General features: G+C 42.2%; 3 protein-coding genes and 2 long non-coding RNA genes across 9 annotated transcripts; all 5 read left to right on the top strand.

Moving 5' to 3' along the window:
* The first annotated feature begins 9,757 nt into the window (after positions 1-9,757).
* Positions 9,758-25,242, top strand: pik3r6b (phosphoinositide-3-kinase, regulatory subunit 6b). 4 transcript variants are annotated; one of them, XM_031320974.2, is made up of 19 exons: positions 9,759-9,939; positions 10,646-10,738; positions 12,774-12,886; positions 13,250-13,318; positions 14,939-15,074; positions 15,166-15,235; positions 15,979-16,165; positions 17,464-17,608; positions 17,704-17,793; positions 18,910-19,276; positions 19,418-19,514; positions 20,235-20,354; positions 20,994-21,104; positions 22,179-22,275; positions 22,471-22,541; positions 23,164-23,254; positions 23,345-23,397; positions 24,270-24,370; positions 24,893-25,242. In XM_031320974.2, exons 1-19 carry the CDS (start codon positions 9,924-9,926, stop codon positions 25,023-25,025), a joined length of 2,160 nt encoding a protein of 719 aa, XP_031176834.1. In that variant the 5' UTR covers positions 9,759-9,923; the 3' UTR covers positions 25,026-25,242. The 4 variants fall into 4 exon arrangements, with proteins under 4 accessions (XP_031176836.1, XP_031176834.1, XP_031176833.1 ...); XM_031320973.2 differs by lacking the exon at positions 23,345-23,397; XM_031320975.2 differs by lacking the exon at positions 24,893-25,242 and having other exon boundaries at positions 22,179-22,267; positions 24,270-24,359.
* A 534-nt stretch (positions 25,243-25,776) lies between these two features.
* On the top strand, positions 25,777-27,097 carry LOC116065476. Its single transcript, XR_004108730.2, has 2 exons — positions 25,777-26,182; positions 26,900-27,097. It is a non-coding gene; the product is annotated as an uncharacterized LOC116065476 (long non-coding RNA).
* A 2,582-nt stretch (positions 27,098-29,679) lies between these two features.
* mfsd6l (major facilitator superfamily domain containing 6-like) lies at positions 29,680-35,084 on the top strand. Its single transcript, XM_031320986.2, has 2 exons — positions 29,680-29,805; positions 32,887-35,084. The coding sequence occupies exon 2, from the start codon at positions 32,916-32,918 to the stop codon at positions 34,779-34,781; it is 1,866 nt and encodes a 621-aa protein (XP_031176846.2). The 5' UTR covers positions 29,680-29,805; positions 32,887-32,915; the 3' UTR covers positions 34,782-35,084.
* A 383-nt stretch (positions 35,085-35,467) lies between these two features.
* On the top strand, positions 35,468-36,457 carry LOC116065482. Its single transcript, XR_004108736.2, has 2 exons — positions 35,468-36,121; positions 36,158-36,457. It is a non-coding gene; the product is annotated as an uncharacterized LOC116065482 (long non-coding RNA).
* A 3,951-nt stretch (positions 36,458-40,408) lies between these two features.
* Positions 40,409-52,692, top strand: zgc:171844 (uncharacterized protein LOC100151763 homolog). 2 transcript variants are annotated; one of them, XM_035996693.1, is made up of 6 exons: positions 40,409-40,700; positions 45,850-45,967; positions 48,880-48,953; positions 49,101-49,215; positions 50,632-50,693; positions 52,019-52,692. In XM_035996693.1, exons 1-6 carry the CDS (start codon positions 40,622-40,624, stop codon positions 52,135-52,137), a joined length of 567 nt encoding a protein of 188 aa, XP_035852586.1. In that variant the 5' UTR covers positions 40,409-40,621; the 3' UTR covers positions 52,138-52,692. The 2 variants fall into 2 exon arrangements, with proteins under 2 accessions (XP_035852586.1, XP_031176880.1); XM_031321020.2 differs by having other exon boundaries at positions 40,410-40,700; positions 45,847-45,967.
* The last annotated feature ends 2,236 nt before the right edge of the window (positions 52,693-54,928 follow it).

The following is a 54,928-nucleotide window of genomic DNA, read 5'->3' as shown; positions in this document are numbered from 1 at the left end:
CGTTTGGGGGGAAGTGACTGGTGTGTGTGTGGGCGCTGCCGGACACTGCAACTGAATCCATCTGTTGCAGAGAGGTCAACCTGGACCATTTACCTGTCATGCACTCTCATTTATTGTATCCAAGCACATTATGCATTTTAGGGAATAGAGACTGCTTATATATCGTGTGCATTTAGAGAAAATAGAAAAGGTCCTGTGCGTTTTAGAAAATCGAGGCAGATAAATGGAAAATGTGATTGGACGAATTCATCCAATGGGATCGCTTGTTAAGTTAGCGGCACGCAAAATGTTAAAACCAAAATAAATAAAGTTAAAAAAAAAATAATAAAAAAAAAAGTTTGCTGCACATAGGAGAGTCACCCCATGGATGTATTAAGAGAACTGGATCCAGTGTTCGGCGGGAAGCCCCGTACGTTCCAATGAGAGTGCTCAAAAGCGCATAAAGCAAACATGGAGCTCGGCTCTTCCGCATTGTTGGCCCATAACGCTGGTTGGCTCACGATGGGCATGCGCACTAGCAACAATTTGTTTGCGTTGTCGTAGCAACCGGTAGCAACATGCGCGTTCATGAGCTTCTCTGTCGTGTCTCTTACAAGTGGCGAACTCATGAACTCGCCGTTTCATTGTCTAAAATATTCACTAACGTTAAACACTGTGTCTTCGTTGTTCCCTATCGTTTACATGCTTAGCTAAATAAACAATAGATGTATTTAGCTAGACAACCAAGGAGATTTAATAATTATGTTGTGCTACTAGCTAGCAGTTAGCCTGCAGTTTCGTGAACAAAGCTCATTCATGGCTTCAGCTCTCATCCACGTTACAAGCTTTACAGCATACAGCCCTCGGATGTATCATAAGAGAGAACCAAGGCGATGTAATCACTATGTCTGTAGTAACGTTGGGTAGGCATATAGTTAGCTATGTAGCTATAGATCTTAATACAGCCATGCTAGCTACCCCTGATGTTAGCAACTAGCTAGCTAGCCGATAGCCCGCCAGTTTGGGAAACGCTAATGACGTTACATCCACGTAGCTAACAGGCTTTACAGCAGCTACATACATACATCCCTGGGATGTATCATGACTTCATAAGATAACACCATGGACGTATTAATAGAACACATGGTGAACTACAACCATTAGCTATATCCATTATTACAGCTAGCTACATGAGCTCGGGAGAACAGTCATGTGAGCGGGCGGGCGCAGTCCCGCGGCTCTGCTCGCGTCCACTATGCGCGTTCATCATGCCAAATTTAATAATTCTGGATTCGCTTCTAGTGAATGTTAAAAATGTTAAAAACGTAACGTTTTAAACAAGGACCCTTTCAGTGTTCGGGTGGTAAGTTGATATACCCAGAAACAAATTATCCGCTGAAATATAGACGTTTCTTTCGCCATGCAAAGTCTATGTGAAAAGTCTTTCTGGGCCATGGGGTGCAGTACCACCGTTATCCGCTAAGCCCATGGTGGCTTTTAGACTCGGCGCTCTTCCTGGGGGCTTGAGTCACCCCAGGTTGACGGATGCACGGAGGATTCACGAGTTTTCAAGTATATCTCACTGCAGTCTGCGGGAAGGCGGGGCTTGACATCAAGCCCCGCCCACATCCAAGTCAGCCATTTTTTTTTTGCTTACGTCATTCCCCATACGCTCGAACGGACCAAGACAGCCTGGTAGAATTTTTTTACTATGAAGAAAATTATTTGGATAAATGACATGTTTTTTATTTTGAATCTTTTAATTTTATTTTAAAATTTTATATCTATAAATGTAAATGATCTGAAAGAAAACCGAATAGGCTAGTCACCAATTTAAAAATGACATGAAATTATATTTTAAAACTTTAAAAAAGGACTGACAAATAAGAAAGCCATCCGGACTCTGAACATTTACAATGCCTTACAACCTCTTTAATGTAAATTTCATGCACCCCTTTTTCGTGTATGTATGTAGGCATTTAATGTTTTCAATGTGTTTATGGATCTGTACTTGAATAATAAAAGTTTTTGAAGACAAAAAAAAAAAAAAAAAAAAAAAAGACTGGTAGAAGCTGATATATCCTCTTGATTCACATTAGATAGAAACCTAGTTAATATTGATGACAATGTGTTCAAATGGAAAACGAGCCATATTTCATTTAATTTAGCCCTCAAACGTAGAATGGTGTGTTGTTTCGTTATGGACTTTCATATTAACAGCAAGAAATCAGTCACAACCAAATGTACAAAGGGGCGATTTTGCTTTAACAATTAACAGGTGAACCAGAAGCATACAGGTGAAACTCGAAAAATTAGAATATTGTGCAAAAGTTCATTTATTTCAGTAATTCAACTTAAAAGGTAAAACTAATTATATAGACTTATTACATGCAAAGCGAGATATTTCAAGCCTGTATTTGTTATAATTTTGATGACTATGGCTTACAGTTTATGAAAACCCTCAGAAAATTTGAATATTGTGAAAAGGTTCAATATTTTAGGCTCAAAGTGTCAAACTCTAATCAGCTAATTAATCTAAAACACCTGCAAAGGGTTCCTGAGCCTTTAAATGGTCTCTCAGTCTGGTTCAGTAGAACTCACAATCATGCCAGATGCTCCTCGGATATTACCTGCACAGTAACACACCTAATCTAAGTATTTCAAAAGGTCGAACACACATACAGATGTCTAGATACAGTAAAATCGCTACGTGATTACCGTTATATCCGAGGGTTGAAGTTGCATTTTAACGGGGCAGTGCAAGTTGCGGCTGTGGTTTAGCTGAAGCTAACGCAGCCTGAGCTTTCACGTTACAATATGAAAGGTGTTGACCGTTGACTTAGCTAGCACGCAAACAGTTCATTTACATGTCTACGAGCATGTTAGCAAACTACACCAAAAGACAAATACTGAGGAATATTGATAGAAAGCAGGGGAAACTAGTAGGCTACTTCCATACTTTTTAGCATTGGCTAATTAGCAACCTGCCTGCCATGATCAGCTGTAGCTTCCGAGCTAGCTAGCAGCTAGCCCCAGAAGTTCATGAAAACAAGGCTTTCATCGGAGCAGTCTTATGCTATTTCCGAACCACTCTTTTCGTTTCAAAGTCGGAAATCAAATGAACGAAAAAGTACACGGGCCCAATTACAGTTCACTGTTGTTGCATGAAATGTCGTTTTGTGTTTAGCTTACATCAGTTTCTGTCATCTAATGTGAAACAAGAGGATATGAGGTTTGCTACCGTCTTGGTCCGTTCGAGCGACGTAGGTAAAAAAAAAAAAAAAAATGACTGACTTGGATGTGGGCGGGGCTTGACTGCAGCGAGATGCTCCTCCTCCCCCTGCTGGAATTCAGATAAAATGCAGGTTTAAGGAGTCTCCCCCTGGTGGAATTCAGATAGAAAGCAGGTTTAAGGCACATCCGCATTTGCAGCACTTCGCCGAACCGGATGCGTTGTCCATTAATATTTACAGTCTATGATATCAATGCGGCGCTGGACCGGAAGTAACATTAACTACTCACTACTACTACTACTAGTAGTAGTGAGTAGTTAATGTTAACTACTACTACTACTACTACTACTACTAACTACTCATTAACTAAGTCACTTTAACAATTAATTGGTGGCCTGTAGCTTCACATTAGGCTAAATTCCCCACATAAAATGTTTTCAGAAACACATTTCGGTGAAGTATTTCCGTAAAATAAGCAAAAGTTTCCAAACGAGCCACCATGTTGGTCTGTTTTGAAATGCGGCAGCAGACCGCCCCGCGAGTGAAGCGTTCGTCCAATCAGGTTCAGCCATCGCGGTTGTAACACAGTTGAGCCTGTTTTCTTTGCTTGTCAGTCAGTTGTCACTGAGGATAAATTGATAACTGCTCATGGAAAGCCCATCAAGCATCGAATGCTGGGAAGCGTGGCGATCCCTTCCGTCAAAAAAAAAAAGCCCCAGTAGACACCTGCCATAACAGACAAGTAGCAATTCAATTCAATTCAATTTTATTTATAGTATCAAATCATAACAAGAGATATCTCGAGACACTTTACAGATAGAGTAGGTCTAGACCAAACTCTGTACTTTACGAAGCCCCAACTATTACAGTGGTTGCCTCAAGAGCAAGCATTAGCAGTAGCTATTGCGACAGTGGCAAGGAAAAACTCCCTTTTTTTGTTAGGAAGAAACCTCGGACAGACCCAGACTCTTGGTAGGCGGTGTCTGACGGCACCAGTTGGGGGAGTGGTGAATGGTGGCAATAATAGTCATAATAAAGATAGTGAAGCAGTGATCACAATGGTAGTCATAGTAGTTCATGTCATAGTAGGGCACAGCAGGGCGTTACGGGGTGTAGTGTGGCACAGCAGCCTGGGTGGACGCGGTTGGACGCGGCAGGACGCAGTCGGACACTGCGGGGAAACGCAGAGCGTAGCAGGGTGTAGTAAGTCCATAGCGTCAGCTGCACCCAGGACCCCGGTGTAGGTGCCACCCAATTCCAAGGCGATGTTCTGGGTGAAGAAGAAACAAAGGGACTCCGGGGAGAAAACTCCCCAGAGCTAGGTTAGTAACAGGCATTTCTGGGACTAAGATGCACACAAAAGGAGACAAGTGAAAAGAGAGAAGAGGGAGCGGCTCATTGTGTCCTTGGAAGGAGCTTCCCACAGCAGTCTAGAGTTATAATAGCATAACTAAGAGAGGCAGGCTAAAGAGAGGGGCCCTGGACCGGGCTCGTACTCTCCCCTGCCGGAACGGGCTTGTACTTCCTGCCTCCCTCTACTCTACTCTACTATGCTGCAACTCCTCACTCCCTAACTATAAGCTTTATCAAAGATGATGGTTTTCAGTTTATTCTTAAATGTGGCGACGGTGTCAGCCCCCCGAACCCAAGTTGGGAGCTGGTTCCACAGGAGAGGGGCCTGGTAGCTGAAGGCTCTGGCTCCCACTCTACTTTTAGAGACTCTAGGAACCACAAGTAGCTCTGAGTTCTGGGAGCGCAGTGCTCTAGTGGGACAATAAGGTACTAAAAGCTCTTCTATGTATGATGGTGCTTGACCATTTAGTGCTTTGTAGGTCAGGAGAAGGATTTTAAATTCAATCCTGGATTTTACAGGAAGCCAATGCAGAGAAGCTAATACAGGAGAAATGTGATCTCTTTTGTTAGTTCTTGTCAGAACACGTGCTGCAGCATTCTGGATCAGCTGGAGGGTCTTGAGGGACTTATTTGAGCAGCCTGATAGTAAAGAATTACAGTAGTCCAGCCGGGAAGTTACGAATGCATGGACTAGTTTTTCAGCATCGTTTTGAGACAGGATGTTCCTGATTTTGGCAATGTTACGAAGATGGAAAAAGGCTGTTCTTGAGGTTTGTTTTAAGTGGGCGTTAAAGGATAGATCCTGGTCAAAAATGACTCCTAGATTTCTGACAGTAGTGCTGGAGGCCAGGGCAATACCATCTAGGGTAGCTATATATTTAGATAATGAAGTTCGGTGGTGCTTGGGTCCCAGCACAATAACTTCCGTTTTGTTTGAGTTCAACATCAGAAAATTGTGGGTCATCCAGGATTTTATATCTTTAATGCACGCTTGAAGTTTAGCTAACTGACCGCTTTCGTCTGGCTTGATTGACAGATATAATTGGGTGTCGTCTGCGTAACAGTGAAAGTTAATTGAGTGTTTCCTAATAATATTGCCTAGAGGAAGCATATATAAAGAGAATAGAATTGGTCCAAGCACTGAGCCTTGAGGAACGCCATGGCTAACTTTAGCGTATTTGGATGGTTTATCGTTAATATTAACAAATTGGGATCGCTCAGAAAAATAGGACTTAAACCAGCTTAGTGCGATTCCTTTAATGCCAACTAAATGTTCCAGTCTCTGTAAGAGGATGGTATGGTCAATAGTGTCGAATGCAGCACTAAGATCTAATAAGACAAGTATGGAGACAAGTCCTTTGTCAGCAGCAGTTAGAAGGTCGTTAGTGATTTTCACCAGTGCCGTCTCTGTGCTATGATGCATTCTAAATCCTGACTGAAAGTCTTCAAATAGACTATTTCTATGCAGAAAGTCACACAATTGATTAGCGACTACCTTCTCAAGGATTTTGGAGAGAAACGGGAGGTTAGATATAGGTCTATAGTTGGCTAAGACCTCAGGGTCGAGGGTGGGTTTTTTCAGAATAGGTTTTATCACAGCTACTTTAAAAGACTGCGGTACGTGACCCGTTAATAAGGACATATTGATCGTATCTAGTAATGTGGTGTTGACCACGGGTAGTGCTTCTTTAAGTAGCTTCGTTGGAATGGGGTCTAAGAGACAGGTAGTTGGCTTAGCTGAAGAGACCCTTAACATTAATTGTTGGAGGTCTAAAGGATAAAAGCCGTCTAAATAAGTATCAGGTCTTATCGTTCTCTCTAGCCCTCCTGCGCCCAATGGTGAGTCGTTGGAAGCTGTGGGCAGAAGGTGATGAATTTTTTCTCTAATTGTTATAATTTTATCATTAAAAAAGGTCATGAAGTCATCACTGCTCAGAGCTATAGGAATAGATGGCTCAATAGAGCTGTGACTATCTGTCAGCCTGGCTACAGTGCTGAAAAGAAACCTTGGGTTGTTCTTATTTTCTTCTATTAGTGTTGAGTAATAGTCTGATCTGGCATTTCTGAGGGCCCTCCTATAATTTTTTAGACTATCTTGCCAATCCACACGAGATTCTTCCAGTTTGGTGGAACGCCATTTACTTTCAAGTTTTCGTGAGATTTGTTTTAATTTGCGAGTTTGGGAGTTATACCAAGGTGCTAGTTTCCTTTCCTTCATCATCTTCTTTTTGAGAGGAGCAACCGAGTCTAAAGTAGTCCGTAGGCAGGCCGTAGCAGCGTCTACAAAGTTATCAAGTTGGGAGGGACTAGAGTTAACATAACAGTCCTCTGTTATATTAAGGCATGACATTGAGTTAAGTGCTGTTGGAATAGCTTCCTTAAATTTAGCTATAGCACTGTCAGATAAGCATCTAGTGTAGAAACTTTTATTTAATTTCGTATAGTCTGGTAGTAGGAATTCGAAAGTTATTAAAAAATGGTCTGATAATAAAGGATTCTGCGGAAATACTATTAAATCGTCAATTTTGATGCCATATTCTAGCACAAGGTCGAGGGTGTGGTTAAAACAGTGCGTGGCCTTATGCACCCTCTGACTGAAACCAATAGAATCTAGCAGTGAATTGAAAGCAGTACTAAGGCTATTGCTCTCAATGTCCACATGGATATTAAAATCACCTACAATAAGTACTTTGTCTGATTGAAGGACTACGCATGATAAAAACTCTGAGAATTCAGATAAAAACTCAGAATATGGACCTGGTGCTCGGTAAACAACAACGAATATAATTGGCTGTACTGTTTTCCATGTTGGGTGTTGAAGATTAAGAACAAGGCTTTCAAACGAGTTATAATTTAGTTTAGGTTTAGGATTAATTAACAGGCTCGAGTCAAATATGGCTGCAACTCCCCCTCCTCGGCCTGAGCCTCGTGGAATTTGGGTATTATTATGACTGGGAGGAGTGGCTTCGTTTAAACTAACATATTCGTCATGGCCCAGCCAGGTTTCGGTGAGGCAGAATAAGTCAATGTGGTTATCTGATATCAATTCGTTTACCAATAATGCTTTCGATGACAGAGATCTAATATTTAATAGTCCACATTTGATTTTCCTATTCTGTTCTATCGTTGCAGTGGTTGTTTTAATTCCAATTAGGTTGTTTAGTATAGCACCTCTTTTGTTAGCGTTTGGTTTAAACGGTCTCAGTCGGGGGACAGACACGGTGGTTATGGGATTATGAATGGGTGATTGCTCTGAAGGGAGCACAGAGGGGCGTGTAGCGCTGTATCTCTGATTATTGACTTTGGGAGAGTGTGTCTGGTCAGTGTGCTTGTGGGAGTGTTTACGGGATGTAAACAGTCAATCAGAGGTCTGGGTATGCAGGGCGTGGTGCAAATTTCCACGTAGCATCTGGCTTCCGCGTGTATTGGGATGAATCCCATCCCTGCTGAACAGGGAGCCACGTTCCCAAAACAGATTGAAGTTGTCAATAAAACCTATCCTGTGAATACTGCATGTGAGCTGGAGCCAGGTGTTAAGGGAGAGTAGTCTGCTAAAGAGGCCTGATCCGCGACCTAGAGATGGAAGTGGGCCCGAAATAAAAACCGACTTCCCAGTGCTTTTTAAAGCCTCAATGAGAGTGGTAAAGTCTCGCCTTGTGCGCTCACACTCCTGAATCCGAGTGGACATGTCGTTATGTCCACAATGGACCACGATGCGTTTGATAGAGGTCGGAAATGAGGGTATCAGGTCCACAACTTTAGCCAGGATGTCTGCAACTTTGGCTCCGGGAAAACAGTGTGTGACAGCATTATGAAACCGTAGGTCTCTAGTGATGGAGTCCCCAATAATTACTGTGGTTAGGGGGAAGAGCGGACGAGGAGTGGGGGGGTGTGGGTAGCCGGTGACGGGAGCAAAACAGTCAGTGTCGGTTTCAGATGGGCAGGGAAAAGAAGAGGAAGAATGCTTACCGTTCGGTTGTGGAGATTGTTTTTGAGGAACGTTGTCATTTGGCCGATCCAGGCAGTGTAGGCCACCGGACCGTCTGACTACCGCATCCCTCAGAAGCTTTCGCCGCGCGGTAGCAATCGTCTTCCGTGACGACGGCTGGTCAGTCTGCTTTGAAGCGGGGCGAGCCCGGTGAGCCGCACTGGCCACCTCCGACTCCGACTCCGACAAAGCATTGAAGCGGTTGGAGAGGCTGAGGGCAGGAGGCGATGGAGCCCTACCCGAGGCTCTCTTTCGGCCGCAAACCACCTCAGTCCAGGGTGGCTTGATAACCGGTGTCGAGCAGGACGATGGGCGTGGGCAGGCAGCTGGGTCCCATGGCGCGGTATCCTGGAAGGCCGCCGAGAGAGATGAGATCCGGAGCGACTGATTATGAGCCACGTCCAAGCAGGCGGTTAACAAAGCATCTTTGGTTTTTAAGTCCTCGGAAAGCCGACGAACATCTTCCCTGAGGTCAGCAATTTCTTTGTTTGTATTATTGAACAACGAGGAAATCCTGTGGGGGAGTGGGGACTCGCCAGGTGTAGAGGTTGCCATGAAGCTAGCGTTAGTTTAGCCGGTAGGCCTAGTCTTGATAAATTAGCGTGAGGCTAATACTTACTTACACGTAAAAATGTATCTTTGGTTTTAAAAACACTTTATTAGTATAATAAAAACTAGGCGCAGTGCTCATTCTAAGGGTGACGGTTATTGACATCATGTACTGTATTTCAGGTTTGTCCTGTAGCTGATGTCAAGGTGTGTCACATTGTGATGGGAAGGAAAGAGTGTGTGTTTGTGTGTTTAGAGGAATGTTTTCCTTTCATCTTATCACATCTTTGATTGACAGTTCAAAAGATAAATGCTCTATCTGTAGAGCAGGGCTTAAGTCAATTATCTGCTGTCAGCAGCATGACACGGAATACTTAATTATGACTGCTGTGTATGTTATGTTGATCCATCTGTTGACGGAAAAAAAACCTTTTTTGTTCATTTTAGAATGTTGTAAAATAAGCTATTTATGTTTGAAGCGATAGCTATGAAAACATAAAGTATGTTTCATTGTGTTTTAATGTGTCACACAATTGTAATAAAATCCTACTTCAGTCAGTTTTGTTGATTCTTTGTTCTCACAGTGTAGACAGTGACTGGCTCTCCTGAACTTCCTCCTATGAGTCACACGCCTGTCTCACTCACATATTACATGCCATTATTATTGTATTTCATTTCCCTTAAAAGTAGCAGCAGTGGAGGACATTTATGAAGGGACAGATGCAATCCTGTCATGGCGTGACTATGGCAGATTTTCTTTCAGCTTTCCTGGTTTGCTCTGGTTGGGAGCTTGTGTTCTGAGAGTCTGAAAAGCAGAAGAGATGGTTGATTCTGTTGGTGAGTGTTTACGAGGAGCGTTTGAAATTATGGTTACACTAGTTTTGAAAGAGGGTGTGTGGGACTGACATGACACAGCCATAACCGTGATGACATACCACCTTTCATGAACACAAAGGAGTCTTTATGAATGTTTATGACTGTTGTCATTAGGTGCCTTTCGCTAAATTCTAACACTTTTATTACAAAGTAAGCATTGTTTGAGATGTCTTATGACCAGAACCCAAACAGAATATGTGGAATTTTTTTTTTTTTTTTTTTTACAGTTTTTAGCTGCGATACAGAATGAATATCTGCAGAATGTATTGGGTTTTTCTGCTTGGGCTGGAGATGTGTTAACATTCAGAGTTTTTTTATTTACTTTTTTAAAGATAGTTTTTTTGGCATGTAGGCCTTTATTTTTGTGACGGCTTCGACATGAAAGAGGAGAGAGAGAGGAGGAATGACCTGCTGGAAAGTGCTGCAGGTTGGAATTGAACCCGCGGACTGAGCCTCTATATATGGGCCTGCTTTTTAATTTAATTTTAAATTCTGCGGAAAATTCTGCAGATTCCATGTTGCCCTGATTACGAGAATTTGACAAAGTGTTACTGAAATGACTGTGCGACACAACCTTGTTTAGCCGGTTGAAGCCTGGAGTAGCAGAATGTAAACATGACTGTGGTTGTACAATAACAATAACAACATGCATGATCTTCTTTTTTAGCCGATGTGGATCTCTCGACGGTGGAGTTCAGCCTGCACAACAACGTCAAGGCTCTTCTCAAAGACATGAGCAGCCGAAGAAATTCACAGAATGGTACAACTGAGGGAGTATAAAGCACTTTTAGTTAGCTTTAGTGCGTAACCTTTGATATTAATGAATGTCCGTTACATTCAAGCCATTGCCAAATGAGTTGCTACAAAGCTAATTAAGACCATCAGCTTCACACAACTCTGTCTGTATTTCTCAGTATGACTATGTTCAGAAGATTGTGGCGTCCGGTGACTTTCCTGCGCAGAAGCTTGAGTGAAGATTATTACATCTTCTGAAGAGTCCATCATGTTTTTGAATCCTCCGTGTCCTTCTTGGCTACTAGCAGCTGCGTGGAGGAGGGGGGAGGGAGGAGGGGCGGTGCCCGATCACAGAAGGCTTGTATCATGTGGACGCGCCGACAGTTTTGTTGTCATTACTTAGAAGTCCTCATGGGGGTGGCAGAAACTACGCACTATAGCTTTAAAGGCAAATGAGTTTAAATGAAACCAAAATTTAGTAATGATTAATCATTATTTAGATTATCATGTCTTTGCAGTTAATATAAGGGTTATATTAGCATGGCATAAAGAAAGGAAATAAGGGGAAATGGAAGTTAAAAAACTAAAGCTCACTATTAATCTGTGGATTTTGTCACCCTTGGACAGAGTTTGGCCAACTGTTGACCCCTGTTTTCAGTCTTTATGCTAAGCTAAGCTAACAATCTGCTGGCTGTAGCCTTATACTCAATGGGCAGACATGAGAGTAGTACTTCATCTCTCTCAACAAGAACGCAAATAAGCTTATTTCCCCAAAATGTTAAAGCAGCCATATTATGCTCATTTTCAGGTTCATAATTGTATTTTAAGGTTGTACCAGAATAGGTTTACATGGTTTAATTTTCAAAAAACACCATATTGTTGTTGTACTGCACCGCTCTCTCTCACTGCTGCAGATCCTCTTTTCAGCTGGTCTCTGTTTTAGCTACAGAGTGAGACCTCTTTTCTTCTTCTTCTTCTTCTGTACTATCTTTGATTGCACTGCACATGCCCAGTAGCTCAGATGTAGATCATGTCAGCTAGCTAGCTCCATAGACAGTAAAAGAAAGGCTGTTTCTACAACTTCGGTCAGTTACAAGGCAGGATTAGCTGGGAGACTTCTAAATGAGGGCGCACATGTAAGTAGTTCTTTTGTAGATTATGGTGAACTTGTGTGTGTTGTAGCAGTGCTTTGCTATTGAGAACGAGGTAGCATGCTAGCGTTAGCATGCTAGCGTTAGCCATAGCATTAGCATGCTAACGCTACGAGCTAATGGTTGCGGTTAGCCTGCTCGTTTCGGCTTGTGACGTCACAAGCCGTGCCGATTTTGACCAGCTCACCCAGAGACTGAAGGCAGGACACATTCAGAAACCGTATCTCACTCTAAACAGCATGGATGGATTTTTTTCAAAGTTTGTATGTGTGTGGAAGCACCAGAGACACAAAATAACACCCCAAATCCCAGAAAAAGTGATTTTTTCACAATATGGGCACTTTAAACAATTCCTTTAATATTTTACAGAATTAAACAGAAAATCTGCATCATTTTGTTTAGCACATAATGTAAATGTAAAATGAATTATGTTTTCCTTCAAAAGCTTGTGTGGCTTCATGACCTCACGACTTTATTGCATTCTTTTTTGATTAAAGCTGTGGTAGGCAAAAATTCCGTAATAATCTTTCAGCATATTGTAATTCAAGTGGTCTGAGAGAAAACTAGACTTGGATCTGTTTTTAGGCTTTAGATAATCTAGCCCGTGACGGGAGACTTTGGCCAATCACAGGCCATTTCAGAGAGAGAGAGCGTTCCTATTGGCTGTTCTGTGCATGCACTGCCGTGCGACAGAGAGGGGAGAGGGAGAGCTGCAGGAAGAGATCTCACTCTACTTCCATTTCTGCTGTTTTTTGTTTTCTACCCACTGCAGCTTTATTCAAAATTATTTGAAAAAAAAATGAAATTATCAACACTGGACTGCATGCCCCAAGATTCATTGCAAAATTGATTCAGCGAACACACTGTGTAATGTGCACAGTCGAATATAAAGCTCTGTCCGCTCTACAGGAGTGCTTCGATGGAGTCTTCAGAAGAAGCTGGAGGCCCATCCATCCTGCAGCGCTTCACTGATCCAGATTCTGGTCAAAGAGCTGGACCAGAAGCGGAAGAGGGCTAGCAAGGTTTGCTCTTTCAACTTTGTTTCACATTTCAAAGCTGAATTTAAAAAGCTTGTGTGTTTCTCTCTTTGTAGACAAAGAGTTTTTTAATTCAGAAAAAGGATATTTGCAAAAGCTAATCAACTTAACTACTTTTAATAAGTAGTAGTGATGTGACAATTTCCCTCTCCTCTTCCTGTTTCTATGTAACCTTTTCAGATTTTACTGTTTTCTATGTGTCATTCTTTTGTTGTATGATATGTTGTTTTATTCTTGTTTTCTGATGTGAAGCACTTTGGATACCTGCTGGTTTCTGTAGAGTGCTATATAAATAAATGTTGATTGATTAACTGTAACCTTTTGTTTGACAACTACTTTGTAATACAGAATCATACAAAAAGATCCTACACGCATATCATCCCAGTGCTGCACACTCTCTACTATGCAGTTATTCAGGTAAGACAAACACACACCTGTGTGACTCTAATTGACAACGTGTCGTTTATGTAAACTTTATAACAGTGGAAAGCTTTTTACAGTTGTAAATAGATGCAGAAGAAGCATCATTAACACGGGTCGGGATTCCCACCGTCAGACTCTTAACCTCCCCCCTACACACGACACGTTATATTAAAGTGCTCATATTATGCTCATTTTCAGGTTCATAATTGTATTTAGAGGTTATATCAGAATAGGTTTACATGGTTTAATTTTAAAAAAACACCATATTTTTGTTGTACTACACATTGCTGCAGCTCCTCTTTTCACCCTGTGTGTTGACCTCTCTGTTTTAGCTACAGAGTGAGACCTCTCACTGCTGTAACATCTTTGTTGGGAGTCGCACATGCTCAGTAGCTAGGTAAGGACTACTAGCCAGGCAGAAGCAGAGTATGAGGGCGTGTCCTGACAGTACCTAGGTAAGGACTACTAGCCAGTCAGAAGCAGAGTATGAGGGCCCTGACAGTAGCTAGGTAAGGACTACTAGCCAGTCAGGAGCAGAGTATGAGGGCGTGCCCTGACAGTACCTAGGTAAGGACTACTAGCCAGTCAGAAGCAGAGTATGAGGGCGTGCACTGACAGTACCTAGGTAAGGACTACTAGCCAGTCAGAAGCAGAGTATGAGGGCGTGCCATGCTAGCAGCTAGGCGAGCATTATAACGTGTGTTCCAAAGTGACCACGTTTGTCTCTGAAGTAAAGGCTGGACTACAATAGAGCTGTTTGGAGCAGTTTGTGAACAGTGTTTTCTGTTGGAGATGGTAAGTCCCTTTGGGGTGGACTTTGGGCTTTTTCACTTTGTAAAACTATAACGTGCACAAACAAGATGTATAACACAATAAAGGAAAAGGAAAAAAGCCAAAAAGCATAATATGAGCACTTTAACTTACATCCTGGACTATTTACCCGCACATTGCAAAAACTGGATATTCTAAACTTTTGCACATTCCTCAACATCTTTGCTCATTCTAAACGTAAAAGTCGTGATTTAAACATGTCTTTAACATTGTGAATCCCTCACAGTTTGGTTATGTTTAAGCACAAAAACTACTAAGTTAAGTTTAGAAAAGGATTGTGGTTTAAATCGTTAAAACGTTACTTCACTTCCTGTTACGCATGTGAAGCCGAACGCGACATTCGTAAAGTTAAAAAAAAACAACTCGCCATTTACTTTTACTTTCTAACAGTACTCGAACTCTGCTCTCCTTGAAAGTCTTGTGGTTGTTTGACCCATCCTTCACCCCAACCTGCCTCTTTATGTTGACATTTTCGTGCTCGTCTACTTCGTCACCTCACTTTGTGCTTTGCTCCCGTCATAATTACTACGGCCCCTAGAGGGCGCCGCCACTAACGTAAGTATGAGTCATAGTTACTGCTTGAACAAACGACCTATTTGAGCATTTTTTTGGGGGACGATAGTTTCAACTTACTTTGCAATAAATCCTTTTTCTGATTCTGACGTTACGTGGGAAGAAAATCTGACGATGAGGAAAGAGGATGAAAATATAAAAGGTAAACGTAATTTAATACGTAATTTAATACGTAATTTAATACGTTTCGCTGTTTCTGTATCTTTCCAGTCAGGTGTCATGATTCCTACTAGTGTTTACCAGACGGTGTACGAGTGTTTGATGAAGCTGCTGATATTACCACGTCCTTACTCTGCTGTGGCCCTGAGCACTCTGAGGAGCATCAAGATGGAAATGACCACACCAGGTATCATCCATCAATGCACACATTTACAGAAGCTGCACACAATGATGCTGTAAAATAAACACTTTTCACAGACTAATTCTTCCTTTAACAGGCTCTTTATATCAGAGGACAGTCACTGCGGAGCAAAACTTGCAGAAAGAGCCTTTCACCTTGAAGGAAAAGTGAGTAAATAATTTGAATGACAACTGTTACAAGGCTAAAGCTAACCTGGGCTCGTTAAATAAATAAGAAAAACAGGTACTAAAGGCTAACCTAGTATGTAACATTAATAGTATTTTCTTCTTTTCCATGTGTGATGCATTTAATATGAGAGTAACACCAAAACTGGCCTAAATGAGTGTCTACTTTCCTACCTACGAGGTGTTGTGCTGTGTTAAACTGACTCACCCAGCCGCTGTTTTAATTCACGCTCCGGAGCTGGGCCTGCTTGCTTCGGTGACCACGCCTACTTGAGTGACCTCCGCTCCGGGTCTGCTTTCCAGCGTCCTTTGTTGCTCCGCGAGCCCGCTCTCCACGTTGTAGTTCAGGTTGTAAAAGATGTATTTACTAAAAGTCGTGTTGTGGGAAACAAGAAAACGCCTCTTCAATAAAAAAAGCAAAATGTTTGTCTTCAGCGTGTGTGGACTGTAGCGTCCGTCCTCTTGAGGCTCTCCACCTCTGCTTCCTCAATCAATTCCACAATCCATCTCCACACACCTGCAAGGCTGGGTTAAATCAGATCAACAACACCACACCCCCTCATGCGACGTGTTAGTCCGACCCTGTCCATCAGCCAACCCCGCCCACTTCACTAAAGACTGATATCACAACAACAACCAACTTGTAATTAAACTGGGGAGTTTAACACTTAATAAACTATTTCAATAAAACTATTATTCCTTCTCTGTTTGCTCGTTTCCTCCAGGGTGTTTGTGCTTGCTGACCCTGCTGTGTTTTCTGCTCCACTGGAAGCAGCAGTAAGAGCACACTTGGAGGCGTCCAGCAGCTTTACCAGGGACACATCAACCGTGGAGAAAAATGTGGTGCTACGTGTGCTGAAGATGGGCCTGGGGACGACCTGCAATAGCTCCAGACTGGCTCAGGCTCTGGAGGCAAGCAAATTTACCTTGGCTTCATTTTTCAACGTGCTTGTTAAGAGCCCCCCTTGGCTTCACGTTTTAACGCTGTGGGTATCCCTTTGGCTTCGTTTTCAGTGTACTTGATCAGGACCCCTTGGCGTCATTTTTCAACGTGCAGGGTAAAAGTAGTTAGGGTTAGGAAGATCGTTGGTGGGGTCAAAGGTGTACGTTTAATTGACACAGGACACAAATGGGACACAAAAGAGACACTAACCCTGGTCTCCTGGGTCAACACAGTCTCACTCCCAGCGTGCCAAAAACAGACTCTCGGTCCGTGCCTTTTGGTGTTAGTTACCGACACAAAAAGTGTCGTTAAGCGTCTCGTTCAGACGCAGGGGGCTTTCAACTAATTCCAATGTAATCCCATCCGCGGAGATATTTGACGCTCTGGGCTCTTGTGACTGATTTGGCATAATTTTTCAACATACTGGGTAAAACCCTTAGTTAGGGTTAGGAAAAGATTGTGGGTGGGGTTACAAAATGTATGTTTAAGTGACACACAGGACAAGAACGGGACACAAACCCTGGTCTCCTGGGTGAAAGTCCTGTGTTATTTGACCCATCCACCACCCCAACCAACCATATAATCAGATATACCAGATAACCATCCTTATGCAGAGTTTCAATCTTTAATACTACTCCCTACCATTATCACTCTTCATATTACATCATCTTACAGCGCCGCGGTCAAGCTGCTGCTATGCCCGGTGTGTTCCATACAGACGCTGAAGGGTGATTTGTGCGTCGGTATCTGGTGCTGATGGCCACTGTCGGTTGATCTCTTCCAGACTAAAATGTCTTAACAACTATTGGACATGAATGAACTGTCATTACAATTTAGAACATATATTCATGGTCCCCAGAGAGGATGAGTCCTAATAACTTCAGTGATCCCCTAACCTTACATCTGACACAACCAGTATGTACATTTTTTAACTTATCTTAACATTTTTTTTACAGACATTCATGATTCCCAGAAGAGGGATCCTTTTGGTTTGGTGCTCGCCTGATTTTACCTCTAGTGCCCAATGAGGGGGACATTTTTGGTCTTGTGAAATGTCTCAACAACTATGGAATAAATTAGCATGAAATTTGGTACAGACATTCATGTAGCCCTCATGAATAATGATAGCTTTGGTGATCCCTTAACTCCAATATTTTTGGCTTATGCCCAAATAACTGCTGTACTTTGTACTTTCATCTGTATTCAGTATTTTTCCTTGTTGTTTTTTTTTTTTTAAATCAGACCATGTGTCTTTTCTGTCTTTCAGGCTCAGGAACATATGGTAGAGAAATATTTCCAGGAAGTGGTTCTAGCCGTGGAGAAGAGTTTGAAGCATGGTGCAAGTGGTCGTGCAAACTATCTGAACAAACTACAACACATATACAGAGACATCGTGACTGTCTCTAAAGAAGGTGTGTGTTCTGCACAATGCTGTTGTAGCACAGATTGGTGGCAGCCGAGATTGTGACAAGATTGATATGTTACCTTTACCTTGATTTCTCAAAAGGAACCAAGCTAGATCACGGTTCTGCGTGCAGCACTTCAATGCCCTTTCCAGAGATCAACTTCCTCTTGTGGAAAGACAAAGAGGATCTATGTGAGTCAGCCAAACAAAAGCTGCCACTACACTTACACGTACACTAAATGTTTCCCCAAAGTTTTGGATTAAAATTGACCTTTGTGTATCACGTCGACCCGGTGTGTAAGAACGCCAACCAGCGCCTGTATTTCGTAAGCTTAGAAGTTAGAAGAACTTAGAAGAAGAGTTTTAACGTGGATGCGACTCTAATGAGAATGTTTAAGTGTTGTTTCATTGAATCGCTTCTTGCTTTTACCTTCATACTGTAAGTCGGTATGGTTTACTCAAACAAAAAGACAAAAAAACGACTTCAGGGGATAGTGAAAGTGTGCAGGAAAATTGCAGGCACTACTCTGAAAGATCTTTCCAATTCTTTTAAAGCGAGAGTTTTTCAGAAGGCGGAGTCAGTTTCAGCAGACAACAACCACGCTCTGTCCAGGCTGTTCTCATGAACCATTCGTACATATAGCTAAGAAAAGTAATAAACAGGAGGTCAAGGTTGACGGGTGGGTCATAAAACACAGCACTTTCAACCCTAGAGTGGAGTTTGTGTCCCCGGGAAAACAAAATACTTTGACCCAGGAAACACGTGTTCGTATCCCTGGATCAAACCACGACCTTTTTACTAATCTTAACTAGTCGTTTGGGTGCCTACGCTTAACTGTCGGCGCCGCACGATGCTCACTTTTTGTCTGCTAAACTAACTGTAATGTGCGCTGAAATGACCAGCAGCTCATGGTGCTCTGTAGCCGTCTCACAGCCACCTTTTGAGGGCTAAATTTAACTCTAAACACCACTAAACTTAACCGTCATTGTGTGTGATCGTCCCCTGACCAGTGTCATGTGACCAGCCAGCAGTCGCCTAATTTCGTAGAATATTATACGAATGGGTGTGCATAAGTTTTCATACGATACCTCATACGAACCCCTTCATGAGAATGCGTTGCTCTGTCACAGGCATTCAGTTGCTCCCGTCTTCATAGATGCAGAACTAACAGATTTAAAAACATATCCATACATGCTTAATAGTTCATCTTTATTTAATTGTTGTCTTTTGTAATCTTTGTATGTGTTGGTTGCTGTCTGTATCACAAATTGCCCTTCGGGGATAATAAAAAATACCTTACCTTAAAGGGACTCTGCTGGCAAACTTCATCATGAGTTCCTGTAACTCAGCTAGTGTTGATGACGAAGAGAAGGACAAAAGAGATTCAGTTCGCTCTGACGACAGTGGGATCCAGAGAGATCTGAAGGACAGTGACTTTGATGACACAGTGAAGTCTCCAGTCACAAACCCTGTGCCGGCATTCACACGGAGAAATGCTTTTAAGGCGTCCATGAAGCCATCAGATCAAATAAGCCTACTGAAGGAGAAGATAAACAAAGTTCATGGAAGCTCTACCGTCATTAAAGAAGACACAAGGCATCACACAGCACGGGTCGTGGTACTGGGAGACGATCGTGCGATGGGAAGACTTGCCAGGGCGTATTACTCGATTCGGTGAGCAGCTGGTTTGTAATGGATCTTCTTTCAATGGATGTTACAGCAAAGTAGTGTATGTTCCTCAAACCTTTTCTGCATTTGCATTGTGTGTGTGCACTTGTGAATGAGTAAACTCGTTGTCCATGTATTTCCCAACAGAGAAAGAGAGTCAAAACATCTTATTTTGACCAAGAAACTGAACCTACGATTGTACTACATCCCAGTCACTGATGTGCAGCCTTCGCTCAGTTCAGCTGTAAGTTACACTGATTGACTTAGGTAGTCTCACATTGCCAGCTCTATCTCCACAGCGCTGTGGAGTAAAGTCTGGCTACACCACAGATTCATTCTGGGATAGGAGGAAAAAATGCTCTTTAAACCAATCACAATCGTCCTGGGCAGCGCTAAGCTCCAGACGCAGCAACGGTGGCTGTGCAAAATCAGGAAGGAACATTTGCACCCTGCAAAAAAAATGCCACATTCAAAATTAAATGAAGTTAACTGTTCCCACAACACAGTAATGTGAGCGATTTAAATTAGGTGGATACATGGTTAAACGTCATTAGCTCTTACCAGTGTATCACCATGCGTACATCCACAACAATCCCACCAATCGGTCCCAAAACGTCCCAGTTAGAGAGTAATGCCGTAAACATTTTCTTTGTTAATCTTCACAATCATTCCCCGAAAGAACCAAGCAAACCTGCCTTGTTGCACAATCCAAATTTACTTTAATACTTGCCATTTTCAGCATGTAGCTCGCTAGCTTCGAAGTTTGTTGTTTACCAAAGTGGAACGGGTTTTGAGAACGGCGACACAACGAGAGCGGAAGGTGAGGGACATCAAATGCCGCATGTCAGGCAATTATCCTGGAAAATGTGCTTCTGTTCATCCAGACTACACTCAAAGCGATACTGACTGACTGGTATGAATGTAGAAGACTCTATGACCCTGCAACAGCTGTTTTTCCTCATAGGATACCCCATGTCAGGATGAAGGCAGACTGGCTCTCGCCTCCTTATTGGGAAGAGTGGATCCATGGTACAACAGCAACATCAACAGTCTGGGACCTGCAATCTCCCAACTGGCTGAAACGGTAACTGTAGATTAAACAAGACTAATGCCGTGTTTCCACAGGGTTTTTTCTGGGTCTTAAAAAGTCTAAAAAAGTCCACAATTTCTAAATGTTAGGCCTTAAAAAGTCTTAAATTCACTGAAGTATTGTGTTCTAGGTCTTAAATAATTTTAAACAGGTCTTAATTTTCCTACGTCAATGTAACACTATCTCTAATGCTCATTGAAATTTATATTTTTAATTCTGTGGTTGTATTTCTTTCTTTCGCTCGTTCAAATATAATTAGTGGTATATGTACAGATTATTATTACTCTGTGTCACTTTTATTCAATTTGAATACATCTATTTACTTTGCAAGTACTTTTGTAACTCGTGACTCATCGTGATATACAGTAGGTCTTAAATTCCATTCATAAAGGTCTTAAAAAGGTCTTAAAAAGTCTTAAACTTGACTTGGTAAAACCTACTGTTCCACTGCATGCTACAGCTCTGCTCAACTCGACTCACTTTTTTGGTTCCAGTATTTTTCTCTTTTAGTTCTCCACTGCAGATGGTACCCCATCAGTGTAGTCGGGAATCTCAGCTGATCCGCATAGCGACATAATGTTAACCGTGTTCATGTCCATACCTTCTTCCTTCCGTGATGTCTCTCTACTGCAGCAATCGAATCACAGCGAGCCAGCGGAGCAAAGTCTCTTCCTGCTGGACAGCCTGTGTTACTACCTTCGCTGTGGGACGCAGCTAGTTAACCTGCCGCTCTATTCAGTTAAGGTACAGTGGTACAGATATTAAACTTTACATGCATGCAAATATCGAAGACACCGAGTAAGGTTGGGTTTTCATATGTCAACATAGGCAGCAGAAATATCAAATTATCACATATAATGCAGTGTTTATATATTGTGCTCTTTTACTTAAAACTGCACTAATCACATATTCTTTATATTAACAATTGATTAAAGGTGCATTAAGCGATGCTGCGCAAAGATTGTTGAAGCTCCGCCCCCCCAGATTCACGGACAGATAAATACTGGCTGCCAGCACATTCACATTAGACAGAGCCGTGACCGAACCTGGCCCGAGCCCGACAGGCATTATGATATTTATGTCCGAGCCCGACCCGAGCCCGACACAGTTAAAATCTCGTTTTTTTCTCATACTAATGACACATACGTTTGTTTGTGTGGAAAGCTTTTATTAAGCAGCTGTAGGAAGGCATTCGGAAATGTCAACAGATGAGGTCGTCAGCTCACACGGGGGAACAAGCTCACGTTAACACAGGCACACACCTACATAATAAGCTTTTTTTAAATTTAAAATGTTCAGTGCCTTATGTGACCGAGCCCGAAAACATAAACATAATTTCTAAATATCTGTCCGAACCCGGCCTGGCCTGTCAGGTACCGTCGGGTCCCGACGGGCTCGGTTCGGGTATCCACCATACCGCCCCCCCTCCCCCCTTCCCATCAACTGACGCCGCCTGATGCTGATTGGCTGGAAAAATGTTGTTGTCTTGTGCACTCCTTTCTGTTTGTTTTCCATTTACACAGCCAGGGCTGTGTATTAGCACACAGAAAATAAAGAGCTAGATGACCGTCAAGGGGTTGTTCACTGAATGTGACAACAACGTGTATTGGATTACCATCACTTACTATACCTTTAAATGAGCATGAGTAGTGTAAAAAGGATCACTTGTAGTTCTGAGGAATCCCCAGAGAATTATCACCCGACTCTGCAGTTTATCTTAATTCTGCAAGGGTCATACATATATTTAAATGTGTTTCTGTATTCGTTGACGCTAGACATGCACTTCCTGGTTTGACTGACTACAGTTTGTGTTTTTAGATGACCCGCTCCAGCTGTGATGTGGTGGAGGAGGTGTTTGTGTCCCATCTGGAGGCCGACATCCCAGAGTTCAGACACCTTAAAGAAAGGTTCTTAAGTATGTTTCTGAATCTCTTTCTGTGTGTGTGTGTGTGTGTGTGTGTGTGTGTGTGTGTGTGTGTGTGTGTGTGTGTGTGTGTGTGTGTGTGTGTGTGTGTGTGGATACTACAATCCCAGTAGTGGAACATCGTGGATATAGACTATGACCATGCTAACATTATAGTTACTTAAAGTGAGGTGTTGTCTTTGACAGAGGAGCGGTCAGCACGCCGAAGGAAGTCAACAGTGGTCTTTGGGGAGATCATCTCAGTCAGTTACACAAAGGTACAGTTATTATTATTGAAATCAAGGCTAAAGACTTTTCTTTTTGATGCTGCCTTTTTTAAAGTAGCGTAATTGTTCATTTCTTACACTGCACAGTGACTTTTATTCTTGTATTTTAATATCTGTTCTCGTTCTGTTTTAGCCGTTTTTATATTCTCTTGAGATGTAGCGGAGTAGAAGTAGAAAGTAGCATGAAAAGAAAAGACTTGAGTAAAGTACAAGTACATTTTAAGTACAGTACTTGAGTACTTAGTTCCTGTCCACCACTGGACAAAATACTGTCATTTCACCTATTTAATTAGGCTCACATAACAATAAATAAACTTTGGCACAAAGCCTTCTCCTTTACAATAAAGCGTTGATTTAATGTGATGTTAGCCTAATGAAAGAAGTGAAAGGCAGTATTTTGTCGTCCTTGACTTGGGAACTTGAGACGTGCTACCTTTTCTTCACTTTTCAAATGTTTTTGATTGTTTTGAACTGCTGTTTAATGTTTTATGTAAAGCCCTTTGACTTGTTGCTGAAATGTGCAATACAAGAAAAGCTGCCTTGCATTAGGTCATTATTTATGCTTTATATTTATCATTCGCATCAGCAGGACTAACTATTGTATCCTCAACAGATGTCTTTAAGCAAACGAGAAGTTGTAAAGGGAAAGGCGCCCATGACGTGTGGCGTGGTGATTACATCAGAGCCGGCTGCTGTAACATCAGGTTAACCTTTTGCATTTATATTTAGTTGACAGATGCAATGAATGCAACGATGCAAGGATTTTAATGAATCGCCATTGTCCCTTTGTGTAGGCGAGGATCATCTTACTGTCAGGTTTGACAGTGTGAACCCAGTACACAACACAGTAAGAAGTTATTTACTTACTGCTCAGGAATATAGGCAAATTTGTTTTAAAGAGCCCCTATTATACTCTTTTTCGGCATCATATTTGTACTCTTGGGGTCTACTAGAATAGGTTTACATGCTTTGACGTTCAAAAAACACATTATGTTTCTCATACTGCCCATTGCTGCAGCTCCTCTGTCTGAAACACTCTAGCTGTGTTTGAAACCGTTCCCCTCACTCACTCACTCACTATTCCCTATTTAAAGGGGCTCTAATGGCTCTGACACACCAACCAGACGGCCGACCTTCGGCAGAAAGGCGACTGCCTCCCCGAGTTGGTCAAAAAAGTGCCTCGGAACACACCCAAGCAACGCCAACTTGAGCGTACGTTCTACGCGTGCGCGAGACGTAATACGTCTCCATAACAGCAGGTGGCGCTAATCTGCATTGTCGCCCAAAAAATGAAAACCGGCAGCTGATTGGACAAACGCATCACATGGGTCTGGCTGCTCCCGGATTTTTCAACCAGGTATAATGGCTTCGTTCAGAATACGATCTCATATTTTACGAAGATAGTTCACTGAAACGTGTTTCTGAAAACATTTTAAGCGAGAAATAGGCCGTGCAGTTGCTGAATCTGTCTTCATTTCAGATCGAGCTCTGGCTCTATCTTTCGAGTGAAACGTGTTTTTTTGTACTTTATACTTCTATTACATACACACAAAAAACTATATAACACACTAAAAGATAGGAAAAATCCAAATAAAGAAGCATAATAGGGGCTCTTTAATCATTATTATTAAGTTTGTAGCTTGTGTTGTAACTGAACCTTTAATGCAAATTGTTAAGCTAAGTTAAGTTATTGCTAAACCTTTTCTGTTTTGATTTTAGGTGATCCAAACCCAGAACATCAGCTTCAGGACGATGGAGCATCGAACTTTCTCCGTGTGTGTGGACAGGGACTCCCGCAGGACATACAACGACGTTCAAAGGTCTCTACTCTACGTTTCTGTTTTGACATTTTCTCTACACCTTGAGCAAATTAACACTTGTGTTGTCTTCTCATCGACCATGCAACTTTTTCTTTTTCTGGGTCAAAATCTAAAATGATGGTCACTTTTGTCCCTTTCCCCAATGTATTTGTCACTTTTCTCTAGGTTTTTTTTGTCACTAAAACATGACGTTTTTGGAGCTTTTCCCAACGTTATTGTCAATTTTTTTCTGCCTTTTTTGACATTTTTGTTGTTTTTTTCCCACATTTTTGTCACTTTTCCTGACATTTTTGTCACTTTTTTCAATGTTCTTTTATCTATTATTTTCTAATCCAATGAAAGTAGTGAACTGATCATTTATTTTTACTTGTGTAGAGTATTGTACGGAACCATCAACGTTATTTTTTTTGACAATTTGGTGGAAAGAAACCCAAATTTCTGATATAGAAACTTTTTGAAAAATTTGACCCGAGGACAACAGGAGAGTTAAGTGTGAAACAATGTGATGTCGTTTCTTTACAGGGTAGAAATCTCTCCGTGCCTGAACCCAGGATGCAGCGTCTGGTCCAGTGTGAGCCAGGAGCGAGAGCAGCTGTTCAGCAAGTATGTGGACAAAGTCCTGTCGCTGCCGATCAACACCTTCACCGGTGTGTGAGCCGTCCACTGCTGTACATAATGCTCTACCGACACCAGATTGAGTGTTACATAGTGTTAGACAATTTAGTTACAAGCAGTATATAAGTATTTGATGAATAGTTTATAACACACTATAGTGTATTTGTAAGCAGATATAAGTGTTTATTATGCATTTGTCCTGCAACGCATTCTCATGAACAGGTTCGTATGATATCGTACGAAAACTTATGCACAACAATTTGTGTAATATCCTACGAAATAGGCGAGTCGTTCATGTGACAGTTAGTCTCGCATTGCCAGACCTTCCTCCACAGCGCTGCAGAGAAGGGTCTGGCTAGTCCACACAGCATTCTGGGATGGGAGAAAAACATGCTCTGGTTTATTGGCATTTCTTTAAACCAATCACAAGGCGCAGCGCAAAGCCCGACCCAAGTGTCTTTGCTAGTTTAAGACCGTCCCAGTTGTCAGTTTCCCGTCCAGCGCCCACGTCGTTTAAATAACAAATGCACCTGCGCCCATCTGTGGCCCATGGGCGTGCTGGTCTTACAGGGAGGTGTGTTCAGGTGCATTCTGGGCGTATTGCTATCTTGAGGCAGCGGGAAGTGATCGCGCCATTGACCAACAAAAACCTGGTCTAAAGTCAATAACGCAGCATTTCATTGTTATTTTAACAGAGCATTAGTAAAATGCTTCTAGGCTCGTGCACAGCGCGCACACTATGCCCGGCGCACGGACCCTTTTTTCCGCCGTCAAACTAGCAAAAGTGGATTTGGACACGCCCTAAACGCACCTGCGCCAAGCGCTCCACGCCGTGCGCTTAGATCGTTAAAATAGGGCCGTAAAACTTTCTGAATTGACGAATTAATGAATAAAATTAGGATAATTCGGATACAACAGAAAGTACAATTATGTAAAGCAAGTACAAGTAGAAGTTTGCAACTTTAAAACCAGATTTGTCAATCGTCAAATATACAAATATACATACAAGTGACGTACCTTACTTCTCGTAGCGATATGTACGAATGGTTCATGAGAACAGCCTCATTTGTCAACAGAAGTCCTCCTGTGGACACAGAAGTTGTGTTTGTTGTCAGGGATGCACGATCGGTAGCTGTGAACGTAGCGTAGTGTTTATACAGTTAATCTGTCTGTGAATAAATGCTACAACTTCTTAAAGTGCCCATATTGTGAAAAAATCACTTTTTCTGGGATTTGGGGTGTTATGTTGTGTCTCTGGTGCTTCCACACACATACAAACTTTGAAAAAAATCCATCCATGGTGTTTAGAGTGAGATACGGTTTCTGAATGTGTCCTGCCTTCAGTCTCTGGGTGAGCTGTTCAAAATCGGCACGGCTTGTGACATCACAAGCCGAAACGAGCAGGCTAACCGCAACCATTAGCTCGTAGCGTTAGCATGCTAACGCTATGGCTAATGCTAGCATGCTAACGCTAGCATGCTAACTCATTCTCAATAGCAAAGCACTGCTACAACACACACAAGTTCACCATAATCTACAAAAGAACTACTTCCATGTGCGCCCTCATTTAGAAGTCTCCCAGCTAATCCTGCCTTGTAACTGACTGAAGTTGTAGAAACAGCCTTTCTTTTACTGTCTATGGAGCTAGCTAGCTGACATGATCTACATCTGAGCTACTGGGCATGTGCAGTGCAATCAAAGATAGTACAGAAGAAGAAGAAGAAGAAGAAAAGAGGTCTCACTCTGTAGCTAAAACAGAGACCAGCTGAAAGAGGATCTGCAGCAGTGAGAGAGAGCGGTGCAGTACAACAACAATATGGTGTTTTTAGAAAATTAAACCATGTAAACCTATTCTGGTACAACCTTAAAATACAATTATGAACCTGAAAATGAGCATAATATGGCTGCTTTAAGACCCAAGTTCCCGCGTCTTGTTTACCCCCTGCTGGTTTAAGTGAAAGGGTTTGAATCCGACCCAAGACCCAGACTAATTTCCTTCGCTACATAAAACAAAATATCTTCTCTCATCACATGTCATCCACTCTCTCTCATCCTCATTCTTCAGCTGCTCTAATTTAAAAAAAAGGAAAAAAAAACCTAAAAAATATATTTTGAAAGATTGCCGTTGGCTAGCTCACCTGGTAGAGCAGGCGCCCATGTGAGGTTTACTCCTCGACGCAGCGGCCGCAGGTTCGACTCCGACCTGTGGCCCTTTGCTGCATGTCATTCCCCCCCTCTCTCCCCCCTCTCATGTCTTCAGCTTTCCTATACAAATAAAGGCCTAAAATGCCCAAAAAATGATCTTAAAAAAAAAGAAAAAGATTGGCGCAATGAAATCCTCACATATAACATATCTAATATAAAAATGTGACAGGAATTAAAACACTTTACTGTTACTGCATGTCCCCCCCCTCTCCCCCCTTTCATATCTAAGCTGTCCTATCAATTAAAGGCGTCAAATGCCCAAAAAATAAATAAAATAAACAAACTACCAGGTGACTTCTGATGAAGTATACTATGAAAGGATATGTACCACGGCACATCATGGGCAATGACTTTTCATAGTTATGGCAAAAACGTATCTTCCAGGTTTTGCAGTATAGTTTTATGACTTTCGTGTTTTGTTTTACAAATTTTAATGATTTTAACAATGTGTTTAATTCCATTAATAAACCCAATTGAATTAGGCTTTCTGTTTTTCCACTTACATATATTAATACATGAATTACTGTGTTAAAGGTGCAGTAGGTAAGACTTATAAAACTACCTTTCTGTCATATCTGCTGAAACTGACCCTATGTTCCAGTAGAACTACATGAAGCAGGTCATTTAAAAATAAATCCAGCTCCTCTGGCTCCACCTACAGCCTGGAGAGAGATTTAAAATCCACAGCTCCCTGTTCAGATGGACCAATCAGGGCCAGGGGGGTGTCTAACTGCGTGTCAATCACTGTTCATGCACACACATTCATTCTCCCTTGTGGGGGGAGGGGCTTAGGAGACCGTTTTGAGCTTTAGCAGAAAGGGGGGGAGGGACTGAGAAGTTGTTGATGTTCAAATTTTTTGGCTAAGTCCTGGATCTTCACAATCCTACCTACAGCACCTTTAATTACAGAAGATATGTGGTTGTTGAGTTTTTCGAGATAAAATAAGACATCTAATACATTGAATATGGAATGCAAGGTATTATAACAGTAACGTCAGACAATCTGCTTCCTGTTTACACCGGCACACACATGCCCAGTGTGTGTGAATGGACATGTGATATGTGTTGTGAGACGTGTTAAATGTATTATATTATAATACACATCCATTCATGAATATTTGTCCAAAATAGTTTAAAGAGCAAGAAAACATTTTTTTAGATGGTATTGCAGTGCGATGTTCCTCTAACTGTTTAAAAAAGGTAAGCATAATACAGGAAGATGTGATTACTGTGGGCAAGAAGAAACAGTCGAGCATATTCTACTTTATTGTCAGAAATATGAGAATGAAAGAAGGCGATTGATTCAAAACGTCACAAAGATTAAAAAGTGCAGTGTGATCTAATAGATATTCTCCAAAAGAACTGAAGAAATGGGTGTCATGGAGTAGATAAACACCCAACTGGGAGGTGTATGCATTGTGATCAGCATGGGTCTGGGGCTGCTGGAGTGTTGGGCTATGAAAAGGAAAGGAAGAAACCGAGATTAGCATTCAAAGAAGCTAAGCTTTACAGTAGACAACTTACTTGGGGATGCAGCATTTTTGAAGGAAACAGGGTTGTTAGAGAGAATTTAGTTTAGTCTGTCCTAATTTAGTTTGGTTGATTTTGCTGATTTGCTTTATTTAAATAAAAAAAAAAAATGTATTATCTTTTTATTAGGAAATTTCACATCAATTGACAAGTACAAATGGAATTACAGTTGTTAACATCAGAATTGTACAGAACCAAAGGTTTTCTATCAATAGTTTCTTGTTCCAGATGTCCAATGTCCATTCCCTTTCGATAATATGTATATGTATAGAAAAGAAAAACATACAATTTAACTTTTTACAACCTGAGGGGTATAGAAGCAAAAAGTAAATACATAAAATGAAAAAAATAAATAGAAATGTCTGTAGCATGTTGGCATCGTTCAGTTGTGTTCACATCACTGAGGTACATTGGGAAACCCAAAAAAAAAAAGAAATCAGATCAAAAGTGGACGTTCCTTCAGCTCGTTACCTTGACGAAATCTGGTCTTAAAGGTCTGATGAATTGTACCCATTTCCCAGAGTTTCATGAATACGTCTCTATTGTCATCATTTTTAATTTTTAATTTTTTAATTTTTAATTTTTAATTTTAATTTTTAATTTTTAATTTTTTGGTTTTTGGTTTTTGGTTTTTGGTTTTTGGTTTTATTTCATTTTACTCTACTGTTTCGCAATCCAGTCCGGTAGGTGGCGGTATTGCACTTTAAGCTGGTTGTGTCATCAAGTATTATTGCAGAGGCACCCACACCGTCAGGGGGCGCTGTAGTCATGGGGAAAAGCTCTCCAGGTGTTCCTCGCCTTCCACAGGTGCTCTCTCTCTCTCTCTCTCTCTCTCTCTCTCTCTCTCTCTCTCTCTCTCTCTCTCTCTCTCTCTCTCTCTCTCTCTCTCTCTCTCTCTCTTTCTCTCTATCATAGCCTGTAGGCTAGGCCGCTAGGCTATAAAACTAGCTCAGAACCCAACAGAGACCGTTCACCGTGGATGCGATGCGGGAGTTCGAGGAGGAAGGTGGCCGGTGAAAAAAAGTTTAAAGAACTTTGTGCGGACACAAAGAGAGACAGAGAGAGAGAGAGAGAGAGTTCAAAAGGTAAATGTGTAACGTTGACGTTTATTTAATTATCTTACAAACATGACATGACGTGGACTAGCGCTCCACATCTCCACCTCCTGCAGGGAACAGGTGCTCCTGGGTCAGGTTTCCTGCTTCTGCTGCTTGATGATTAACCGATAGGCTGCTGTTTTAGAAGTTAAACTCTTCCAGTGAATGCACCACACGTTCAAAGAAAGAAATAAGCAGAGTAGCCGTCGCACAAAAAGAGAATTAGTCTGAAATAGAAGTAGAAAAATTATTTTTTACCACAAGTGTATTGTGTAGGCTGTATATACCGTATACTGTATTCTATCAATGACACGTTATTTAAAAACAAATCCCACCAAAATAAAAGTAAATGCAATTAAAAATATGTATTCATCTTTTAGGTTTAAACATACAGACTACAGAGGGCTGTGGTGTGGGCTTTGACAGGGTCTGGTAAACACTTTTTGAAGTGCACAAAGCATCGTGTTACTGCAACTACTTTGATCATTGATACTTTTTTAGAGTCTGAATTATGAGGATTTGCTGCTTCTCTTTCTCACACAGCGTTGTGACTAGAGCTGCCAAGATTCCTCGATTAGTTGTCAACTATTAAAAATTCTCTGATGTCAGCTTCTTACATGTGACATGACATTTGAGGACGTCATCTCGGGCTTTTTGGGAAACACTGATCCACATTTTTCACAATTTTCTGACATTTTATAAAACAAATAACAATACAAACAACTAATCGGTTAATAGATAAAATAATCAGCACATCGTAAGCGACAATGAAAATAATCGTTACTTGCAGCCCCAGTTGTTAATTGAATATCTTTGGGTTTTTAAACTGAAAACATTTGAAAGAAGATTTTATATATATATTTTATATTTATATTTTAATAATGAGCAGGTTGATTGATAATTTAAAATAATCGCAGTAGGAAGAAGCTTGCAACTGCAAACAAAAAGCATTGATACCTTTTGCATTTGCAGACAGATGTATTGATCACTCTGATCCAGCTGTTGTGCTGTGGCTGGGTTTAAAAAAATATATTTTTTTATTAAAATCGATCTTCATTTGAATGATCCAATATCGATTCATAACATCTCAAAATCAATCTTTTGACTCTAAGAGACCCGCAGGACCGCTGATGATCTCTGTCGACATTACTGTTTTTAAAACGCTCGTTTTAAGGCGCTGACACTCCAACCAGATAATCGGCCGTTGGACAGTCTGGCGAGGTCGGTGACTCGAGTCTGTTCGGTGTGTTCCGTGCCGTCGTCTGTCGGAGGGGCCATCAAAGCCCGTCTACGGAAAGCCGTTCCACTCCCTATTAAGCCCCATTGTACCTACTTTGGTTGCAGTTCCACCAGAGTTCCACTGGGGGTGATCACGGTCCAGTGCAAAATGAATGGGACCCTATGGAGCTAGACGGCTAAATTTGTCTCTTTTGCCTGATTGTCGTTGAGAAATCTCAGATTTGATTGTAGTTTTTGCAAGTTCAACATGGATTATAGGTCAAAAGTTGAATGAACGAGTACTTATGCCCTTTCGATTTGTTACAGGTTGAGTCGTTGTTGCCCATAACACGCTAGCATTCTGCTAATGAATGCTGATTGGTCAGTGAAGGACAGATTACGATCGGAGATCCCGCTTGACGGCATCCGAAGCAGAACCAGAATGTCAGAGTGAATATTACGGCGTGGTCTTTAAAACATTAGCAAACCTCTTTCTAGCACGTGTATTAACAGGGAGAGTCTAACCTGTCAGCTGTGTTGTCGATGCCTCGAGAGAAAAAAGGAAGTGACTCAGAGCTCGCCGTAAAGCAGTATCTCTGGCCGTATATGTGTATGACGTCATTGACATTTTAAAAGGCTTTTTAGAACAAAAAAGCCACTTTAAAAAAAATCTAACACCCAGCAGTGTGTATTTTCTTAGCCTCCCCTTTCAAATGCAACATTCAAATTACTAGACAAAAAATTATATCCTGAGAAAAGTGGATTTTGAGGGGTATAGCTCCATAGAGTCCCATTCATTCTGCACTGGCCTGTGAGCGCCCCCTATATGGAACTCTGGTGGAACTGCAACCAGTTCAGAAGCCGGAAGTAACGAGAGAGTGGAACTTCTTCCCATATTAGAAATTCTTTGGGGCCGTCGGCCTTCATTTTGGCCGACCTGACTTGCTGGGTCGGAGGGCGGGCAGTCGGACTCAATGACCAATCTGATTGGTGGAGTGCTAACCCTTGACTAGCGAATCAGTGCGCTAATGTTAGCGTGACGAACAGCCTCTCAAAATCTGACGAAAATCTTTCATTTGATCTTTGTCGATCTGAAATGAAGACAGATTCATCTATTTCTCGCTTAAAATGTTTTCAGAAACACGTTTCGGTGAACTATTTTAGTACAATATGAGATCGTATTCTGAACGAGCCGCCATTATGCTCTGTTGTAAAATCCGGGAGCAGCCAGACCCACGTGACGCGTTCGTCCAATCAGCTGCCGGTTTTTCATTTTTGGGGCGACAATACAGATTAGCGCCACCTGCAGTTATGGAGACGTATTACGTCTTGCGCACACGCAGAACGTACGCTGAAGTCGGTGTCTCTTTGGTGTTCTCAGGCACTTTTTGGACCAACTCGGGGACACTGATCAGTCCGACTGGCTTTCCTCCTGACGGTCGGCTGTCAGGTTGGTGTGTCAGGGCCTTTAAAGCGATGGCGGAGATATTTGTATCATAAAACTCGACGGGAAGGGGGCTAAATAATGCTCCGAAGTTAGGCTAAATTTTGGCGAAGGTGAAAACTAGCATTAGCATTTTCAGGATGCTTCAGTATTATACTATTCATTATATATGAATAATAATGGAATATATTCCACATGTCTTAATCGGAAAATGCTATATTGGGGAAAAAGGCCTTATTCGGAATATCCAACCGTAATATTCTGTTTACATGACCTGTATCAAATTCAGAATATTGTCATATTTGGAATAATAGTGGAATATTGGTGTGCCTGTAAATGTACTCACTGACAATCCCCAGGCCTAATTTCCATCTCTCTCTCTGTCTGTCTGTCTGTCTGTCTGCCAGTTTGAATGTGACACCGTGAGCTGCCAATCATGAAGAGGAACAAGCAGATCAACGTCAAGCGCGCCCTCGCTCTGGCCGGGACCTTCAACTTCCTGTGCTGCTGCGCTCGCGCCTGCCTGCTCCCCTTCCTCACGCTGTACTTCAGACAGCTGGGTCTGACCCCCGCCATGACGGGCATCGTCATGGGCACCAAGCACCTCATATCGCTGGTCTGGAGACCCGCGGCGAGCCAGCTCTCCAAACACTACGACAAGAGGCGAGCGGTGATAAACGGCTCCCTGGTGTGTTCGGCGGCAGTCGCCGTGGTTCTGCTGCTCGTCCCGCCCGCAGATGTGCACGCACAGACCGCCAGCTGTAACGCATCTGATCTGAGTCTGGGCGCCGACCTGCTCAGGAGCAGCGTTGCACCGGCGACAACATCGACTAGAACTCGCCCTGAAAACGACACCACTCCTGTTTCCACGTCTGGTGTCAATCTTCCTGCAACGACTCTCATCGACACTAAATCTGCTCCCGTTCTGACGAGCCAAACAGCACTTAATCGGCATTCTGACGATGATGAATCCCATCCTCGGCTGTCACTAAAGAACGCATCAGCGGTGGCTAACGCATCAGCGGTGGCTAACGCATCAGCGGTGGCTAACGCCAGCGCTGGAGAGCCAAACGTTGCGTCCCATACCGTCAGCTCTTCCGCAGCTGCAGTGAGGAGTAAAAGGTCCAGCTTTAGATTCTTCTCAGGGTCAGAAGAAAAGTTTGGAGAAAAGACGACACAGGAAGAGAAAGAAGAAAGCCGTTTGGGTTTTCTGGGCAGCCTAAAAGTGATGGACCCTCAACACCAGCTCTTCTTTTTGACACTCCTCATCGTGTCGGTGTGGGAGTGTGCGTCAGCGCCACTGGAGTGGACGGCAGACGACGGCCTGTACGAGTATCTGGACTTTGCGTATGCCTCGGACCGCTACAGCAGCACCCGGGTGTGGGGTTTACTTGGAGCGGCGTGTGGGGTCGGAGGAGCGGGTTTGCTGGTGAGCCAGTTACGCTGTCTTGTGGCTTATCAGACGCCCAGGAGCGCCGTGCATTTCCTGTGCTACGCTGCTCTGGCAGTCCTGGCTCTGCCGGCAGCCGCCTGCATCCCTCTCTACCTGAACAAGAAGCGCGACAGGGCCAACGGGCTTTTCAAAGCCGTGCAGCTGGTGCGTGGCTCCCCCCGCGCTGCGCTCTGCGCCGTCACCGCGCTGTTGGTCGGCGTCGCAGCCTCGGCCGTGGATAACTTCCTGCTATGGCAGATGCAGGATCACGGGAGCAGTGAGCTGCACATGGGGCCGTCTCTAGCCCTCGCCGTGCTCTCACACGCCGCCTTCCCGCTGCTAGCCGGCCGAGTTTCCAAGCTCCTCAGCCCGGAGAGGGTGCTCGTTGTCGGGGCTGTGAGTCTCGGGTTGCAGTGCTTCTATTACTCCTTCCTGTGGGCGCCGTGGGCCGCGCTGCCCGCCCAGGTGTTGAGCTGTTTCAGCGGCGGCGCCCTCTGGTGGGCCGTGAAGGTCCAGTGTGCGGAAGTCGCCACGCCGGGGGCCGAGAGGAGCGTGAGCAAGCTCTACAGCGCACTTTCTCTCCACCTGGGGAGCGGGCTCGGGAGCTTCGCCGGAGGCTTCGTGGTCCAGAGGTTCGGGCTGACCTGGCTGTTCAGAGGAGCGGCGGTGTGCGTGATGGCGTGGTGCGTGTGTCTGCCGCTGCTCCAGTGGAAAGCCCCTCGCCAGCGCCGGATTAACTATTCTCGCCTGCTGGCGGCTGGTGCGAGTGAAGCCAGCGACTCGGAGTCTGAGCAGGAGAGAGACTGGCTTGAAAAAGCAATGGAGGACGACAGAAGCAATAACAACTATGGACGGAGGATTAACCACTGAAACCACAGGGGGAGAGTACAAAAAGACGCTTTAAAGAGTGCAGTAGATAAAAGGCATTTATCTTCACAAAACCAAATCATTTCTATCAGTATGAAAATAATAATAATTTTCCCCACCGGGTCAGTTACAGACATGTCTCTCTTTATCGTCAGGTAGCACAGCTCAAAGCCAGATCATTTATTTCCTACTTTGACAGGTTTAATTCAAATCAAAGTGTTTGCAAAAAACGATTATTTTCATTGTTGATTAATCGATTAGTTGTTTGGTCTATAACATTTCAGAAAATGTGGATCAGTGTTTCCCAAAAAGCCCAAGATGACGTCCTCAAATGTCTTGCTTTGTCCCCAACTCAAAGATATTCAGTTTACTGTCACAGAGGAGAGAAGAAACTAGAAGATATTCACATTTAACAAGCTGCCACCACAATTTTTTTTTTTTCTTTTTACTTTTTTCATAAAAAAATAACTCTAGTTGCTGATTAATGTAATAGTTGACAACTAATCGATTAATCGTTGCAGCTCTGGTGTTGACTTTAACTCATTATTGCTCATAGCTCTTTCATCAGTTAAATGTTGTGACATCCCGTTTTTAGGGCAACTTAAAAAAAACCTTAGTCGACTAACACTTGTTGATTTAATCGTCAGATCTGTAAAACTGAGTTTCTCCGCAAAGAATCATGCAACAGCACCACTTTAAATCTTGTGTTTACCAGAGATGGTCCTAGAAGTTTCTTTTAAAATAATACTAATCGAGATAAAGAAATCTTTGTCGACCAAAGTGGCCGATTAGTGGACTAATCAACTAAGAAGGGGCAGCCCTCCCCATGTTGTCAGATACATACTGATGGACTCAGGGATCCATCTCTGTGCCACCTGAGCCTTCACAGATGTACTTTAGCATAAGCAATCATGCTTTTTTAAAGCAAACAAGGTAGCAGGATTATGGGCGGGTAGAAGACGGACTCAGCTCAGTCACCTCTTAGTAGGTATGTAAACACAAGCTGTGTGCACAAGGTGAGGCTAAAGTAGACTTTCTTCCTGTTTCACCACACCCCAAACAGTCCGTTTATCTTCGGCTAAAGTCATTCATTGTTTGTGCCTTATTTTGGGTTGTGTGAACTGATAAAATGGTTAAACCAGCTCAGTTTTGTGTATTTAACCGCACATTCAAACTAAGGCTATGTTCACACTTGGTGTCTTTTTTTGACAAGAACAAGTTTACTTTTTTTATTCCGAATAGCAGCCGAGAGCGTTTTTTTGTTGCTATAACAACAGCTACTTCTACAGTATCCAAGCTAGAGCGCTATGTGGAGCGGTGCTAACGTTAGATAAAACAAAGGGGTGGAGCGGGCTAGAGAAACGTTTCGTAAAACAAAGAGTTCCCTGTACACGGAGCACCCGGTCATACCGTATAACTCGCTGTGCTCCGACTCCATTTTTTCTTGTTAAAGAAACGACAGGTCTGGCTACTCCGCTTGTCATTGGTCGGCTGTCAAAGAAGCCCTTGACGTAGGGCGTTTATTTATTTATTTTTTCAGAAAAGTTTAACTTTTTTCAACTTCAAAAAGACGCTCCGAGCTGCAGAAAAAGAAGTCGACAGTGTCAGGATTTTTTTTGAAAACACGGTTTACTCCGTAGGATTATAACGTAAAACAAGACGCTGGCAGCTTGAAAAAAGACGCCAAGCGTGAACAGAGCCTAAGATTCTTGTTGTGCCGGCGCGAGCAGACGTGTTTGTCAGAAAATGTTTGTCCAATCGTTTTTTCTGGACACCTCGTGTCAAACAGTCAATCGTCACCCGTCAGGAAACACTACAGACATTAGTTTGAAGAGAAAGCGTTGCCTTAGGTTTAAAATGCCAAATGTGGATTACACATACTGCACTTATATGGAGTGAGGTCAAATTTAATACCAGTATAAAAGGCTTCCTGATGTAATATTCTTTCATCCAGAAAGTTTTTGTATGTCTATGTTGTATTTAAAAGTCTTCAGCCTGTTACAGACCTGAGTACTATGAAGAGTGAACTATTCCTGCTAAAAAAATAAATAAATAAAAAAGTCACCTTTGTATACAGTAGCAGATGCATCTGGTGTGTAATAAATAAATAAATAAATATATGAAGTGCAACCAGCAGCCAAAAATAAAAGTTTGCTTTAGAGCCAAATCATGTAATTCCAGAGAAATGCATTCAGACTGCTTGCTCACAAGTTTTGGGAACATTATTGACTCTGTATGTCTTTTAATATTCTTCTTCTGTCATGTTTACTGAATGACACACACTCTTTTTCTCTTTGTACAGCTGAGGAGTGACTGGGCACGTCTGTTCTGCGTTCCAGCTGCTGCCACATTTCTAAGAATTTCTTTTTCACTGAAAATTAGGCCCTATATTCCCACATCTCTACGATTTTTTTCTTAAAATTACGCCCTAGGTTAGGGTTAGGGTAACATTCCATATGTAGTCCATTGCTACTGGATAATAGGTTGGGTGTAATTGTCTACCAAATTGGGAGAAAGGGGGATAACATCTGATACAAATTTATGAAAGGAAATGTGGGAACATAGGGCCTAATTTTGAAAAAAGAAATCTTGGAAGTGTGGGAACATAGGCACGCTCCCCAATACCACACCAGGTGCGTCTCAGAAGTGGAGCGTCTTGCTGTCCGACTCGCAGATTATATTCTCTCTACAAGTACTTTACAGAACAATCGCATGTTTATTAAGCTAATTCAATGTTTTATTTTAAAGAAACTTCTAGGACCATCTCTGGTAAACCCAATATTTAAAGTGGTGCTGTTGCATGATTGCAAGGGGGGGTTGTCTTTTGGTAAATTGACTGGGTTGTCTCGCTGTTTCACTGGCTCGCGTGAAAATAGACCTGCTGCGTATCTTTAGCAGAGGGCGCGCTTCGCGCACGCTTCGCGCACGCTTCTGGGACAGCTGGTGGATTATCAAACATTGACTGGAATGGCTCGCGGGGCGCGGATTTACGAATCCTACTATGACCATGCCAAGACCCGCCCTTCAATAGCATTTATTGGCCAGGCGTCCATGCTTACGCAAGGTAACGTAACCCCATTTGTACAGGTCCTATCCCCTGACCAATCGGCTATCCTAACCTTAACCACTCGAGGTCAAATTCCTAACCCCAACCAATCGAGCTGCTTCTTAGGGCGGGTCTTGGCGTGGCCATAGTGGTGGTGTGCGGGGCACGCGACGCGCCCAGAACGCAGCGCAGACGCGCCTGGTGGAAATTAGGGGTGAGGCTACATCTACACTACTACGTTTTTAGTTTAAAAAACAATTGCTGGGTTTGCGCCCACGTCGGTCCAAGCAAATAAATCCCCGCTCTTACTTTTCACCGTTGTTGTTCTTTCTCCATATTTTTTATCTATCCATCCATCCAGTTTCTGTATTCTAAACTTATACATTTATAATTTTTAACCGCAGAGTAACGTCAGACAATCTGCTTCCTGTTTCCACCGGCACGTGCATGTTGCTCTCCCCGAACATCTGGCGCAGCCCTCAAGGGCCCAACTACATGAAATCAAGTCATCCCCGGTATGTCGTTAACCAGCTGAACTCAATCAGGCGCAATGAAAATTCCACGATGATAGACAGCTCGATTCTCCTGTGGAGAGCGATGTTGTGGTTAGAGCGCAGCGGACCATTAAAATGGCAGATGTTATTTTAAAGTGCTCATTATGCTTTTTGGCTTTTTCTCTTTCCTCTTTCCTTTATTGTGTTATATATCTTTCTTGTGCATGTTATAGGTTTACAAAGTGAAAAAGCCCAAAGTCCACCCCAAAGGGACTTACCATCTCCAACAGAAAACACTGTTCACTAACTGCTTAAGTACAAATTTCAGGTTGTACTTTACTTGAGTATTTCCATTTTCTGCTACTTTATACTTTTACTTTCTACATCTCAGAGATAAATATTGTACTTTTTACTCCACTACATTTGTCTGACAGCTTAGTTACTTTTCAGTTTTTCATCCCCTTCCGGCTTCCTGTCCTGTATCTCCACGTGTTGATGTTGAATGTTTGTGACAGACTGAAGGATGAAGTGTTCCTTTATGTGGTGAGAAATGCTCCTACTTCTTAAGCTAAACAGTTATTTAAACAGCCCCAAAATCGCCATCTCCAAACCCACCAGACTCCATTTAAATAAACAGTAATTTTATCATAAAACACACTTCATTCAAAGTGGACAGAAACTAAATAAAACTATCAAAAGCCGTCTTGGTTCATCTTTCCACTGTTCCAACAATCACCACTCTGGTTTGGTTGAAATAAACCCTTAATTCACCCATTTACATGTGGAGATATGCTGGCTCTATACACGCTAAAAGTCCTGATTATTTACATGGAGTCTGGTGGAAATATGCTGGCTCTATACACGCTAAAAGGCCTGATTATTTACATGGAGTCTGGTGGAAATATGCTGGCTCTATACACGCTAAAAGTACTGATTATTTACATGGAGTCTGGTGGAAATATGCTGGCTCTATACATGCTAAAAGTCCTGATTATTTACATGGAGTCTGGTGGAAATATGCTGGCTCTATACACGCTAAAAGTTCTGATTATTTACATGGAGTCTGGTGGAGATATGATGGCTCTATACACGCTAAAAGTCCTGATTATTTACATGGAGTCTGGTGGAAATATGCTGGCTCTATACACGCTAAAAGTCCTGATTATTTACATGGAGTCTGGTGGAAATATGCTGGCTCTATACACGCTAAAAGTTCTGATTATTTACATGGAGTCTGGTGGAGATATGCTGGCTCTATACACGCTAAAAGTCCTGATTATTTACATGGAGTCTGGTGGGTTTGGTGATGGTGATTTCGGGGCTGTTTGATGTTAAACTAAAAGGATCTTACTCTTTAACTAAAAGGTCTATCTCTGTAGGGATCCTTTCATAATGTTGTCAGACACTTAGAATAATAATCTGAGTCTGTCAGAGGCAAAAACACAACTTTTAGTGGACAGAAATTCACGAATCACATTTGAGGCTAGAAGGGATACAGCTACGAGAAAAAGTGTCTGTTTCAGCACCAGAACGACAAGTTAGCCTTAGTTTAGGAAAAAGATCGTTGTTTGGATTAAAACACTCCCGAGGAACGAACACGCGTTTCCTGGGTGAAAGTATGAAAATTGCATTATAATAGCCTATTAGAGTTTTTTTGCAAGATTTTGCGTAACTTCCGGCGGTTACAGCTGTCAAGCTCGCTCAATACTGGACCAATTTCACAGATTTTTGCTCCCATTCGCCCTTAAACAAAAAAAACATGGGACAAATCAGGTTGAAAAATAGGCTACCGAAATGTCCCTTCCCTTGTCCCTGTTCTCATTGGGCTGCTGCTGGGTGCAAGGGCGTATATGCATGTAGGCTATTTAAAAAGCGACAAAACATCAATTTTTTTTGTTGAAAAAGCGTCAAAAAATGATCGATAAAAACAAAAAAAATTGAAAATGCGACAAAAACCTTAAAAAGGAACAACTTTGAAAAAAGAGCCCCGTTTTAATTATGGGGGGGGTTGTATCTTATCTAAATCACACCCATGGCTGGGTGTCATGGAGCCGGCCTGCCAGCAGGGGGCGCCCTGCAGCCTCCGCTCCTCCGTGCTGAGTCTGACATCCTGCTCTGTAGGAGTCGGTTCAGCATCTGTTCGGCAGCTCTCCTCCCGTTAGATTCCCTCACACGTTACAGCAGTTCTGCATGGACTTAGTCGATAGGCCTACCTTTTTAATATCAATTCTCGAGCTGCACAAATATTGACTTGAATTGTTCTGCGCAGTGTCTAAAAACAAGGGGGAGTATTTTTGAACGATATGGAAAAAGAGAGAAGATCGTCTAAACAGTACGGCTCTCTGGAGAAGACGCAGGTGGACACAGCGACGGAGGAATCGAGTGAGTTTTGAGTTTAACAGGATGCTTGAATTGTGTTTCTGTATTAAGTAATCAGCGAAGGGAAAGGGATGTTTTTGTTGCCCCAACTTTTGAAGCAGAGGGGATGAAATCTTCAGGTGCCTGCAGATCCTCACAGTGAGCATGTTCAAGTTGTCTGTCTAACAGAGGGGATGTTGTGGAGGTGAGATTTCACTGCAGGCGAAATTTATTAATTTGACAGTTGTATTATTTTATTTCTTTAAAGGCCATATGTTTGTCCAAGAGTTTTCCAACATGTATGGTCTAAATTTAGTTCTCGAAGAGCCTTCTTCCCCACTGCCAAGAATTAAATTCCAATAATGGCTTCTAGTTTTTTCATCTTTTAGTTTTTCTTGCTTCAGAATAGTCACATTTAAAGATACTGTAAAAAAAGGTATGTTACAATATCTTTAAAATAGCTTTAATAGTCCAACATACACGTATATTCAGTTTACTGCCACATTAAGGCAAATATAAGCAGGTTATCCTCACGTTTCAGCTGGAGTTAGAGAATGTTTCACTTTTTTGCATGGAAAAAAACAAACGATAAATTGTCGAAATAGTTGCAGATCATTTTTCTGACGCTCAACCAATCAGTATATCAATATAAATCTTTTCATAGCTTTAATTTGTAGACCTAGAGGGTCAGTGCACAGCAGGACATTCAACATATACAATACATATTACAGTAATGAATGAAAACATTTATTTACTTGAGTTTTTGTTTTAGGATAAAATTATTTTCCCCTATAATTACTAACAAATTACATATTTCTTTCCAGGAAAATTCCTCGGAAACTATTAGGAAACTACAGAGACGAGAGTTTATTTGCATCCTCACAGAGAGAGAAATAGGAACAGTGTCAAGTCATACTGATACAATTGGCTAAAGTTTGGTCATAATAAGGCCAAAATATTTGAGTCTTTAAAAATAGTATTCATCATATTCATCATTTACCTAAGTAAAAGTAGCAATACCACGCTGTAAAGTCCTGCATTGAAAATGTCACTTTAATGGAGACACCCTTATATCTTAAAGAGGAACTATGCAGTTTTTTTTTAGCTTAATTTACCTTAACTGAACAGTTTCGGAGTCATTTGAATGGTTATATGACATTTCAAGTTGAATGGTGGTCGTCTCGCTCCCCCCTAGCACATGTGAGCTGAAAAACCACCCTCGCAACTTTGGGCCGGTGGCCTCAGCGTCAGGAAGTATGGCGTGATATCAGGTCTCAAGATGTAACGAGTTGCTTCACGGCACTGCACACATCCAGGAACCTGCTAGCTATAAGAACAAGGTAGTGATGGAGTTTTTCACACTATCGTCATGGCTGAGCCGGCTAAAAAGAAGCAGAAAGTTTGGAAAGCATTGTCAGAGGAACAGAGAAAGAGGAAACGGCAGACTGACCGAGAGAGGAGTCAGACACGAGTAAACATAGGAGCTGTAGGGGGGGCTATAGAGAAACCTGTAGGGGGAGCTCTATGGAGAAACCTGTAGGGGGGGGGGGCTCTATAGAGAAACCTGTAGGGGGGGTCTATAGAGAAACCTGTAGGGGGAGCTCTATAGAGAAACCTGTAGGGGGGGGCTCTATAGAGAAACCTGTAGGGGGGGGGCTCTATAGAGAAACCTGTAGGGGGGGCTCTATAGAGAAACCTGTAGGGGGGGCTCTATGGAGAAACCTGTAGGGGGGGGGGCTCTATAGAGAAACCTGTAGGGGGGGTCTATAGAGAAACCTGTAGGGGGAGCTCTATGGAGAAACCTGTAGGGGGGGTCTATAGAGAAACCTGTAGGGGGAGCTCTATAGAGAAACCTGTAGGGGGGGCTCTATAGAGAAACCTGTAGGGGGGGGGCTCTATGGAGAAACCTGTAGGGGGGGCTCTATAGAGAAACCTGTAGGGGGGGCTCTATAGAGAAACCTGTAGGGGGGCTCTATGGAGAAACCTGTAGGGGGGCTCTATAGAGAAACCTGCCAGCAAAAAGCGACAGAAATGGCCAAAACTGCATAGCGCCCCTTTAAGCTTGAGTAAGATTTTAATTTTGGCGTTCTCAAGGCTCACTTCTTGGTTTTTCCCATTTTATACAACCATCTCCTCAGTAATACCATGTGTGCAACATTTTACTATAAATGGAACACATTCATTTTTATTTGATTGCTTTCTATTTCACATGGTTGACTTTAAATGTGTCTTAAGGGTGTGACGGTATTACTTTAGTTGTAGTAAGAAGTAAGATCACACAGTAAACAATATAAACTGCATTCACACAAACCTGCGAGTATGATGGTAATGTCTTTTCACACAAGGCCAGGTAATTAAGAGCGGATCCGAGCTCTGCTGGATGACTCATCGTTGCCCCTGGAGAGGAGTAGGAGGCTGCAGGAGGCAGTGCAGATATTCAGTGATGCTTGAAGAATGACTGGGGGTGAGGGAAGTATTCACAGAGCTCTGATCAGATCATAGCAGGACGGTGGAATTTGATCCAAGGAAGTTTTTAATGTTTACAGCTGAACAGGTTTCACTAAACTCATTCATAAATGTGTGTGCTTGTTGTGTTGTTTGTGCCTGGATATTTAAATAGTCCCACATTAGGTTTTTCATCATGAGTCTCGAGAGTCCCATGAGCTTGATAACCTTGACAGTTTTCCTGGATGGGAGGTGTTCTCCAGAACAGTCTAAAGGACACGTCCCACCCAGGCCACCCCCTGTTCGAACTGTCACCGCCAGGCGGTAGGATTGGGCATCGACATTACATTACATTACATGTCATTTAGCTGACGCTTTTATCCAAAGCGACTTACAATTAAGTGCTTTCAACTGTGAAGGTTCAAACTCCAGACAACAAGTAGTAAGTGCAAATACAGTAGCTTTAAATAGGCAAAGCTACAAAGAGATGGATTATTATTATCCGAGGTGTAGTCGGAAGAGATGTGTTTTTAGCCTTCGGCGGAAGATGTGTAGGCTTTCGGCCATCCTGATGTCGATGGGGAGCTCGTTCCACCATTTGGGAGCCAGGACAGTGAACAGTCGGGATTTCGTTGAGTGATTAGTTCTCCCTCGCTGTGACGGGGCAGCAAGCAGTTTGGCTGATGCAGAAAGAAGTGGGCGGGTTGGGGTATAGGGTTTGACCATGTTCTGGATGTAAGCGGGTGCTGATCCGTTCGTGGCCCTGTACGTAAGTACTAGTGTCTTGAAGCGGATGCGGGCCGCAATTGGTAACCAGTGAAGAGAGCGGAGGAGCGGTGTAGTGTGAGAGAACTTGGGGAGGTTGAAGACAAGTCGAGCCGGTGCATTCTGAATGAGCTGCAGGGGTTGGATGGCACATGCAGGCAGGCCAATTCCTACTTGGAACCGATTCCTACTTGGAATCGTTTCAAAAATTACGATTCCAGTAGAATCGTTTCTTTATTGGAATCGTTTAGAGGATTTGGTTTCAAATCCGATCATCACTTCCCAATTTAACATGCGCAAGTTTTGGTTTCCGTAGTGGCCAGGCGCTTGTTGTGTTGCAGCCAAGGAGCACAGTAAGCAGCGCTCTAGTGTGGCTTTATTTTACATTGAAAAAGCTCTGTAGAACTGCAAACCACCATTGAATCAAAATAAAACGTTCCTCTTATTTGTGAAAATAGACACGTGACCCGTTTCAACTCCACCCCTCAAAGAATCGGAATCGAGAATCAATAAGAACCGGAATCGAAAGGCAGAATCGGAATTGGAATCAGAATTGTTCAAATCCAAATGATGCCCAACCCTAGCCTGGATGCCAGCCGAACTTAGCCCCGCCCACAACATTCGAGGTCGGGAAGTTCGGTCTGGACTTGATCCGTTGAGAAGCAATTATGCTCGAACAAGATCTGTTCGGACCAATCAAATTGTCGGACAGATGATCAACAGTAACAGAATCAACCACGTCACCAAAGAGCGCTTGGGTTGAATTTGTTTACAACAGGTGGCTGCCGCTGGAGAATTGAGATGTGTAGATTCCACCATCGCGTCTGTTACAGAAGATATCGACAGCGCGTTAATTTTAAATCCATTTTATTTCTGCGTTACAAACAGCTTTAGGAAATGACAGAGTTTTAGACGGAGCGGAGCCTCAACAACCGCCCGAAAGCACGTAGCGTTATATGGTGGAGAGAGCTAGAGAGAGACTGAAGAGAGAGAGCGCCCAGCGGCGTTAGAACAAAGCCGGGAATCAGAGAAATAAAACGTGTTTTCGCCGATTCATCTCTAGCAATGCAACTGTAGCAAGCATCTCACTATCACTAACGTTATCCACATTCATATTTAGACGCAACAAATGATATATCCAGCTTCAAAAAAGTCTAAAAGTCGTAAGTTAGAACGAATGCATTGTGCAAAGAGTGGTTGCTATGGAGACGATACACAGTGTTGAGTTCTGTTGCTCTGATTGGTTGTAGATCTATCCAATGAATGCAGAGGCATTTTCTTTCCTGGTTCGGTTGGAACACGCCCCATAATCACAGCCCAATGGAGCGGTTTCTGACTCACATTCTGACTAGAATCTGAGTATGACGATGTCAGGCTAGCAGACGGTACAAATCCATCAGAGCAAATACAAACAGATTCAAAAACAGTTTTTACCCGACTGCAATAACTAAAATCAGTGCTGCTGAATTGAACTGAACTAATAGTCCATTGAGGGATTGCGCAATAAGTGTGGTTGTGTATGTAAGGATGCTGTGTATGAATGCCTGTTCATGCTGTTTTTGGATACTATGTATTTTTTTATTCTTTTTTTAATGACGCACTGCCGGGTCAGTACTTTTGAAAATTTCATTGTGCAAGTGACAATGACAATAAAGTTCTATTCTATTCTATTTTATAACCAAGACTGGTGGTTTATTAGATATAATGAGTGCAATACATTACTCCAATTAAGCAATTTTGCACTTAAATGTGCAAGGAATTGCCAGCCTCAATTTCACCGGAAATCAACTGAAAGATGTCTTGTTATAGGGTCTACTGTCCATCATGTATTTCTTTAAAAAAATCACAATAGTTATAGCAGTCGAACATAAAGTATTTTTATCTAAAAGAAGAAAGCATCTAACTCCTGTTGCCATGATCAGAATCAAACAAATGTGTTTTGGTCTGGCCTGTCTTTCAGCAGAGGATGTCATTTCCATGGCTGACTCCACGATTACCATCGAGGACATTGAAGGAGAGCTGTGCAAAATAGACCGCATAAGAGACATCCTCGTACGGAGGGAATCAGAGCTGAGATACATGTAAGATCTGCTTCTTCAACACGAATTCTCGTCTTCAGTATTTAAAATGACATAGACACAAAAAGGACACTGACGGACAGTGATGGCATGATAACATTAGAGCCAAGATGATCTTCTCTTCTTTCACGTTATGTTCCACTGTTTTGGAACAGTTAACTTAATGTATATTATATTTCTTTTGCGGGGTGAAAATGGGAATGTGCATCACTATTCATCCTGTGGATGCGTTTGAACGCAGATGGAAATGAGAACAACGTGTGATATGTGACATCATGAACCACCAACACTTATCTGATTTTATTTTGAAAGCTCGCACAGCACAAACAAGTCAAAGTCGTTATTCTCTGTTTTCTCTGATTCATCATAAGGCCACATTATGCAGTGCTGGTCTCTGTTCTCAGTCCCTCCCCCCCCCATGTCTGTCAGACACCAACACTGAAGCAGCCATGTGCATGATGGCAAAAAAGTGTGTAAAAGAAAACAGCCGTGCTATTAAAGGTCTTAGCATCAGGTTTTTTTCAGATCTCGAAAGATGCCTCTGCAACGTGATATCATGACTTTGCGTAAACATACACGGCCACTTTCTAAAGCCAAGTGGCGTGTTATCTGTACGCATTTTGAGCGCCGTATACAGCGGATGGGTTGGGTTTAGGAAAAGAAGAACGCAACGGTTGACTTTAAGAAACGTAACACGCAGGACAAGATCCCCGGTCTCCTGGGTGAAAGTCCTGTGTTTGACCCATCCTCCCCCCCGACCAACCTCCCTACGCGGATTTTCGCACTTTCATACTACTCGCTACGGCGTCAATTCACACGCAATCGCAAGGTAATGTAAGTCAATGGAGGCCAAACGGCGTTGATAGACACACTAAAAAGCGAGTATGCGTCTTGATAACACGCCAATAATGGCATTCGAATTGGCGTGTCATACATACACCACTTACTGAGATCAGTCTGGCCCTTTTTTGTCGAGACCTTCCTCATTATTTCTTGTTCTCGTCTTGCAAAGCACTTTGTAAGATCTGTTTTAAAAAGTGCTATATAAATACATTTATTATTATTATTATGATTGTATTATTATTTCGACTAGGGATAGACCGATTATCAGCTCCGGCTGATTATCGTTTTTTTTTGGCAGTTTGCAGATTATCTGTATCAGCGTTTTATTTGCCTGATAACCGATAAAGTTAATGAATTAAAAAGTGCAATACTTTGGCTCGGCTACAGCTCTGTGTCTGTGCCTCTGCTTCGGTTTCATGTCCTCCCCCCCCACAACACTATCTGGCTATCTGTTACTGGGGATTATGTTGAAAGTTTCTAATTTATGAAATAATTGCTTCAAGCATTTAAACAAAGTTTTGTGTTCGAGTTTGTAACTTTCCAAAAACTTAATTTTGACTTAAAGATTTTCATGTTCACTGTAAATGCATGTCGGTTCCAAATATCAGTTATCGGTTTCATTAACTACTAATAATCGGTATCGTCCTTGAAAAACAGCGTGCAGACCAGCACTGCATAATGTGGCCATATGATGAATCAGAGAAATCAGAGAATAACGACTTTGACTTGTTTGTGCTGTGCGAGCCTACTTGTGCTACTTGGGCGGAGTGATTTGCTCGCAGCACCTGAGAAGCCCCGTGGTGAGGAGCAGAGAGTAACAACGGTGCTTTTCAGGTGTTGCGCTAATCACTCCGCCCAAGTAGCAGAAGTAGCAGTGCTTCGCCTTCTGAGAATATAGTTCCCAGTTTGTATTAGAAGATGGCTGTGTCTCATGTGACCTTGTTATTTTGTACACGCTGTGACTATACAAATCACAACATGTAAATAGGAACATGTTGGCGTTATTTTGACACTTATTGGGAGCAGTAGGCTAGATGGAGCCAGTTACCTCCAGGATCTGTGCTAAGCTAGGCTAGCGGTGGGGCCGTCAGACAGAGTTACAACACGCACGGAGATGAGAAGGGTATGTATGGACTTATCTAACTCTGGGGGATACGGGGAATAAGACAAAGTCCCAATAAGTCGGCGTGTTCCTTTAAACCAACAGCTCAGAGTACACATTTCTGTTAGAGCCATTTCCCTCTTTACACCGTAATAGCACTTACACACACACGCACGCAAGCACAAACACACACACAGACAGACAGACACACACACACACACACACACACACACACACAGACAGACAGACAGACAGACACTCGTGTGACGGCCCCTGATGTTTTCAAATCTGCATCAGAGTCAGACGGTGAAATGAGATCTGATACTTTGAGCTGTGAGTCATTCACAGAGGGCAGCGCGGCCGTGTTATTCCAGCTAATAAACTCACACCTCGACGCCATCTGGACACCATCGGTGTTTATTTTCTTTTTTTTGATAAGCTCCGACAATTTCACATGGATGTTTGTGTCAGGGGTGTGCAGATTCGGACCCAAATTGCAGAAAAGTGAAACTGAAGCGTAAAACATACACACAGATAGAACAAGTAAAAAAAAAAAAAAAAAAAAACAGACAACAGAGTGAACATACAAACAGGGAATGACATAACAACAATAAACAGGAAAAACCACGACCATGACAGTTTGCATGTAAAGTTAGGAGGGGAATCGCTTTGCTGCCATGATATGATATTCCATTTTATATTTTAAAAGCCTTATCAAGAGAACACTAGTTATTTCAGTCACACATTCACATATTTCTTACTTCTATTTTAGTTCTTATTTCTATTGGTTCTTAGAATTTCTCTTTATATTTCTATTGAGAGTGGAGCTTATTTAACCAACCGATTCCCCCCCCCGGATCATTAAAGTATTTCATTTGATTTGATTCGTTTAATTATACTTTTGTTTTACACTGGCATCAGCTGATTTCCTGCAAAATATCTATTCATGATGTGTTTGTTTTACACTCAGGATGGATGACATCCAGCTCTGCCGAGAAATCACGAGGCTGAAGACGGAGCTGCAGAAACTTGTCTCGACTCCAGGTAAATTAAAAAGCAGTCACCGTCAAACTGTGTGCTGTTTGTCACGTCTTATTTCACCTGTCTTCTTCCGTCTGAAAATGGAAAGAAATGGGATATAAAAGTTTATGACGTTAACCCTCTGGGGCTTGTGATGTGACTGTTGAGCAGATGATGATAAGTCCAAGGCGGACAGAGAGAGGGAGGAAGAGCTGCTGCAGCAGGTTAACAAGCTGGTGGAGACCAGAGACTTCCTGGTGGATGACGTGGAGTTTGAGAGGCTCAGGTGGGGTTATTAAATCAATCGATTGAAAAGACAGACACACACACACACACGCCCACACACACACACACACACACACACACACACACACACACACACACACACACACACACACACACGCGCGCGCGCGCGCGCGCACGCAAGCACACACGCACACACACACACACACACATAGTGCGTTTCACTATCCTTGTGGGGACCCGTCATTGACATAATGCATTCCCTAGCCCCTTACCCTAACCTTAACCATCACAACTAAATACCTAACCTTAACCCTTACCCTCACCCTAACCATAACCTAATTCTAACCCTAATCCTAAAACCAAGTCTTAACCCTCAAACAGACCTTTAAACTTGTGGGGTCCAGCATTTTGGCCCCACAAAGTTGTCTGGACCCCACAAGTATACTGGACTCCCGTTTTTTTGACCCCACGAATGTAGTTAAACAAGAACACACGCACGCACACACACACACACACACACACACACACACACAGCAGCCATGACAGTGCTTTTTACAAGATAACGGGCAAAGATAAAGGTCTGATCATGTTGCTTGAACTTTAACTTTAACAGTTTAACTTTACAATTATAGCTTTTAGCATGTTGATCAGTCTTTACTGTTATTCATACATACTTCATATATTCCATGTACAAGCTTATACACTTCAATCATGTCTCCTCTGTATCTTCTGTACATACAAGAGTTGGTAAACACAATTTTCTTGATCTCTTAGTGATGCACGCACGCACACAGACATTACAGTGCTTTTTACAAGACAGGCAAAGACAAAGATGTGCAATTCTAAAGGTCTGGATCTTTTTATGTTGATTATGTTGATTGAACTTTAACTTTAATAATTTAACTTTACAATTATAGCTTTTAGCATGCTGATCAGTTGTTCCTTTAGTTCAGTACTTTGCCATATGACTGAATCTCCAGGACAAACGTGATCAGACTATTGATCCAGTGAGTTTTTAAAAGGTTGTCTGATCTTCATAGCTCTGTTCTTACAAAGCCTTGTCTCTTTGTGTGTTCTGTGCATCCTCTCTGAATAATAATATTGAGAGCAAGTCCACTGTCGCTCAGATGGTTTGTTTGTGGTGTTAAATTAGCTGTCACGACTGATAAGCAGGCGGTTGTCCATGCCAAAGAATATCTTTGAGTGACATTGTGATGGGCCTCAGAAAGATTGCAGGGATGCGAGAGGCCATCTTCTTTCATTATTCAACGTGTTTGTGAGATTGTGTGCGGATGCAGCAGTGAATTCACACCATGTACTGAGGATTAAAACCCTCTCCTGAGGATTTGTCAGTCCAGCCTGTAGCCTTGGTTTCTCCTTTACTTGCAGCCCAGTGACATTTAACATGATTGAAAAACTCAACAAATTAAAAACAAGGATATATTCTTCTCCACAGGGAAAGAGAGGAAGACAGAGAAATGGCAGTCTTCTTACAGTCCAAATTTCCTAAGGCAAAAGGTGAGTCCAACCAAGACTTTTCTTCACTCGAAAAACGGCCACATAAGTCGTTTGTTCGAGCAGCAATTACAACTCATATTTACGTTAATAGTGGTGGCTCCCACTAGTGTCCGTAGTAAATATGAAGGGAGCAAAACGGAAAGTAGCAACCCATCCTCACTCCGATCTCGTTAAATACTGACACTTGGTCAGTGGCTCTCAGCGTCGGATACCGACGCAAAAATCACCTTTAAGTATCTGTATAGACCGCACCGGGCACGGCAACAGCTTGACCGCGGCGCTGTTAGATGACGTAGTATTAAAGGACAAATCCGGCGCAAAATGAACCTAGGGGTTAATAACTCATGTGTACCGAGTCGACCGTTCTCTGGGATATGTTTTCATGCTAATCAAATGTGACCAGTGTTAGCGCAAACCGCTAATTAGCTTATAACGCTAGTCGTCAGGGCAGAGGGTAAAGTAAAAAGAAATCTCTATTTTTACACCACTATCAAGGCTCAAAATATCACCACACGTCAACGGTAGCATAATGAGGGTCCCTACATGTAAACCCAAGAATTGAGAACTTTGTAAGTGTACAGACAGTTTATTAAAAAGATAGTTTAGAAAGACAGTACCGTTGACGTATACTGTACATGCAGGCGCCATCTTGGGAAAACAGTATTAAGTGAGACAGTGGTAGCGAAGTAGTAATGGAAAATCCGCCAGGGCTTTCACCCAAGAGACCAGGGTTTGTGTCCCAGACGTACATTTTGTAACCCCACCCGCGATCTTTTCCTAAACCTAACTGTCCCGTTCTTGTGCGACATGTCAGTTAAACATATGTCTTGACCCAGAGCGTCAAATAGTGACGTCAAGAGTCCAGACCAAGCGCGTCTAAATATGACGCCAAAGTAACATCTGATTTTAACCCAAACCACGATCTTTTTCTAGACTTAACTTAGTAGTTTTGGTGCCTAAACCTAACCAAACTGCAACCATTTCACAATGTTAATATGTTTTTTAACTGCAATGGCTATGTTCTGTGGTTTAGATATGAGGTCGTATTTCCTGCCACCACTAGGGGGCGTTTATTTATGAAACGCTCCTGTTGGTAGTGCGTTTTGTTACCTTCAGACAGAGCCAGGGTAGCGGTTTCCCCCTGTTTCCAGTATTTGGGCTAAGCTAAGCTAACAGCTGCATACAGATATGAGAGTGGCAAGAAATTGAAGAAGCATATTCCCTGAAAACATTGCACTTTTCTTTTAAGGAATATACGTTTAAGTGAAGATGTAGAGGATGAGAGTGTGAACATGACTTTACTTTCAAGTCTCTTTTCTAATCAGGTGCTTCACAAGATCAAAACATGGCGTCCAAATCTCAGCAGACGTCAGCGCCGTTTATCAGTAAAACTGGACTCACAATGCTGAAAGATTGCTGCGGCTTCACCTGCTCCATCATGTAATACTGTGTGTGTGTGTGTGTGTGTGTGTCTGCCGTACTAGCAGTCACCTTTTGGCTGAATGCGCCGCCATCTGGCACTTCCTGTACCCGGCTCACAGTCACCTATTCGCGGCTAAACACAATTACCAACTGCCGCTAATACGACGGAGCTCTGTAGCCGGCGAGCGAAGCTCTGTAGTTGGCATCACGTGACCAGCCGGTGGTCGCCAAGTTTTCATAGGATATCATACCAATTGGTGTGCATACATTTTATGTACATACTGCATCGTACAAACCCGTTTATGAGAATCTGTTGCATAGGTAGAGTAGGAATTTGGCGTAAACAGCATTACTGATCTTGAAACGAAGGTGATATTTCCCCAGTAACAGAACTTTTGCTCCACCAATTTGCCGGTCCAGTCAGAGAGACTGAGGGGAAATGACACAAAGTTGAAGAAATGTAAAGCAACGCTATAGAGAACTTTTCCCGCTTCGGTCCCACTACAGATTGGAAGAGGAATTGTCCCATTATGTCTCATTGGAACTACAGATCCGCTACCCAATCTGGCAAACTTGCATAGTGCGGTTATAGCCGATAGAGGGCCGCAAAGTGAATGCAGAAGTGCCGTTCACCCTGTTACGATTTGATGAACCACTGAAACGATTTTGGAAACATTATTTTAAGGTACAAAAAGTTCTCTAGTGTTGCTTTAAAACCTTATAAGATTCAGGGCTGTTGAGAACACATTCAGGGCTGGAGCCCCATGAGCCCCCCCTCTCCCTCCACCCCTGCCAAGTCACCGTCTCTGTCTCCTACTATAGCTCATTTTCTCCCCTACTTAACTTCCACTGAATCTGATTTTCTGTACCTGCTTATCGCTGCACTCATTTCTCTGTAGCACCTGCATTCATCTACATATGCTTGTATGTACATACATATATGTAAGAGATGTGTATTAGAATATTGTTGCTGTCAGGCAGAAACCATATTTCATCATTGAATTTTTTTTTCCATAAATCAATGCTTTTGGTCACCCTTTACGACTGTCTGTGGGTTTTACAAATACTTAAACAGCGACGAGTATGGACGAGGTGATTATGTCTGACTTTGTCTGAGAAAAACAGCTCAATAAAATGTTTTCAAATGATTTTTTATTTTTTATTTTATTGTTTATTTATCAGGGACAATACCTATAACATTATCACAACCTAGATGTGAAAGATGCATGGTGTTTAGGATGTCTAGCCTCCGCTAATTTGCAGTCCTTGTCCCTGGTCAGGCTTTTACAAAAACATCATCAACAACAAAACAAACAGTCCACAAAATTCTCAGAAAAAAACAGAAAGAAAGGGAAATAAAAAGATTGTTTTTTTACATAGCTCATTTTTTGCTCACATCTCTGTTGTTGCACTGTAAACCCGAATGCTCAAATGAATTAACTGGAATAAGTACTGTAAACTTACAGTTTGTTAAGAAGTTCTACTTACTTAAAACGCATTGTTGAGTTACGGTTAATTAAAACGATTGAACAAGAAACTAATAAATATTGAGTTAGTGAACATGAAATACTGAGTTTCTATATTTAAAATTATTCAGTTATGTTAATTTAATACTTTTGAGTTGCATTTTACTGATTTTTGAATTGGCTTAATTGGTACTTTAACCATAATCAAAAAATGCAAGTTCATGTTACTCCACATATTTTAGCTCTAACAACTTGTTAAGTTTATAAACTCAACAAATGTGTGGCAACTGATAGCCTCAATTTTTTTGGCGTACTGCTTACTATTTGGGTTTACAGTGTGTTTAAGCCATAATTTGGCTTTTGTGCTAAACACTTTCAGTTCTGGTTGGGATTTAAGTTCCGTGGATAAATAATTCCATAAGTGTGCACCTTTTACTGAGGATTAACCCATCCTTTTTTCATTTTCTGAAAAGCAACAGTTGCAAGGTTTTTGCCCGACAGCGACGATACATTTTGTGATTTACTGCTGTGAAATACTGTGTTTAAAGTCTTGCAGAGAGGAAGCTGACTGGCTAATACTAATGCTTTCTGTCCAATTAATGTAATTAGATATTATTATAGTTGCTCTGACCTTCTGTTTGTGATGTATTAGCTGTTAAAGAGTCACTGAGGGAAAAAACTACACTTGCTGTAGTTCTGTATTGAGTGTTGTTGTTAGGCTTGTGATTACTTTTGTTTTTGATTATTGGGAGTGGTCTCATCTTTTTTTCCTTATTCAGTTAATCGTTGGGGACATGAAAATGTTACAGTTAGCATTAGCAGCGGAAGAGGGGAGATGCCGTTTATGAAAATATGAAGAAAATAAAAATGCAGACCTTTGTACTTTCTGTTGGTCATCCGATGTAGACACAGTTGAGGAGATTTATGCAGAAGGCTGTCTCGCAAATATTGTTTATTTCTGTTTGCTACTCAGTTACTCAGCAGGCCACAACTTAAACCAAAGTCTGATGTCTGATCCGGATGTATTTAGTCATTAAGTAATATGCCTTAAAAGAGAAAATGTGTACTCTAATATTATTTTCTGTGACTGTAGAATGTATCATCTTTTGCAATGCTGTTTTGTTTCGGCCCCTTTGGAGCTTCATCAAGAGAATTTAAAAATCTTGAGTATTTGAATAATCTTAACGAAGGTCCAGAGGGGCCGAATCGTTAGTTTCTTCAATAAATGGTGTTGCTGTAGCAAAAGCAGAGTGCGGGATCTTACTTTTTCAACACATTTTAAAAGACGAGTAAGAAATATTTGCATTTCAGAGAAAGGCTGTGTGTGTGTGTGTGTGTGTGTGTGTG

Source organism: Sander lucioperca, chromosome 21, assembly GCF_008315115.2.
Source record: "Sander lucioperca isolate FBNREF2018 chromosome 21, SLUC_FBN_1.2, whole genome shotgun sequence".
Lineage (NCBI taxonomy): Eukaryota > Metazoa > Chordata > Actinopteri > Perciformes > Percidae > Sander > Sander lucioperca.
The sequence above is the reverse complement of the archived record's forward strand: the minus strand, read 5'-3'. Positions and strand labels throughout refer to the sequence as shown.

What these genes read in the sequence shown, in the direction of transcription:
- pik3r6b (XM_031320973.2), top strand. An exon ending in AGCGGAAGAGGGCTAGCAAG is followed by an intron (nt 12,887 to 13,249) that starts GTTTGCTCTTTC and finishes TTTGTAATACAG; the next exon opens with AATCATACAAAAAGATCCTA. An exon ending in GCCGGCTGCTGTAACATCAG is followed by an intron (nt 23,255 to 24,269) that starts GTTAACCTTTTG and finishes TTTTGATTTTAG; the next exon opens with GTGATCCAAACCCAGAACAT.
- mfsd6l (XM_031320986.2), top strand. Translation starts at nt 32,916, where the DNA reads ATGAAGAGGAACAAGCAGATCAACGTCAAGCGCGCCCTCGCTCTGGCC.
- zgc:171844 (XM_031321020.2), top strand. Translation starts at nt 40,622, where the DNA reads ATGGAAAAAGAGAGAAGATCGTCTAAACAGTACGGCTCTCTGGAGAAG. An exon ending in GAATCAGAGCTGAGATACAT is followed by an intron (nt 45,968 to 48,879) that starts GTAAGATCTGCT and finishes TTTTACACTCAG; the next exon opens with GATGGATGACATCCAGCTCT. An exon ending in CAAATTTCCTAAGGCAAAAG is followed by an intron (nt 50,694 to 52,018) that starts GTGAGTCCAACC and finishes TTTTCTAATCAG; the next exon opens with GTGCTTCACAAGATCAAAAC.